General features: G+C 36.5%; 4 protein-coding genes and 1 pseudogene across 4 annotated transcripts; 3 read left to right on the top strand and 2 right to left on the bottom strand.

The window, feature by feature from the left end:
* Positions 1–25,274: 25,274 nt before the first annotated feature.
* LOC123666195 lies at positions 25,275–26,396 on the top strand (annotated as a pseudogene).
* Positions 26,397–46,134: 19,738 nt separating this feature from the next.
* On the bottom strand, positions 46,135–47,454 carry LOC123666207. The gene is made up of 2 exons (XM_045600402.1): positions 46,575–47,454; positions 46,135–46,483 (listed from the first exon to the last, which is right to left on the bottom strand). Exons 1-2 carry the CDS (start codon positions 46,924–46,926, stop codon positions 46,314–46,316), a joined length of 522 nt encoding a protein of 173 aa, XP_045456358.1. The 5' UTR covers positions 46,927–47,454; the 3' UTR covers positions 46,135–46,313.
* Positions 47,455–47,645: 191 nt separating this feature from the next.
* On the bottom strand, positions 47,646–48,449 carry LOC123665875 (protein ALP1-like). Its single transcript, XM_045600107.1, has one exon. It carries the CDS (start codon positions 48,447–48,449, stop codon positions 47,646–47,648), a length of 804 nt encoding a protein of 267 aa, XP_045456063.1.
* A 7,197-nt stretch (positions 48,450–55,646) lies between these two features.
* LOC123666205 lies at positions 55,647–56,686 on the top strand. The gene is made up of 5 exons (XM_045600400.1): positions 55,647–55,741; positions 55,911–56,003; positions 56,080–56,151; positions 56,230–56,304; positions 56,383–56,686. The coding sequence occupies exons 1-5, from the start codon at positions 55,687–55,689 to the stop codon at positions 56,664–56,666; spliced, it is 579 nt and encodes a 192-aa protein (XP_045456356.1). The 5' UTR covers positions 55,647–55,686; the 3' UTR covers positions 56,667–56,686.
* Positions 56,687–63,069: 6,383 nt separating this feature from the next.
* On the top strand, positions 63,070–67,542 carry LOC123665870. Its single transcript, XM_045600103.1, has 3 exons — positions 63,070–65,395; positions 66,263–66,371; positions 67,302–67,542. The coding sequence occupies exons 1-3, from the start codon at positions 63,070–63,072 to the stop codon at positions 67,540–67,542; spliced, it is 2,676 nt and encodes an 891-aa protein (XP_045456059.1).
* The last annotated feature ends 4,547 nt before the right edge of the window (positions 67,543–72,089 follow it).

Below are 72,089 nucleotides of genomic sequence, written 5' to 3'. Positions count from 1 at the left end.
AATCTACAATAATCAGTAGCAGCAAGTCAGGTGTAACACACAATAACAAAACATATTACATTTTATTACAGTATTAAAACATTCCGTTCGCCATGGACGAAAGTTCATCATACTATTTCTAACGAAAAACTTTACACACTTTTATAAACTGTTAATTATTAACAAACAATATAAACTTATACAATGTGAAAGAACAAAAACATTAGAACTTATCTTTACATTGACAAAAATATTTTATTTAAGTAGCAATTGGTAATATGATGATCTTAGAAACAGATCTTTTATAATTTTATCTTTACACCGTAGACTTACTACACGAGTGAAATTGTCCAGACCAGGATGCTTCTCCAGTATGAAACCGTACAGCCAACGAGAAGGAGGAAGATCGTCTTTCTTTACAAGGACTACGACTCCGACCTTTGGGTTCATTTGTTGAGAATTTCCATTTATAACGATTTTGAAGTTGGGCTAAGTATTCGCGGGACCATCTGCGGCAGAAGTTTTGCACCATACGAATAGAAGTCTCCTCGACTTTTGCTTCGGGAACAAGCACAAGTGGGTCGCCAACTAAAAAATGACCCCGTGTTAGCGGCTTTGGATCCCCTGGACTACTGCTTATTTGTGAAATAGGCCTTGAATTGAGACAAGTTTCGATCTGTAATACTACAGTGCACATTTCTTCGAATGTTAAAGTACTATTTCCAACAACTCGTTTTAAGTGGTATTTGGTAGATTTAATTCCGGCCTCCCACAATCCTCCTCAAAAACAAGGGGAATGCGGAGGAATAAAGTGCCACTTAGTAAAATTATTTTCTAACCACTCGACTATTTCCGGTAGTATACTTGATTTTTCTTTTTTATGAAATATTTTAAGTTCTTTTGCACTACCAATAAATGTAGTACTTTTATCACTCCACAATTCAGATACATAGCCTCTTCTTGCAACAAATCGTTTAAAAGCTGCCAAGAATGCTTGAGATGTCATATCACTTACCATTTCCAAATGGATGGCCCTTGTCGCCATATAAATAAAAAGACATATGTATCCTTTAGTAGCGCGATAACCTTGTCCTTTAGTTGTCCTTATACTGATTGGACTTGCATAATCGACATCACTTCGTAGAAATGGTATAGATGATTTTACTCGAGCAATTGGTAACTGACCAATTAATGGATTAGTTGGTTGTGAAGTGTAACAAACACATGCTACACATCTCTGAATGTACATTCTAAGCGCACTTCTTGCATTAACAATCCAATATTTGCTTAACAAATAATTTAGTGTAATTTGAGGTCCTCCGTGCAACGTTAAAACATGAGCTTCCCCTATGATAAGATTTGTAAAATGTGATTTGTTAGGTACAAGAATCGGGTGCATCATATCTTGGTTCATGAGCTCTAGTTTAGTACAGTCATCAGGCTGGATGCCTCTGGACAAACAATCAGCAGGATTTTCTTCGGATGGCACGTAAGACCATTGTGTACTATCTAAAATTGTAAGTATATCTGCTACTCTATTTCCAACAAAAATCTTCCACTTGCTTGAATGACTACTTAACCATGCCAATACCACGAGTGAATCCGACCAAGCACATAGATTTTCCTTTGGATTTCTTGACGTATTTTCTACTTCGTCTAGAAGCTTAGCAAGCAACACTGCCCCGCATAGTTCAAGGCGTGAAATGGAAATTAGATTTATTGGTGCAACCCGGGATTTTGATGTAAAGAGATTAACGTGTATTTGGCCGTCACTGTCTTCAAAACGTGAATATACTACAGCAGCGTACGCTTCACTAGAGGCATCTGAGAATGTCTCCACCTGAGGGATTAGACTACAACCCAAATATGGTATGTAAACTTAACAAATCTTTATATGGGCCTAAACAAGCACCAAGATGTTGGAATACAAAATTTAGTTCAGTTTTAAACAAATTTGGATTTGAAAGATGTAAAGGAGATCAGTGTATTTACACTGGATTAACTAGAGGAATAACATGTTACTTGTGTCTTTATGTTTACGATGGTCTTTTACTTTGTAAAGATAAATCAGTTTTAACTGAAGTGATTAATGATCTTCAAACCAATTTTAATGTCAAAACATACTCTTTCCTGCTTTGTAGGAATACAAATTAAAAAATCTAATAATCATATTTTTATACACCAGACCCAATATATTGAACAATTATTAAAGAAGTTCAATATGACTGAAGCAAACTCTAACAGTGTACCGGCTAATCCACATGTCAAACTCATTGTTGCGGATTAACGCAACACCACGGGTGCGGTGCGCGGCGAGGGACGGAGAGACAGCCCCACCATCGGATCGGAGCGAAGACAGCGATGGCTCGACCTCCGAAACGTCAGCGACCCTTTGATTCTACGCCTAAGACGATCTTTTTAATTTTTGCTGCATTCATATTTATGTTCCCGAAATGGCTAATAAACCAGATATATATATATATATATATATATATATATATATATATATATATATATATATACAGTCCACTTAGTATTAATTTAACGTTCGCCAGGACACTAACACTCATCAAGACGACGAGCTACCTGAAAGAAAATATCCCTAAAGAGAAGCCGTAGAATCTCTCATACATGCAGCAACAGTAAGCCGTCCAGATATTTTGCTTGCAGTCAGTCAGGTGAGTAGATTCTTAAACTATCATAATGAATCTCACTGGGATGCTGTCAAAAGAATATTCAAGTATTTAAAAGACACCAAAAATTACAGATTCTGTTACATGTCAAAGCCTGACAGCACTGATGTAGTAGGATACAGTAATGCTGACTTCGCCAACGATGTTGAAACAAGACGTTCAACAACTGGTTATGTTTTTCTTAAGAATAGATCCTCCATTACCTGGTCCTCACAAAGGCAACAAACAGTGGTCTTGTCTACAACTGAGGCAGAGTTTATGGCTGCATGTGCTGCCATTAAAGAGGCCGTGTGGCTTAGACAACTATTACAGGAAATTAGTGAATATAAACAAGAGTCTGTGATTATAAACATTGACAATCAAAGTGCAATTAATGTTATTAAAAATAGTGAATTTCACAAGCGTTGCAAACATATAGACATTAAATATAACTTTATTAAAGAAAAATATTTTGAAAATGTTATCAGTTTTAACTATGTAAACACAAACAATCAATATGCTGATATATTTACCAAAGCATTATCTAAGGATAAATTCATATGTATGAGAAGTGGCATAGGCATGTGTAAACTTAAATATGAGTAAGTTTATTTTTCTTTTGTATAACAAAAATTCATACTGTATATTTTAAGGCTTTATACTTTATTCTAAAAATAAAAGAAGGCTTTAATTTAGGGAGAGTGTTGAAATATTAGTTTAAATTCGCGCCTTCTAGTCTAATTTCCTAGTTTGTTTGTCTGTCTCTGATTACTCTATACTTTGTTTTATCTATGTCCTTCTCTATTCTCTCTGTGACACTACAAGTGATAAGTTGTAATTTTGCCTTCGTTTAAAATAAAAGTTTATTCTAATAGTAAATCGACTTCCATTTATTAAAATTATTCAACACGCCGAATTCATAGTTTGCTCCAATAGTACGAAGTATCGTCACATAATTTTTAATAGTCTGACCATCAATTCTCAATATTTTAAAGGATTTATGCCGCTCAAACACATTCTTCTTTTCTGTACAGTAATTTTCAAAGGGGACTGGCTGTCCACTTTGTATGGGGGTTTCGGCCCCGAGTGGACAGTCACTGAGAATAATAATTATATATTAAGTTAGTAGTACTAACAAATAGGAATTAGAAAAATGATATAGTTTTGTATCCAGGTGTTTCAATTTTTGTTTTTTTGTGGATAATTACAAGAAGGTTTCTGAAATAAAAAATCATTGTTTTTGTTATTTTTGTTTTACTAATCGGATTCGTATGTTAACAGAATGTTATCTAAAAACTAGGCAGGTAGATTTATAAAATCTTGAAACCTTTTCCAGCCCAAAAACCAAATAATTGTTATGACATGGGCACAACAACCTACTGTCCGTCGACCAACCATGCAGTTATATATTTTTTTTATGGCTTCTCTGCCTGACCTTTATTGTTTACATATAAAATAAATACAAAATATATTTTCCTACTTATGAATTTGCCTACTGTGTATTTTACGTCGCAGTAGTGATGAATTCTCGGTTGACAGAAACCTTTCAGTAGATTGCTATATCACTATGAAAGCAATATGGAAGTCAAATGAATGTGTGAAGCAAAAGTCTGTAGTTTAGGGTTGCCATAATAAATAATATTTTCAAGAGACAAATAAATCGGATTAAATCGATAATCGAATTTAATATAATTAATTGCTTGCTTTTTATTTAGTCGATAACAATGTTTCTAAAATAGTTTATTTTTCACCAAAGTGTGAAAAATGTTTTTTTACTAAATACACTTTTATAGATAACTTTTTTTCTTATTAATTCGATTAAACAATACTTTTAATCGATTTTAACAAATAATTGATTTAAAAATATTTTAAAATCGATTGTTCGTTAATAATAATTGTTTGTTTAAGACTGGCAACGTGTTTTAATCAAATCATCAACCGAAAATAAACTAGAAATATATAATTAATGAATTAAAACACTTATTAAATAAACTTTTCATCAGTTTATATTGATACAACTGAAAATCACTAATAATCATGATTTAATATATGAAAATTTTTGGTGTATTTGTTTTTTTGTATGAATTTTGTTCACGCTGGGCCGTAAATGGACAGCCCCATTTAGCAATTATAGCGTCATATGTTGGTCTAATGGGTAGTCCAAGCGTATTAAAAATAGCCAAACCTTCATCACCAATCAAGTTGAGTAAAATTGATATTTTAACTTTATCTTCTTTTTTATCCTTTTCAGTTGCTACAAGATAGTATTCCAATTTCTGCTTCCAATTTTTCCAATTTTCTTCAATACTACCCGAAAGCGACAATTCAGAGAGTGGTTAAAACTCCATCATACAACGTAGCGTATTATTATTATACTTTTACTTTTACACTTTTTCACGTGTTTACTTTTTTGAAAATGACTACGTAATGACAACTGTCTTCAATTCTATTTTTAGGTTCTGACGTGGTTACTAAAAGTGTTACCACAACGATTACTGACATCAATTTACGACACGCAAAACAAGCTATAATAATATAAAGTTGAGTTTACTAGAGAGAGAACAAACAATTTGTTAAAAATATATACTTTAAATTCTTACAAACTTAAAAAATCACTAACTGAATGGCTTACAAAACAAAATTATGAAGTGACTGAGGCTTTATTTGAAGTAATTACCTAGAAATATACTAAATACAACACTCACAATACACTCAAACTCACACTCAACACTCATATACACACAGAAACATGCATAAATAAACTCTTTTTTTGTCTTTTGTGATTGAATCACTATACTGTTAAGTTTTTATTTTATAAGTATGAATATGGAAGAGCGGGACATCCTGACACAGGTACACATTTACTTAAAACGATGTCCCAACAACGGTATCATGTTATGTAAACGTTTTTTCTAAATAAATTATTTTTATTTTATTTTTTCATAATAATATTTTTCTGAATGTTTTCTTATACAATTTACCCTATTATTTCGTTAGGCTCTTTAGGTTACGACAGGTTTTGACATTAGAGGACGCTTTTAAAACTGTACTGGACGAACAAAACTTTCGAACAGTTTACGATAATAGAAATTCATGGTCTAATCAAAATTTTAAGCCGAATTTTCAAGTTAAAAATTATAACAACGCTAGTTCCCCAAGGCAGACAGTTCCATATCAACCCAATTATCAGATAGACAATCGTAGGAGAAAATAAATAACATGAATAGTTTTTCACCTAATAATTCTCAACGATTACGAAATAGGCAGAATTCATTTAATAATCATAATCACATACAAACGACAACTAGGTCATCGCGACCATCGATTCAACAACAACATCAGCAATTTGCGAACAATACGCGGGTTTGTAGCTTCTTTCACAATACCGACGACGTCCGGAAATAATACCGATGTCACAATGAGAACGGCTAGTTGGCGTCGAATAAATCATACTGATTATGATAATATCGTCGGCTTATTGCAAGAACTCACTTACTGCAAAAAAAATCACTATGTTGTATATGGCAACACACCTCTATTTAATAAAACACTTTTTTCGGATTTTATCGCGGTTTATTATTAACTTTTGTTTCCCGACGTTTCGGATACTTTACAGCAACCATGGTCACGGGAGGAGGTCCTCCCGTGACCATGTGTTATTAAATGAGTAAAATTCGCGTAAACATTAGAAAACAATATAACACACCTCTATTCTTATTAGGGTTAATAAGGTTGATGGCATTGGCAACATTGTCAACAGTGAAAATATGAACAGGATGTAATAAAGATGGCTTATCACAAGAAGACTTTTTTTTAATAAACAACATATAAAACATGGTGTCAGGTGTAAAAACAAAAGAAATAATAGCCGAACATTCAAGAAAACGACAGGGAGAAACATAGAGGAGAAAGAAGCAGTTAAAATTGTGTAAAAATATACGCAAAGGCCGCCAATTAATCTGATTTTATCAGGGTCATCAGAAAACTTTTATATGTTTAAAAGAAAGTTTTTAAATTACATAGAAGCTGCGGGCTTGACTCGAAAGTCAGAGGAGCGAAAAATGGCGTTGTTTCTGAATTTAGCGGGGGATGACGCCATGGATGTCTATACCACGTCGATGGAATGTTTAAAGGTAAAAAGCTTAGAAAAACTCTTAGAGTTATTTGAAAAGCACATAAAACCGAGAAAAAACATAATCGCTAACAGTTATAAGTTTTTTAACATGGCGCAAGCTAAAGGGGAGACCTTTTAGCACTATGTAACAGAATTAAAGAAACAAGCTAAACTATGCGAGTTCAAAGAAGAAGACAGACTTGTGAGGGGCATGATAGTGATTGGAATAAAGGACAAAGGTGTACAAGAAAGGTTACTACGGGAGAGTGACTTAACTTTGGATCAAGCCATCCAGTTTGGAAGAGCAGCAGAAATAGGGAAGATACAGGTAGAAGCATTAAATGAAAAGAAAGATATAGAAGGTATACAAAAACAGAGGGTAAACTACAGGAAGGAGAAGAAGAACTACTGAAATAACTGTGGGAAATGTGGTAAAATACATGAACCGAGAAAATGTTGAGCGTTCGGTAAAAAGTGTGTTGTGCAATAAACTGAATCACTTCGCTGTGATGTGTAGGAATAAAAACATACACAGGAAGAAGAAGCAGGCGTACAGCTTGGAAAAGGAGGAAAACAAAAGTGAAAGTGACAGCGATCATAATTATACAATAGGAAGTTTAAACTATATAGACAATATTAAGCTACAGTGGAGAGAAAAAATAAATATTCTAGGTTTAAATATAGAGTTTAAGCTAGACACGGGTGCTGACTGTAGTACATTGTCTTTAAAGTTGTTCAAGTGTATTAATAAAAATAATAAGTTAAGTTTGAAACAAACACCTGCAATTATTGTTGTTTATAATGGAGAGAAAATTAAGACAGCGGGACAAGTAGAACTAAGCTGTGTTGTAAAAGGGGTAAATAAAAAGGTATGCTTTACTGTAATTGATTTAGATGTACAACCTGTAATAGGACTACCAGATTGTATTAGGTTAAACTTGTTAAAAAGGATCGATGAAATACAAAGTGATAAGTTGACAGAAAAGAAAAAATTTATAAAAGATAATAAAGATATTATTTATCGTTATTTGTTATAAGTATTCTTTGACGGTTAGCAGGAAAGTGGACATAAGGTGCCAATCAAACCACTAATTGCAAATTCATGCGACGTTTCGATCCTTTATTGCACCATCATCAGGCATCTTTACATGTAGTAGTCAATAGACATCTCCTTATCAAAGTTCTTTCATTATGTAAGATTCCAAATCCAAATACATTATATATTATTTTTAAGTTATGTTTTAAGCTGTATTCTATGAATTTTGAAAATTTTAACTAAAACATTTGAATTTGATAGGTAACAATATGCACAATTTTAAGTTATTAAGTTTTTGGTTTTTACAATTTCAAGGCATCAAATTCTCCGAACTTGACTATTGAACTGCATCTCACATGTAGTAGTATGTCTAGAGACATAATGGGTTTTTTGACAGTTTTGACATCCGTGTAGAGTGACGTGTTTTCGGCCGTTAACAAGATTAAAATTAAAAACTAATTAGAGGATGTAATTTAATATTAACAAAAGATGTATTGATTCTACTACATGTGAGTCTGAGGGCCCGAGATCTTTTGTTGTTAAAAGGGAGGATGGAAAAGAAGTCAGGAGGAATCAAAAGCATATAAATTATTCACCTAACCAGTTTAATGTTAAGTCAGAAATACTAGATACTCCATTGATTACTCTTCCTTCACAAAGTAGCAAAAGTTCTGAAAATGTTGTTAGTCATAAAGTCAGTAGGTATGGTAGAATAATAAAACAGCCCTCATACTTCAAAGATTACACACAATAGTTGTGTAATGTTTAAAAAAAAATGTCTTAAGTCTTAAAATTTTATTTTGTTAATTTAAGTTGTATTTATGTTTAAGTTTAAATTTATATCTACAAGGGGGGATGTTGTATATGGCAACACACCTCTATTCTTATTAGGGTTAATAAGGTTGATGGCATTAACAACATTGTCAGCAGTGAAAATATGAACAGGATGTAATAAAGACGGCTTATCACAAGAATACTTTTTTTTAATAAACAACATATAAAACACACTAAATACGTTTTATCTATAGTGGACTTCTTTTGACACATTCTACAAAAGGCAAAAACTCACTAATTTCTATCTAGTGAATTTTTTGGCGTTACGGCTTTACCATTAAATTCGTACTGCAACTTTGGAAATCAGGCATTTACAAAATAATCACTGAGCTGTACAAGTTATTTTTATTAAATAGATAATTATTAAAACAACAGGATACATTATTATACAGAACTCATTTTTACCATGTAATTAACTTTATCGAAACAAGTGCAGCATAAATAGCCTAGAATTAGGTTCGATAAAGTTCATAATTTGCATTTAATTACTTTGTTATGATCACAAGTACCCAAAAGTAATCTTAATGAATTTATTTGAAATGAATTTTATACAAATCATGATATTTAAGATTTCCCTAAAAACGTTTATTGTTTTTAGTTACTTTTTTAATTTATCGGTAGCATTATTTAATTTAATTAACATCGGTTAATAGAATATAGAATATAGTAACTTCTTGCAAGCTACGTGGATACTCGATTGTAGTTTGGCGAGTTATTCATGGTTAGGTAAAATACGACAAAACAGCTTGTCTAAGGAACGCAAGAAAAACATTTTGGAATGTATCATTCTTCTGGAAAACGCTAATTTTTATGTGGATGCTGTAACAAGTGATGGAGCACCAATGAATCGAGGAGTCTGTAATATTTTAGGAATTTCTGAAGATTGCGAATTTTGTGAGCATCCGTGTAACCCACCTCGAAAACTGTTTATGTTTTCAGACTTCTGCCATCTCATAAAAAATGTTCGGAATAGTGTCAGGTAAAATTAATATTTATTTATTTAAAAGCAATAATATGAGAATAAGAAAGGCATAAGAAATATATAAGAAACTAAACATAGCTTTTGAAACGTCTACTGAATAGTACTTAATACTCATACAATATTTTAGACTCCATACGGAATAGTAAAAAAGGGTCAATGGGAAGATGTCTTGAATATTGAGAGATACGATGCCCCTAATTTGAAAATAGCTCATAAGCTGTCACCAACTCATTCCCACCCAAATGGTTATCAGAAGATGAAAGTTTTCTTAGCATTCGAAGTAAGTTGTTCTATTCATATTTAATAAACATGATTAGAAATATATAATTATAATGGCATTGGAACATTTTTAGTACTTCTCGAAGCTCGTTGCAGAAGCTATGGAAATTTTATCGAAGATACATATTAGTTTAAGAGATTCTTTGTCTTCACAGCGTTTCATCAGACTGATTGACGATTTAATCAGAGCAATGATGTCAAGAACCCCACTGCAAGATTTAAAATATTCACAGTCGGAAGTATGCTCTGCAAGAGAGGTACAAAAACATGTATTTTAGCACTGATTCTCTAACCTCCATGATTTTATTATTACCAATTCATGGAGCCGATAAGTTTTTACATAATAATTGATAAATACAGATAAAGAAATCATAACTTTATCAATTATTTAATAAGAAAAAATTCAATTCTCTGGATTTGTTTTAATGAAAAATGAATTGAAACTAGAGAAACTATGACTACTTCATTTTATTCTAGCTGTGTATTCAGTATAATTCAGTGCGGTACTCGTATGTACTCTCCAATAAGCATGAAAATTTGTATTATTTTTCGAGTGCTTTTTGTTGCTTGGGCACAGGTCGGCTAGTATTTTAAATGAAAACAACACTTTATATAAGCAAAAAATTTATCATCAGGAATGTTTTGTTATTGATTTGTATCTTTTCTTTTTCCACACGTTGCATTTTTTTAAATATTTTGTTTTGTACTGAAAAAACTACAACTCTAATGCTATAGTATAATGATCTATGCATTCACTTTCATTACTTTAACAAAATTAAGCAACATGTTATCATTATTTGTTTTTGTATTCATCAACAGGCTATTAAGGACTTCCTATTTTTCTTGGAATAATGGAAAAGATTAGAAGTAGCTGGTAATGTTCTCATTCCCATAAGTATGAGCACTCGAACAGGTCTCAAAGTGAGTTTAAATGGTGTTTTGGGGCTACTGAATTACCTGCATGATGAATGCAATTATATTTATTTGATGACGTCTCGTTTGTCGCAAGATCCCATAGAGATACCTAGTTGTAGCTATTTATTTTTATTATAATCACAAATAGGATTAGCAGGTATTCTTAATTCATTTGAATATGTGATTGTTTCCAGTTATGGATTTTTGTTTGTAGCGCTTCTTCGCTATCATGCGAAACCCTTGCGAATCTAACGATCATCTAGATCCTAAACTCTTTGGACAAGTTTTCAGGCTGGCGTCGTGTTTCTCGCTGGTCCAAACCACCAAAAGGTTGCAATGGGAGTGGGCCTGAACTTTTGTCAACACTGATGCAGACAAAAGAGTCTTTAAGTATTGCACAGACACCCAGAAATGAGTTGTTAGCCAAGTTGAATGACTTGGTTGATGGTAACTATGATGATGACCCTAATAACAACTTCCAGAATCCACTTCTCGACCATGATTACAATATTGTCAGGACAAGCCAAGGCGTTGAGGCATATATTGCCGGATATTTGGTTTGAAAAATGCGAAGTTCCGTAAAATGTCAACATTGCTTATCGACTTTAATGGCCAATGTTACAGAGCAAGCGCATGCTCGAAATGAGCTTATCAATTTAAGAGATATGTATTGTGGTCTCATGTATCCAAGCATAAAACTATTTAACTTACTGGATATAATAGAAGAAACAGTTTTAAATGTTGTTGGTAGTAATGAAGTGCAATTAGATACATTACATGTCATTCTGGATAAGGTGTCAAAAAGAACATTGCCTAAAGTAGCTTGCGCGGATCACAAGCATGCAACTACAGTGCAAGTTATCGATACATATTTAATTATGCGAGGACTTTTTTGAGTAAATATCGATGGCATAGTACTCAGATGTGGTACTTGTGTGCAATGTAATAAATTTTACACATTAGCAATTTTAAAGTTTTAATAATTGGTACTGTATATTGGTATTGGTATATGTAGAGGAGAGCAGGGCTAATAGTTACCAGGGTAAGTTGTTCAGATTGAAATAACGCCGCGAGGAAAAAAATAGTATTTTGAATAAACACGTCGTGAAATGGAACGCCACAGCGCACTAACGGCAGCCATCTTAAACAGGCCAGTAGCGCCCGGAAGATCAGAACGACAGCTAGTGCGTCGCTGATTGATGTAAGTAAATATTTTCGTATTTATTATTTTTGGTCTATCTTACGAATTTTGATGATTAACCTTTAGTGTTTCTGTATTTTTATATAAAGATTTAGCTACTATTTTAGTACGCTATACGTAAATAGCATATGTTTCGTAGCATAAGCTATATCTTACTTTTTTTTCAACACGTATGATTGGGGCTAGATGTTCCTTTTTTCAGGGACCTCGGAACGACTTACCCCAATTATTTTGTACCAATAATGGAATATCAATATTGTTTTTTTTTTTTTTTTCTTTTGTAGCATGCGGACTTATACCTGAAAATCAACACAAGGTTCTGTATCGCAGGAGTTGATGCAAAAAGCAACAGATGCAGTTATCAAAGATGGCAGGAAAATAAAAACTGTTGCTAAAGAATTGGATATTTGTCAAATGAAATTGTACAGATATGTCAAAAAGCTAAAATTTGGAGTAGAAAATATCACGATTGGCTATAAAAAAGTGAGATTGGTATTTACTAAAGAACAGGAAGATAAGTTAGCTGAATAATTGATGCGCCAAGGCCATCAGGAATCGTTAATCTGTCTGCATCTTCCAATATCATAGTAGAACAACTCAAAGATCAAGTCCCTTTTTCTCCAGAAGCAGTACATCCTTTTCCGAAGGCAACGCCAAGAATTGGAACAAACAAAAAACGTATTAGAAATTCAGCTGTTTTAACTAACACTCCTGAAAAACAAGCCTTAGCTGAAGAGCAAAGTAAGAAAAGGAAGATGAGCAACAACAATGAAGAAGTGACAAAAAATAAAGGAAAAAGGAAGGGTACAACAAAACAAGGAAAAGGGAAGTCTGTTAAATGACAGATTTTACAAACGAGTAGCGAAAGTTCTGAGAATGAAGATGACAGCTTAGAGTATTACTGTCTAGTGTACTGTGACAGTTACTCTAATTCACGTCCTGGAGAAGAATGCGTTCAGTGTCAAAAATGTGAGAATTGGGCCCATACCAGATGTAGGCAGAATCAAGTAGGGATATTCGATATATATCTATGCATCGAAAACATCGATGTTTACAATGCGATACATCGAATCGATGCGATGTTTTGAAATGCTTTCGATGTTATATATGCGGCCAACGTAACGTGTACTAAAAAATTATGTGGGCAGCACAGCTCAAGTAATTTGGCCCCACTTTTTTCGATTTTTGTTTTTTTTTTATTTATTCGTTCAGGGAGGATACAGGCAGCTGTCTAGTTTCCTTTCTCTCCTTTGAATTAACGTATTCTACTGTGTGTTTGATTTTTGTACCAGTTTTTCCTTATAATTCCTAATAATTAAAACTCAGTGAATCAGTGTGTTAAAGGTTCTTTTATTCTTTTCTTCCCGCCTATCTATGCATTAATACAGTCCACTCAATTGCTCTCCCATCACGTTTTTTATAATTTCATCATAAAAAAGTGGTCCTATCGATCCGTCTAAAAGAAGATATCCGCATGTCCCCTTGCTACCACGCAATTAACGCGCACCTGTACTCTGCAAGAAAAGGTAATATAATCCCTAACACAGCGGCGCAGCCACGTGTCTTCGTGCTACCATGCAAACCACGCATGATTTTTTCGACGGTCGCAAAGAAGTCAGCAGAGGAAGCACTTTAAAGGAAATTTCAATTACACGCACTCAAGAAATCTTCGCATTTGTCGATTCATCACTGCAAAAAAAGTCATCCATTTTTAGAAAAGAAAATGTCATTAAGGTCAGTCAGCCATATTGAATCTTCAATCGATCTCGCAACCTATCGAGAAACAATCGTACGCTTCACTTTTCAAATATCGCGCGCAATCAGGATTGATAGATAACCAATCGCTGCAAGTTTTATATCTGATCGCTCATTATACAAATTGGTACTCTCAAGTTGTTACCACTGCGCGCAAACTTCACTTCACGCAGCAACAACCAACTGCGAGCAAATTTATTCAGTTGGCAATATACATCATCCCACGATTCAATCGCGAGGCAAGTGTCCCGGCGAGCGAGGCAGCTGTCTTCGCCTGTGCTTCGGGGTCTTTCGGCTGTGGTTCGATATCCTTCGGTTATTCTCGCATTTTGTGATATCTTTCTGATCGTGAGTGAACTAAAAGTGTGTTTGTAATTTCTATTATCACAAGTTTTCATTTAGAGACTGTAAAAATTTAATAATAGTAAATCATTACAATTCATTATATATATGTTGTTGTAATAAGTGGAATAGGTGTGGCTTGGTACTATGGCAGAATTAGAAGCTTTGGTGGCCGGTAGGGGATACGCAAAGGCGTCCATTACAAAATTAAAAAAAAAACATGGACACAGATGTCTACAATGACGCTACCCCGGAAAAGATTAGAGCGTCACTCGCCAGACTAGAATCTGTTTTTTCTGAATATAATGAATATTGCATCAAAATACTAGCTGTCGATATAAACGATTCTGAAGATTCAAGTTTAATCGAGGATACCTATCTGAACCTAGTAACCAAACTAAACGCTTTGTTACATAAGTCTGCATTGCAGACAGCTACTCCATGTACCTCCAAAATAAAGCTTCCTAATGTAGTCATACCTGCATTCACTGGTAAGTATACATAATATTACGAATTTATTAATATTTTCAATGCAATGATACACAATGACATTTCTTTAACACCAGTGCAAAAACTTTATTATTTAAAAGGTCTTTTAAGTGGGGAACCGCATGCATTAATTAACAATTTGCCCTTGCAAGATAGAAGTTACACTGAGGCTATAAAACTTTTGCAGGAAAGATATGATAATAAAACTAAAATAGTTCACGAACATGTTTACACACTTTTAGATTAGATCCATGACGAAGTCAACAACTTCAACTCTGCGAAATATGATTTCGGAGGTGAAGCAACATCTGGCTGCACTCAAAAACTTGGACGAACCAGTGGACTCTTGGGACAGCATTATTGTATGTATTTTATCCCGGATGCTAGACCCCTTATTAACACGTTAACTGCCATAGTAAAATTTTGAATTGATTTTTGTTGTTTTTTTTTTATTTTTGTTTTTTGATTGTATGTTCAAGTAAATCACATTATATGACTATTTTAATTGGTTTCCGGTGATTATAATGTAAAATAAAGCAAAAAAATAAAATGACTGGCATATGTGCCTGACGAGGCCCAAACGAAACAAAACATAGCCATTGGGCCATATCAAGCATTTTGTCAAGCACCGTCCGCCGGCCGCCAATTTATTTGCGCGGGAAATCACTCGGTGCGGCGTTCGGCCGTTTGAACAAAAGTACCTACGCGTGTCGGAGTTCATTCCTTGCAGGTTGCAACCAGTCCGGCGCGAGCCATGCGATGTACCTACAGTGTTTATTTAGTAGTCGCTTCGAATTAGCTGCGGAAGTAAGTGCGCGCATCCATTGCTTTTTTTTGTTTTTGGAGATTTTGTGTGACGATAGCTATTGTAATCATGTCCATTATTGATAATACGTGTGATTTTGAATTATCGTTGGTAGATCTGCAAGCAATTGACAAACTAGAAAAACAACTGACTCAAAGAGATTCCCCGCTGTTAGAAATTCCATGTTGTAGTGAAAATTGTGACGATACAGAAGTAATTTTTCATAGTCGAGGAAACAGGAAGAGGCGGTATGTGATAGAAAGTGGTGACGAAGAAGAAAACCCAGAACAGCAGGTTAGCACAAGGCTTGAGACCGATTTATGGTATGAACCAGCGGGTAAGCAAAGAAGAATTATACCTTTCACAGAGTGCCCTGGTTTGAAACCTTATAGTTTGAGAAATACGATGGCAAAATTCAAACCAGAGGATTGCTATTGTTTGTTAGTTCCGGATAGTGTGTTTCATGATATAGCTATGGAAACCAACCGATTTGCTGCTCAGACAATTACTAACCTTAGTTCAAAAAATCAACTAAAACGAGGATCGCGACTGCTTAGTTGGACTGATACAAACCAAGACGAGATCAAAAGGTTTTTTGGTTTGATTTTATATATGGGCTTAGTTAGATTGCCTAAGCTAGCAGATTATTGGTCAACAGACTCCCTGATTTGCCAATCTTTCCCGCGTTCGGTTATGTCTCGTAACAGGTTTGAAATTTTGTTACGAATGGTACATTTTTCTAACAACGATAACCAAAGATACGGCGACCGTCTGTTCAAAATATGTGAATTGGTAAATACTTTGAATCTCAACTTTGAAACATATTACTATCCTCATGAAAATCTCTGTATTGATGAGTCTCTGGTACCATTTCGGGGTCGCATTATATTCCGACAATATATCAAATTGAAGAGGCACAAATATGGAATTAAAGTTTTTAAATTATGTACTAATCCAGGATACACTAACAGAATTCAAATATATGCGGGAAAGACAGGTGAGACTGAAACTACAACCCCAACCAATGTTGTGATGTCACTTATGGAAGGATATCTTCAAAAAGGTCATACATTATATACCGATAACTGGTATACCAGTACTGATTTTGGACGCAAATTGTTGGACAAAGAAACGCATCTTGTGGGCACTTTACGTAAAAATAGAAAATATTTGTCTGAAGATGTTATAAACGGAAAGATAAAAAAGGAGAGTTTAGAGCTAAAGAAAATGAAGATGGCATTACCTGTATGAAATGGAAGGATAAAAGGGATGTTTATTTACTGTCTACGAAACATTCTATTGGATTTACAAGGACTTACAAAAGAGACAAAGAAATGATAAAACCAAAAATTGTAGTCGATTATAACAAAGCAAAATCTTCTGTAGACCTATCTGATCAGATGATCGCATACTCAACACCACTGAGAAAAACTGTAAAATGGTACAGAAAACTTGCTGTTGAACTGTTGTTGAACACTGCATTACTCAATTCTTACATAATTTATAAAGAAACCACAAAGTCAAAAATAGGGATAGTAGAATATATGAAAAAGTTGTGCAAATATCTAACAGGATCGGGTAAAGAAAACAGTAATCCTGACATGCCATTGACAAGAAATAGGAGGCAAAAGCATGAGCTAAAAAAGAAAGAAGGACCTGTTAAAAAAACTAGAAAGTACTGTTCGCGGTGTTATAAAGTACATGTTCAAACAATAGACAGAAATTATGCTAGAAAGAAGACTAAGCAAGTGAATACTTATTGCCCACAATGCCCTAATGAACCACATTTTTGCCTATCTTGTTTCAACGAGGAACATAAAACAATGTAACTTTTCCTTGGCCTCTGCGACTGATTATTGCATTTCATTACTCTAAATTGCATTTTTTTTATAATTTTCTAAGCTGTGTAAGCCCAAACTATGATTATTTCTTACAGTAAAAAGTTTTTATAGTTTCATTGTGTCGCATTTTATTTTTCCCAATTAAAACCTAAATAAATCCAGTTCTAAATATAAAAGCGTTAGGCCAAGTTGAACTTACTTTTTCCAGGGCCTTGTCAGTCAATTCTAATAGAAAATAACACTGTTAACGTGCTAGACGGCACACTGCCGTCTTTTGAATTTGATGCTTCGACGTCAGTCACCGGTGGCTGACGTGGCCTGAACAAATAGTGACTCTGTCAGGCACCGGTGACTGACATGGCAGTTAACGTGTTAACGCCATCACTAAAGTTAACGCATATCACTTAAGTGGAAATTTCTACGAGCTCGCCACACGAGAGTGGGGTGAGGGAAGACGGGGCGCGGCGTACGCGCCAGCCGCCGCGGCATCACTTCGGCTTCGTCCAGCAAGCCCAGCGCAAGCGCATACATTATTACATTAACTTCTCATATTGTACCAAAGTCATAAAAATCAAATCATAGTAATAAAATACTGCATAAGAGGAGTGTCTGACTTATCATTTATACTCCATCATCAACATCTTCAACATTTGGCAACCGTGACAAGACCCGGCTGCAAGAATATCATTGGAACATACTGAAATAGCCTCTGCACTACTTATTTTGAATGCAAGATAGGTAATAGGTAATGGATAGATAATAATGCATATAAGTTGAGGAATGGTCTAATTTTGGTATGTAAAATGTTTTGGTGATAGAAATTCGTTGTAGTTAAAGTGTAAAACAAATCGTAATGTATCTGTGAACTGCTGGACAATTTTTGTATTTTTACCCACATAATATGTTGATAGTTTCTCATGTAAGTGACTGTGTGTTTTCAATGAGAAAATAAATATTCTTTAAACCTAAATAAAGGCCGAACGGGTGTGGAAATTTCCAGGTGCCGTGTCGGCCGGGCGAGTACCGTTAGATAACAGCGTATGGACCTACATACCTATAGCCAGCAATTGTCAGGGGAGTGCTCGTTCCTTTTATTCCTTTACAAATCTTTTCCTTTCTTCAATTTGTGTATATGTGTGTACAAAACTCCGACTGAGTGAGATTAATACTTATACCAAAGATAAGTATCGAAATGAAATGCATAATTCTTTGCTTGTCCTTATCGGGTGTACATAATTTGCTTTCCATTGCAATTCATAATAGCTTAACGCAACTAGTGCTTGCTTAAAATGAGTACTAGCTAGGTACATAAAGCGGTATGCATTTTTTCGTCGCGTCTTAATTAAATACGCACATTCATTTCATAAGCACCTACATATACCTATTCTTTAAATTGATTTCTATCGCATTACTGTGCATAACTTGTTCAGCATAATCTTCCAGCAGCTATAAATTTCATGTACATTAAATTTACCTTTTACTTCAACGGAATACATGCATTTTTTTTTCATATTTTCAACTTCATTAATAACAAAAATAAAACATTTTCTTCTTCAGTTATTTGTCCAAATGAATATTTTTCTTTCCTTTTGAAAAGTCGATACTGTGTTTTGCGCAACGCGTTAATTCGTTTGTTCACGTAAAAATAACGGAAATTCCAGTGTCGACGGCAGTCACGCACCGTGCGCGTGATTGTTTCTCCGCTTGCCGCTTGCACCGCTGGCCGCCATATTACACCGTTCCGCGTGCAGCGCGGTAGCTAGTCACGCCGTGCCGTACCGAAACGAAGACTCAAGTCTATTTTTTCATCAGTGGTTTATGATCATCATTTTATTTTGCTCAATTTATTAGACCCATTATTATTATTTTATTTTATTTAATTTTTGTTATCTTTATTCTAAGATGTCAATTGCTAACAAACCCGGTGAGGTTGACCAAACGAAATTAAAAGAGCTCATCGCATCACGCGGTGTATCAAAGGGAAGTTTGTTTAAATTCAAACAATTTATAGACTCGTTAGCTCAACTTTCAATCGGCGACATTCCTAGCGTGCATATCAGGGAGGTTACTAATCGGCTACATAAATTAGAAAACATATTTTTGGAATTTGATAGGGTTCAGGCTAAAGTTGAAGTTTTGGTAGATGATGTATCCCAACATGAAGAAAGACATTTATTCGAATCTACATATTATGCGACAATTTCTGCAGCACAGGAATTAATTGAAACATACACTAGATTACATGAAACTAAAAACGATAGGAGGGATACTTGTTCGCGTAATGAAGTTTCCGCAAGAGGTACTTGTAGTCGTTTTAACAACATTAAATTACTAACAATTATGTTACCTACATTCGATGGTAATTGCATAAAGTGGTTGGAATTTTGGGATACTTTTGACTCTTTAATTCATTCTGAAGTCTCGATACCTAACATAAATAAATTTCACTACCTGAGATCCTCTCTAGAAGGCAGTGCTGCAATTGTAATTAAATCAATTGAATTTACTTCCCAAAATTATAATGTAGCATGGGACTTATTGTGTAGTAGGTATGATAATAAAAAAATCCTAATAAATAATCACTTAAAGGCGTTATTTAACATTGAGCCTATTACGCGTGAGTCGTTTAAAGCTATCCGATATTTAATTGTTCATGTTGTTGGGAAACCTACCATTAAATAGATTAACCCAATTCTATCCCTTTCAAATTTGTGGCACTGATTTCACTCGCTTTTTCGTGATTTCGTCAAAAAAAGGTCGGGACAATCGCATTTCAAAAGCCTATTTATGTTTATTTATTTGTTTCGCAACCAAAGCGTTGCATTTGGAAACGGTCAGCGATCTCAGTGCACAGGCCTTTATTTCATGTCTAAAGCGGTTCATTGCAAGGAGAGGTAAACCTCATCGTAAATATTGCGACTACGGTAAAAATTTCGTGGGTGCTAATAATGAATTGAGCAAAGTATTGCGTGCAAGTCTTCGTTCCGTTAAGGATTTTTCTGCCAATGAAGGCATAGAATTTTATTTCAACCCGCTATACTCTCCCACATTCGGGGGATTATAGGAGGCTGGCGTAAAAAGCGCTAAATATCACCTAAAAAGAGTTGTAGGAAACGCTTCCCTCACTTTCAAGAGTTGAGTACACTTTTTGCACAAATTGAAGCGATCCTCAACTTCCGACCGCTAACTCCTTTACCTAGTGACCCAAAGGACCTTAGAGACCTTTCAAGAAAATTAATGAAGATTCTGTGCCTTCTGCCTCCACACAGACTGTCAGTAAAAAAGTTCACAAAAAAAGGATAAATGTATAAAATATGCAAAGAAATACAAAGCGGTTCTGAAAAGAATTCAGACATTTAAAAAATCACTAGAAACAACAAAAAAGAATTTGTACCGATTAACAGTCAGAACAAACAAAAAGATCAAGGATTTAGAAACAAGTATGCTAAAGATAAAAACTAGGGAAGGAGTTTTAGAAAACATCATTAAAAAGAAGTATAAAAACTGCCACGCGTAAAAGGAAAAAAGAGTATTAAAACGTTTAGCTGATACAGACATCGTTAAACGAGCCAAACAAAAGTGTCACATGTCAAAGTTGCTGGGACTAAAAGGCAAAATTAGAAGAGAAAAATTACAGTAAAAAATAATTTATCCAAAAATGAAATAGCGTATTTTTGCTTGAGAGATGATATAAGTAGATGCACTGCCGGAAAGAAAGAATGTCGAACTTCAGACAAAAAGAAAGAACAGATCAGATATTTGACCGATACTATTGGTAATCTGTACCAGATATACAAATCTGAAGGCGGTAAATACAACATATCGACACTCTATAAACACAAACCTTTCTGTTGGATATGGCAACATCAAATAATATGTTATATTAATATTGTCTATGTTCTTTCCTTTTGTCCTCGAGCGTCCGTGGAGTTAGTGTGTTCTCGTATCTCTTAATAAATCATAATTAGTAAAATCTATACTCGTTTTATTAGGTTATGAGCCCAGTATGCCCTATAGTTAATTTAAAAGTATTTATTAAAGTATTTTCAATAACTAGTATAGGCGTGGCGCAAGATAAAAACGAGATATAGATAGGCGCGTGAGTTCCCACAAAATGGCGTCGAACACATTTCTGGCTAACGTTCCGAAGTTGTTGGGCCGAGAAAATTATAGCGAATGGGCGTTTGCAGCGGAGAATTTTCTAGTGCTAGAAGGTATGTCAAATTGCATAAAACAAGATTCAGCAAAAGCAACCGCAGAAGATGCAAAGGCAAAGGCAAAGTTAATTATGACCATCAGTCCGTCACTATACGTACATATCAAAGAAGCATCTAGTACCTATGATCTTTGGCAAAAATTAAGATCAATGTTTGATGATTCAGGTTTTTTGCGTCGAATAACATTATTGCGCAATTTAATATCAATCCGCTTAGACAGTTGCGAATCAATGACGATCTATATTACGCAAATTATAGAAACGGCCAAAAATTGTCTGGTACAGGACTTATAGTGAACGACGAGTCGATCGGGTGTTTATTGTTGGCCAGCTTGCCCGAAAAATACTTACCTGTGATAATGGCGATAGAACATTCGGGAATAGGTAGGTAGTAGGTGAATAAGGTGAGTTTGATGACAAAAAATGCGTGTTACACACCGAGAATAAAGGAAATAATGGCTGCAGATAAAAATAAAATGTCAGTGCTGTGTTCTGGTGATGTAAATATCATAACAGTAACTCGTAATTGTAAATACGAAGTGACTTTGAAAGACGTACTGTGTGTACCGAATCTCACTACGAAATTAATTTCAATAAGTCAACTTATAAAAAATGGAAATAAAGTAGAATTCAATATAAAGTTGAATAAATAAAATAAAATAAAATACATACACAAAGACTGAAAAAGGAATTGATAAGACTCTTCACAAGAAAAAGACTGCAAAAGTACTGAAAAAAGGATCCATGACTACTTTAATTAAGTCATTTGAGAATAGCATACCTAGCATTTAAGATGCACTACTATACCTGGAAACATCAACAGCAAAAATACCGCGAGTATATCAATGAATTGAACCAGAATGAAGCATTAATACTGTCTAATTTCTCAGAAAATTACATAGGTAAAGAAGCAAATGAAATACAATCGATGCATTTTGGTGCATCAAAACAACAAATTACGATCCATACAGGTATTTTTAACTAAGTATGGCGGCGATTTCTTTAATGTATTTACAGTCAATTATGGTATTCTAATTTTGATGTACAATTTTACAGGCATGGTGTACTGGGCAACTTCTTCTCAATCGTTTTGTTCAGTTTCCGATAACAACTGCCATGAGCCCGCAACAACATGGGCTCATCTCATGCCAGTCATAGAAATTGTCAAAGCAGAAAATCTTGAAACGAAGATTATACACTTCTTTTCAGATGGTCCAAGTTCCCAATATCGTCAGAAAAAGAACTTCTATTTACACAATTTATTCACCTCGAAACTGAAATTTGACCGCTCCACATGGTCATTCACCGAAAGTGGCCATGGAAAAGACGTAGCCGATGGTATCGGCGGTGCCGTAAAAAGGAGTCTTGATCGACAAGTGGCATATGGTAAAGATGTCATGAATAACTCACAAGATTATGACCTACTGAACAAATCTATGAAATCTGTTAAATGTTTTCATATTCAGGATTCTGACATTGAAAATGTGGTGTAAATAATCCCCAAAGACTTGAGTGTTGTACCAGGAACTATGAAAATTCATCAAATTGTATCAAATTCACAAGACAAGAATATAATGAAGCATATAACTCATTCCTGCTTTTCTGGAGCAAAGAAAGGTTTGTGTGGTTGCTTCAATCCGAAAAATATCGGGTTTTATACAACAGAGAGAACTTTAAACAACCTCGAAATGACACCTGCAGTGCCCTACCTCAATTAACATCAGTGAGTCAGTCAGTGCCTTAGCCTTTATAAAAAAATCTTTGTGCCCCAGTGAGCTATCAACAATAAAGTGTATGACGGTTTTGCATTTTCTTTACAAATAAATAAAATAATTAATAAATATGTGTTTTATTCGGACCATTATGTTTAACAAACACAAAAAAAAAACAAATTAAACCTTACACTAACAATATCTAATAAAAATGGGTTGGAAAGTACCTATAGATATCGTTCGCTTGTGCAAAATATATACTTAATTTGAGCAATGTGATAAATCCCTTACATATCCTCTTAGTAACTTTCATCTTCCACTGACTTACTGTCGTCTCAGAAAATAAACAATTTTAATATATTTTCGTTTTAATATTATGTAATACTTTGTTTTGACTTGTTACTAGATAATTTAATGATTATTTTGTACATATTAAATATAGTACTGAATGTATTCTAATTTATAAGTTAAAAACAAAACTGAGAACTTGAATTTTCCTAACGTTAGTCATAGGACATAAAAGTTACAATATTTAAATGTTAAAAAATGTACTATTTACAGTTGTATTTTATTTTATTTAACATTACATTCAAGATGATAATAAAAATACTAAAGATATGGGGTACTTGTCTCAAAAATTATTTGTGCATCATTTTCAACATTTTGTACTTCCGTATGTCGCTCAAACATGTTTATTTCATACTTTTGTACAATATTAAATATGTCAGCCTTGAACTTGAATTTTCCTAACGTTAGTCATAGGACATAAAAGTTACAATATTTAAATGTTAAAAAATGTACTATTTACAGTTGTATTTTATTTTATTTAACATTACATTCAAGATGATAATAAAAATACTAAAGATATGGGGTACTTGTCTCAAAAATTATTTGTGCATCATTTTCAACATTTTGTACTTCCGTATGTCGCTCAAACATGTTTATTTCATACTTTTGTACAATATTAAATATGTCAGCCTTAGCTAAGGTTTGGTAATACGGTGTAAGATTTTTTAAGAGTGAGAGCAATACCACGCAGAAACTTGTCAATAGGATGTAGAGATTACATATACTTTTTAAATATAATTTGATATGTAAAACCCCTTTGATCAGTAACTAAAAATAAATCATTTAAAATAAAATAGTTCTATTTTTACACTTACCTTAACGTAACAGTGAGTCTTTCCATTGGCGATATAGATTGTCTCTTTTGTAGTAGCAAGTGAAAAGTAGATTCTGACATTTTGAAGTAATCATAATAATATTTAGGGTGTCTCGTGAGTTTCTGGCATTATGTGTGATATTCTCCTGCAGTTTCTCTATCTTCCCACAGCTCACATACCTAAATACGTTTTATTGCCTGCTGATAGTCTTCTTGGTCATCTGCTTCTTCTTCATCTAGCGCTATTGCAATCATTGCTAACTCTTCTTGACATCATGAAGACATCGTGAAGTGTGCGTATCAGAAAGAAACCGATTACACTGGCACCGATTTCTCTGATATTTGTGAACACGGGTGAGTGATGGCAAGTCCCTAACGGGAACACTGAAACGGACAACTCGGAACGCGGATATGTCTGACCCGGAAATGTGTGGATAGCGCCTTAGTGCGTCGATTTGTTTATGCTAATCAGTGCCACGTGCGACGTTGTCAGTGACAGGTGAGTTCAAAGTGCGCGCGGGCGTTTTATACCCGGGTTCATAGTTAGCGTTTCAATATTTGAATTCAGTAACCTATTAGAGCCAGAGACCTCATCTAGTCCAGCACCAGTCACGTGTCCTGAGGAAGACAACAATAGCTCCATTGATTAAATGGAATAAAGATTGTTATCAAACTAACGTGAGAACTCGATCCGAAAATATTATTTCTGTCATTCCTGGTGTCAAAGGCCCAGCTCGTAATGTTCGTTATGAATTTGACTGCTGGAAATTATTTGTTTGTGATGAAATTATCGATGAAATACTTGTCAACACTAATTGTCACATACGAAACAAACAAAAACCAGCTCTACTAAAACGCAGACTTCATTAATGAAAGAATTATGTAACGATGAGTTGTTGGCTTTTATTGGGCTTTTATATCTAGCCGGACTGAATAAAGCGAACAGGCAAAACCTTAATGCCTTATGGCGTACTGCTGGCACAGGTATAGATATTTTCCGGAATACTATGTCTTTACAAAGATTTTACTTCATTATGAATTGCATTCGATTTAATGACAGCAGTACTAGACTAGTAAGAAAGCAAACTAGCCCCTATTCGAAGTTTGCGTGATAAATTTGTACTACACTGTCAAGAAAACTATGATCCGTCAATATCTCACAATCGATGAAAAATTAGACTCTTTCAGAGGCAGATGCGTTTTTGTGCAGTATATACCTAATAAGCGGGCAAAATATGGCCTCAAAAGTTACCTGTTAATAGATGCAAAAAGCTTTTATATAGTGAATTTGGAGCTTTACGCTGGCACTCAGCCCCCAGGACCATACAATAAAAGTAATAAGCCGTTCGGCGTTGTAGATACATTAGTACAACCAATATCGCAGTCAAGCCGCAAAATTACTTTCGACAACTGGTTTACCAGTTACCCTCTAACCCAGCATTTATTGAGCCACCATAAATTAACTTCTATGGGTACTATTAGAAAAAACAAAAGAGAGATTTCCGCCTCGATATCAAACGTGACAGATCGTGACACATAATTCAGAATTTATTTTTCAAAAAGATATTACATTAGTCTCTTACGTGCCCAAGAAGAATAAGGTTGTGTTGGTCATTTCAACTATGTACCATGATAATAGCATTGACGTTATGACAGGCCATAAGAGAAAACCTGAGATGATTACTTTTTTATAACAGGACCAAAGGAGGGGTTGATGTCGTTGATGAGTTATGTGCCAACTACTATGTATCGCGAAACAGCAAAAGTTTGCCTCTCACGTTTGTCTATTCTTTATTTATTTTGAATATGGCAGGTATAAATAGTTACATAATAAGAAAAAAAAAATTGCTCACTACCGAATCTAAAACGACGAGAATTTCTTCGGGTTTTGGGCTTGAAATTGGTAGAAAATCATTTGCGCACACGAAGAGGTAGGGGAGAGGGGTAGGGTAGGTAGGGAAAATAAGGTCTGCATACAAGTCTACGTAAAAGAATAAATGATTCTTTGGGCGAACCAACCCCTGCTCCGCCACCTAAAATAGCAGGTATTGCTCGAAGATGTCAAGATTGTGAAGAAGACCAAACATACTTGCTGCAAGTGCAATAAGTTCATTTGTATGGAACATGCTGAGACAATTTGTAAAAATTGTGCAGCATATTCACAAGACACACACTAATTTTTTTTACTAGGATCCTACCGTGGTTTCTATTTTTTGTTTAAAAATATCCTCATTTTTAACATACAAGTCATGTCATTTCAGACATAAAGTTTTTTCATATATTTTTTTTTTGCGTTAAGAAAAGTACATGTTTTTTTTATGTTTTTTTTTTCTTTTTTTTTTTTTTTTTATTATTTTCTAAACTTGTTTAAATAAATAATTTAAATGAATATTACAAAAGTTGTTTCAATTATTTTACTCCTTGAATAATGCACTATTAAGTTATCAATCAAAAAGTGAACGAAAACCTCAAAAAAAAAAAAAAAAAACGAAATACAACGATATTTAAAACAGGGTAAAATTCATCGTGGTTAATTGATGACATGATTGAAAATAGGTTCATTCACGCCGGGTTAAGAGCGACGTACCACCTATTAAGAATTAATGAACAATAGTTGCTGTATTGTTGACGCTACTCATTACAAAACCAATATATAAATCTTCGATAACATTATTAAATAAAACTACGGGCGCTTTGTATTTCATTCCTTTATACGCTAGCTATCTAAACAACTTAACTGAGAAATTAATATGTGTGTCATAAACAAGAAATAAAATCACACTACTTCTAAGTACAAAGTAGTTTTTAAATGAATTTTATTATTAACAAGTAGTATCTTTACTTTTACACGCTACACGGCATTAATATATTGTGGAATGTTTGTACCCCGTGATGGGATACATATTAGATAATAATGTAATAGTGAATTATATATAATGTTCCATATGTATGCCTTAGAACAGCTGTCATTTTGGGAATTGGTGTGACCTCAGTTTACAGTGTATTAAGAGAATACAAAGAAAATGAACAATTTAAGTCTCCCGAGAAACGTGAACCGAAACACAGTTTCAAAGATAAATTAGACGATTTTACTTTTGCCGCTATAAGGCGCAAAAGTACATCATTTTTTTATGCAAATGAGTCACCCACCATTATAAAGGTAACTTAAACTTTATTCCTTCTACTGCATTTATTCTGTGTCCACCATAATGTTCTTTGTAAAACCAAAGTATTAGATTGCGTAGACTTCCTTACTCAAAAACTTCTTTTTATTACTTTACAGATTCTTAAGGTTGTCAATGAAGATCCAGACCTACCCAATTTTTCTTGGAGTACAAATTTAAATGTTATGAAACATTTAAATTTCAAATATGTCACAAAGTCAAGACAAAGCATTTTAATTGACAGACAAGACATTATTTTATGGTGCCAGCGATACCTTCGAAAAATTAAAGAGTATCGAAGTGAAGGAAGTTATATTTATTACCTTTCTGTTTTCTTTACATTAAATTGTATTTTCAATAATTAATTGGTATTTTTCACTATCTTGAAGGTCATGCATCGAAGAAGGTATGGAATGACCACACAGTGTTATCGTCCCGCCGGGAGGTCTTAGATGGCTTAACCACTGGCTTAAAACAGCCTTCAGCAAAAGGATTAATTATCGGCCATATAGGCGGGGAAGAAGGATTCGTATAAGACAGATTATTAATATTTGAAGCCAAAAAAAATAAAAATAAAGAAGATTATCATCAAGAGATGAATGCCGATTCCTTTCAGAAGTGGTCTTGCCAAAACTAAAACCAAATTCCGTAGTAGTGATGGATAATGCCCCTACCACTCCAGAAATCTAGAATCGCTGCCTAAAATGTCTTGGACTAAATCTAGAATACAAGAGTGGCTAACAAGCAAAAATATTTCATTCGAAGCAACAATGGTTAAAGCTACTCTTATAGAATTGTACGACAGCACAAACAAGAACATTGCGATAAGTATGTTGTGGACGAGATGGCAGCGCAGCATGGGATAATTGTATTACGTCTACCCCCATACCACTGTGAGCTCAATCCCATTGAGTTGGTATGGGCGCAGGCTAAAGAATATGTTGCAAGAAATAACAAAACCTTCAAAATGACAGAAGTAAAAAAACTTTTTGAAGAAGTACTTCAACATATCACACCTGAAAAATGGAGTAGCTGCGTGTCTCATATAATTAAAGAGCAAGACAAATTGTATATTCTCGACCACATGATCGACATTGTTTTAGACAGATTTATAATTAATGTCACCGAAAGCGATAGTGATGATTTTTCATCTGATGATGAATAAAAACAAATTATGTAATAAGCGATGTTTTTTATTTTCATTACCTGCCTATAATTGTTATATTTGATACATCGATAGTTTCAACTACATGATGTATTGAAAATAGGACGGTCTTACAAGTTTCCTCGCGATGTTTTCCTTAATGTTTAAAACACTCGGTATTCAGTATGGGTAGATACTACAGGAACAAAGTCGTCGAAAACTCGTTGGTATGTACAAAGCACGACTAAAATTTGAACCCTGTACCTGATATCGGCAGTTCGGCACACTAACTATTCACTAAACAATCGAGGCAATTTCATTCATTCAGGAGTTTTTTCAATCATTCACTTTGTCACAGCACTATTTTTATTTCATCAAAAACTGACAACACAGTAAACGTCAGTTGACTTCGTCTAATTAAAAATACGACTATAGGTCAGTTTTTGTAATAAGATTAATTGGGTAAAAACGTCACCGCATGATCAAATGTCTTAATTCTGGTTATAAAATTGGACCCACTAGTAGTTCATCATTCAGAGATACACTTCTTCCATATGACCTAAAGTCAAATATTCGTTTAATACATGTTGGTAACTTTCCTTTAACGTAACGGCGATCGGCATTTTCTTTAAAGTCCTTTTTCTAGATTGAAAAATTGCCGTTTATAGATTTCGTTAGATCCACCATATTTGCATCTTGAATGTACATTTCTAACAGGTAAGTTAACAATAGAACGACCTGTCTCATCTCTTCTGGTAGTTTTTCTCATTTGTATTATCTAATAATTCTCGTAAAGACTGAGACGAATCTGAAACAATATTTTTTTGACTTATAAACCTCTTTAGAATACAATTAACAATACATATACCTTCTATTATTGTAGCGATTCTCCAATTGAACCCAACATAAATTGTAATTTGAACTAGTAATAGGTATGTGACGTTGTAATTGTTCTGCTTCACCAGAGAGATTTTATTTTAAATAGTGCAACTTTTGAACTTTTGAACATCATCTAATGAAGCGTTGTTATGAATCAAAAAAATGAATAAATCGCGGAAGGAAGTCCATTCTATATAATTTCCAGAAAAAGTAGGAATTGTAATTTTAGGTAATCGTACATCTATTAAATTATTTTGACCTATTGAATCGTTAATTTGTAAACAAACATTATTCTTATCATTTAATTTCAAACCCTTCAACGTTTCCTTTAATATCGACTTGTATTCCAAATAGGCTTCCTCCGTTAAATCATATGTATCATCTTCAAAATAATCTGAACTATCTAGTTTTTCTGTATCAAATTGACTTACAATTTGTCTATGAGTGTCTTTAAATGAAAGTTATTGCGTTTCTAAATTCTCAAGGCGAGCTTCTACATGTCAATGTTAGACGCTCCTTTGGAGACTTTCTGAAATTAGCTGTTCTACTTATAACTGATTCGATATATTTTTTGCAATCTAATTAAAGTTTCCATATTTTATTTGTAAGCTAAATATTAATTCTTACAATATAACAACAATAATTAAATGAAATGTTAACTCAATAAACAAAATATCTTAAAAGTAATCGCTGTAGTCTGTACCTTGGAGAGGGTTACTGTGTCATTTGATAGATTTCTCAAAGAGAAATAACAGTACGGGACGTCCATTTTTACAGTTAGATAGAGATCGCCGAACAAATAAATATATTAAAGAAGAGGACACCGAGGACAAGGACCAGCAAAATCCAGTGAAGACATGAGACGATCGGACAACTGTGAGTAGACCTTTTTCACCAATTCCTATACTCTGTTTCCTTCCTTTATTTTGTGTTGTAAGGATATACATCTCCGGTACAATACCGTTTGCTGTACAATAAAATCTTGTCGGTAAACTTAGTTAGGATTTATTATTTTATTTAGCCACCCCCTCTCTTCCCGTGGGTGTCGTAAGAGGCGACTAAGGGATAACAAGGTTCCACAACCACCTTGGAACTTAAGAAGCCGACCGATGGCGGGATAACCATCCAACTGCTGGCTTTGAAATACACAGGCCGAAGGCGGGCAGCAGCGTCTTCGGTACGACAAAGCTAGCCCTGCGGTCACCAACCCGCCTGCCCAGCGTGGTGACTATGGGCAAAACACATGAGTTCACGTTATTTTTGGCGTAAACTTGTGGAGGCCTATGTCCAACAGTGGACTGTATAGGCTGTAATGATTATTTTATTATTTTTGTATTGCCGTAATATTATTCACAATGGAAAATATTGTAAGGGTTCTCGTAAAGATGGTAAAAATCATCCCTACCTTCGATGGTGATGCGAGATTGTTAACATTATTTATAAAAAATGTGAGTACATTTTAAAAACATTTCAAGGGGATAATTTACAAAATGAATATTAATTTCACGTAATTACCAGTAGGTTAGCAAGGGAAGCTGCTGTAGTGTGTAAGTAAATGTTATATAGATGTTATATGTAGTAGTAGCGTAAGAGTGCCTTAATAAGTACTTATATGTATAATAATGTGTAATGTTTGAGATTGAGAGCAGTAATAAATCAGATTTGAATAGATCAAGTCGTTTGATATCTCCAATGACATAACCTTAAGGTATGATTCGGATCTGGGCAGTCGCGACCCGGCAGCCGCAGCCCTGCAGCATTCTTAAAAATTAATAGTTTTATTAAATTTCGCGATATGTCGGTCAGATATTTAGAAAGAAGATGTTTTTATTACACAAAATAGTGGCGCTTCAAGTTCGGCTTCGGTAACGGACTTTCATTTATCGAACATTAGCATTGTGATGTTCATCATTTGCACGATACTATGTATTGCGGGACTCTACGCTATTTATAGGCTATACCAAAGGTGCAATTATTCGTGGATTCTTAATGAGGTTTTAGCCCAAAATCTCAAAAGGTCATTCCGACGATTCACGCCGGAGGCTCATGTCTGCTACGAGTGCCGCCATCACCAGGAAGCCGGTATGAGACTCCCGAGCAGTAAGTGATTTGTGATTGTTATCGTAAAAACCAAAAGGCATCCAGTGAAAAGTGCAGTGATGAGAGTTCTATCGTTAAATTAATTAATTAAGAGGGGACCTAATTTTAGCCTGCTTTTATTTTACTTTTATGTTTATAATTAAGTAATATTTTAATTTTATATAAATATTTTTTTTATATGTTATGGCAAATGAACTCAAAGATATATATAACAAGTTAAAAAATATTAAAGATAATTTAACAAAGCTAAGTTATGCTAGAAGAACGTCAAATATTTTAAAACGAAAGTTAACTGAAGCTACGTTATTAAAATGTCAATTTGATGAATGTATTAAAATTTTGTCAGAACAAATTGAAAATAAACAATTTAGTGGTAATATTTTACAAGAAATTCAATCATACTGTGATTTGATTCAAAATATTTTTATAGAGATAGAAACATTTTGTACAAAGTCATATAGTTCTCAGTCTTATAGTGCTGAGTGTACGGTCGAAATTCAAAACGAAGCAACTATGGAGTCTTTTGATTATCGAACCGCTGTCGCTTTATTAACCATTATGAAAGGGGATGAAAACGTCACCAAATCCTTGATAGATGCCATAGAGTTGTATAGCTCGTCCCTCACTATAGAAAGTAAGCAAATGCTCGTTAAATTTATTTTAAAGACGAGATTACACGAAAATGCAAAACTACGAATGTCTACTTCGTATGATAGTTGTGACGCGCTTATTACAGATATGCGTCAGCATTTGCTCACCAAAAAGTCGAGTACAGCTATACATAAAGAATTGTCGTTTATTAGTCAAAAGGTTTGACTTTAGACAAGTATGGGTCTAAAGTTGAACAAGTTTTTGTGGATTTGACGGTCGCACAAGCGGATGGCGATCAAAATGCGTATAAAATACTACGTCCTCAAAATGAGAAAATCGCCATAAATAGTTTTATTGGCGTGTTACGAAACCGTGAAATCCGTACTATTCTATCGGCGTGTAATTATGACACCTTTTAAGATACTATCAGAGCTGCGCAGGACGAAGAGTTGTCATATAATCGTCCTCAATCGCACGATATGGCTTATATTGGCTACCAAGGTTATTCTTTTAAAAATCGCGGTAATTACCGTAAATTTGATAATGGACGCCCTAATCTTACGAACAATAGATATATACATAGGGGTAATAATAGAGTATCTTTTAATAGGCCACCACAAAATTATTTTCAGAATCAGTCTAGAAATTATCGTAAGACTAATATGCAGCGCGGATCGACTCGTTCAAATCGCGGCAGGCATGGACGTACATATACGCGTACTAATAGTGTACACGTAATCGAAACAAGCATGAATAATATGAACTTTAACGACGATAATCGTATCAAGGCTAATTCGGAAGAACGTAGAGATAATTCATTGCAGTTTTTCGATAATCATTTCAATTACGCGTGTAACAATAATAGCTCGGTAGAATTTATAATACAAGGTGCCAAATATAGTTTGCTTATAGATTCCGGAGCATCATTATCCGTATTGAAATACAACACGGTAGCACAGTGGAACATTCCAATTCAAAAGGAATGCATTTACATAAATGGAATAGGAGGCAAAGTGCAAACGTTAGGCTATGTTTTCATTACGTTGACCATAAATGATCAGGAATTCGTACACAAATTTTATGTTATGAAAACTTTGCCTGGTATTAGAGATGGTATAATAGGTATAGATTTTATGAACAAGTATAACGCTATATTAAATTTCGAAAATAATACGATTACTATTAGTAATAATAACAATATTATAACCTTTCCTATGATAAATAATTGTATAGGAAATAAAAGCTTTTTTTGAGCATTCCACCGAGAGAGATTTACATTGGAGACTAGTTTTAACGAAGATTGTGTAATTTTACCGTATCAATTATGCGATGGAGTTTTTATAGCCGGAAGCATTTGTAGGCCGAATAATGGACATTATATGCAGATATTAAATACACGCGAAATACAAGTAGATATTAATTATTTTAGACCAGAGGTACATTTATTATCGGATTATAATATTTGTAACTTTGAACGAAATTGTAATATTGATGGAGACAGGGTGCGCATTTTATTGAACCTTATAAATTTTGACCATTTAAATAGCGAGGAAACGTCATCAATTCAAAACATATGTGCAAAATTTTCAGATGGTTTTCACTTGCCTATGGATAAATTATCTACCACTAACCTTTACGATCAAAGCATACAGCTAAAGCCAGGTGCACACCCAGTTTATACTAAACAGTACATGTTACCATTTTCTTAACGTGGGGAAATTGAAACACAAGTTAAGAAAATGCTTTCTGAAAATATAATTGAACCAGCAAAAAGCGAGTGGTCGAGTCCTGTCTTACTGGTTCCGAAAAAATCCGATGATAATTCAAAGAAGTGGAGATTTATTATAGATTTTCGAAAATTAAATTCTAGAACTTTAGACGATAAATTTCCTCTGCCGATTAACGATATTTTAGATTCTTTGTCAGGCTCAATGTATTTTTCACAGTTGGATTTGTCGCAAGCTTATTATCAGGTGAAATTAAAACCAGAAAGTAGAAAATACACAGCATTTACTACACCTTCTGGACAATATCGGATGACGCGCTTACCTATGGGTTTAAAAATTAGTCCTAGTGCATTTTCCCGGTTAATGACAATTGCTATGTCAGGTCTTACTTACGACAAATTGTTTGTGATAATTTAATTTGTTTCGGACTTAATTTAGAAATGCATAAGAAAAATTTTATAAACATTTTAAATAGACTGCGAAAAGTTAATTTAAAACTTAATCCGAGTAAATGCGATTTCTTAAGAAAAGAAATACAATTATTAGGTCACGTTGTTTCTTCTGAAGGAATAAAACCAGATTTAGAAAAAATAAATATAATAAAAAATTATCCCGTTCCAAAAAATGCTGAAGAAACAAAAAGATTTGTAGCGTTCGTTAATTTTTATAGAAAATTTATACCAAATTTTGTGGAAATATGTTTACCTCTTGATAAGTTGTGTCGAAAGTATGTTCATTTTGAATGGTCAGATGAATGTAAAAAATCTTTTGAATTTTTAAAAAAGTCATTAATGTCTCCACCAATATTACAATATCCGAATTTTGATGACGACAACACGTTTATTTTACAAATAGATGCGTCTGGATATGCAATCGGATCCGTATTATGCAATAATGACAACAGACCCATAGCTTTTGCTAGCCGTAGTCTCAATAAAGCGGAAATTAGGTATCCTACGATAGAAAAAAAGTTGCTCGCTATCGTGTGGTCCGTAAAGTATTTTAGGCCATATCTGTTCGGAAGAAAATTTATTATAAGAACTGATCACAAACCGTTGATTTATTTATTCAATCAAACAAATCCATCTAGTCGTTTGACAAAATTTCGTTTACTCTTAGAGGAGTATGACTATATAATAGAATAGGTTAACCCTAGAAGCCCAATCTAGGTCATTTTTACCCACACACACAAACAAATATCTGCTTTCTCTTTCGCACACTTCATTCGATCGTCGTGATTGATCGAACTAACTTAGTACCTGCTAAGAGCCCATAGGAGACGGCTGTATTGTCTTGGTAAGTCCCTTTATATTGGAATTATCGTACTGTTGTAGGTCATTTTGACCCATGTTTAGGCTTTGTGTAACTTTTACATTTATTTTAAGTTTTTAAAAAGAGCTATTTCAAGGGAGTTAGGGTTGTATTTTATTGTCTTAATAACGAATCTATATTATTTTAGAGAAAAAACAAGATAGCGTTCTCTAGACAGTTAAGAACCGACGAGATAGCGGCCATTTTAGAAAATGACAGTGACGCAGAGATAACTGATACAAACTAAGAAGAAGAAGATTGCGTTACAGAAGATGAAGTTATAAGTGACGTGGAAGACGAGGTAGTTGACTACGTTGAGTGTTCAAGCCAGCCAGTTAGCCAAGAGGCTGTTCAAAATGAAAATGCGTCTATTGAATCAACTACTACATCAAACAGAATCATTGTATTACCATACCGTTCATTATGCTCAAAGAATAACCATGTTTGGAGTACTGTGAAAGGTAGATCGAGCGGGAGGACTTCTTCAATCAATATAGTACGTACAAACAGAGGACCCACTCGAATGTGCCGGAATATCGTCGAACCGTTACTTTGTTTTCAACTTTTCATCACAGACGAAATCATAGAAGAGATAGTGCAATGGACTAATGAAGAAATGCTACGGAAACGTGTAAATATAAAAGAGATTTCAGCAAGTTACAGAAATACTAATGTCACAGAGATTTGGGCGCTTATAGGAATACTTGCATTGACAGCTGTTATGAAGGACAACCACTTGTCTACCGATAAGTTATTCGATGCCTCATTCTCTGGTACTCGATACGTTAGCGTAATGAGTAAAGAAAGGTTTGAGTTTTTACTACGATGTCTAAGAATGGATGACAAGTCATTACGGGCGACTCTTAGACAAGATGATGCTTTTTTACCTGTTAGAAAGGTATGGGATATTTTCATCGATCAATGCAGGTTGAACTATACACCAGGAACAAACTTAACGGTAGATGAACAGTTAGTTGACAATACTAAAAAAAAGCCAGACATGATATTATTTTATAATCAAACAAAAGGAGGTGTCGATTCCTTCGATCAAATGTGTTCCTAAATGTCGACAAACAGGAAGACAAATCAGTGGCCTATCGCTGTTTTTTACGGCATGCTTAATATGTCTTTTGTAAATTCTTCTATTATTTACTGCCACAACAAGCTTTCGAGAAAAGAAAAACCATTAAGTCGCAAGAACTTCATCAAAAAAAATAGCACAGAGTTGACTACACCATGGATGCAACAGCGGCTGGAAGTCCCTACTTTAAAACGTTCAGTACGTGAAAATATAATAATGTTATTCAAAGTGAACCGCAACCAGTACCAGAGGACGTCCCAGAACAACCAGAACCGAAAAAGCGTCGTAACTGTGGATATTGTTCCTATAAAAAAGGGCGGAAAACAAATTCACAGTGCATAAAATGCAAAAAGGCAATATGTCGTGAGCACGGATTGGGGCACAGGAATCGCAGGGGGCAGATGCTTGTCAACTTTCTCGAATCGGGGGGGCTCTTCTTGATGAACTCATTTTTTGAGAAGAAGCCCCAAAGGTGGTGGACATGGCAAAGCCCCGATACTGTGACGAGGAACGAAATAGATTTCATCACATCGGATAAAAGGCATATATTCAGAGATGTCTCAGTGATTAACTGGTTTAAGACCGGCAGCGACCACCGGCTAGTACGGGGCACTCTGAATATATGTCTCCGAAAGGAGCGGACCCGCTTGATGAAATCTACTCTCCGACCTACTAAATACTATGTGGCTCCGAGCAGTTCCAATTGGAACTCCAAAACCGATTCGATTCGCTGGAAACTACTAGCGACGTGGACGAGATAACCGACAACGTGGTGAAGACGGTGTGTACACTGGGTCGCAGGCACTTTCCACCAACAAAGCCAACGAAGCAGAACTTTCTCCCGAAGCCTTGGATCTGATGCGGCAGAGGCGCGATTTGCCGGCTGCTTCGCCAGAACAGAGGGCTCTTTCCAAAAGGATACGAAAACTTATTTGCCGAGACCTCCGCTGCTCAAATACGAGAGAGGATACTGTTACATAGAATAAAAATATTATTTATAGTCTATTTAAATACCTATGTAATTATAATCTGTAATGTCTTGTCAACTGTCGTTCGTCCCTCTCCCACTTAGCTGTCAGACTTGTACCAATGAATGTCGCGTCCACAAGATAATAAAACGTATCCGAAGTCATCAGCCGTTTTTATTTTTAATAAGAAACACAACATGGTGTCAGAAGTGCCTTGGAAATAGAAGATGTCGACGAATACAGAAGAATTTGTAAACACGCAGCCGCGAATCAAAACAAGTAAGTCCACTAAGTCAGACATGTTGCCGATGACAATTACATTAGCGCCGATCGACTTAACGTCGAATAACTTGCCTTTAGCTTAAACTAAAAGTCTACCTAAGAGCCAACAATTTAGAAAACGAAACAGACAGTACAAAGGTAACGATTCTCCGTATCGCGATTACTAGGGTTCTCTAAACTTTTAATAGCTTCTATTCTCTGTGGGTCAATTTTCATCCCATTCTTATCAAAGTTTGCAAACTCCAAAATTGTGACTTTATTAGTTTTATGTTGAAATTTATTGGGATTAAATTTTAAATTACTTGACCTGGCCCTTTCTAATATTTTATTTAGCATTTCATCGTGTTCTTATTGTCTCGGTTGCAATCAAAATGTCATCAAAATATATTATAAGTCCAGGAATGTCTGCAAATATGGAAGCGTTTACTCTTCGGAACTCCTCAGGGGCATTGGATACACCGAATGGGAATCTGAGGAAGATATAGCACCCGAAAGGTGTTAAAAACGCGCACAAGTTCTTTATCCAGTTTAATATTATAAAAGCCCTCCTTAAGATCAAGTAAAGAAAAATAACATTTACCTGCTAATTGAGAAGTTACTTCTTGCAAGGTAGGTATTAACGCAGGTATTTTAATGATGGCTTTGTTCAGATCAGTTGGGTCCAAACATACTCAAAGACCTCCATCTAATTTTTCGATGGCTACAAGATTGCTGAGCCATGTCACCGGACTATCCATTTTTTCAATAATTTTTTCTCTTTCCAAAAGATCCAACTTTTCTTTCAACCTGTCTTTATTAGCTAAAGGTACTCTTCTAGGCGGTCTGATGACTGGTGATACAGATTTATCCACTTTAATGTGACACTCATATTTTTTATCAAGCCAATTCCATGAAATATGTTTTCATTTCTCTTCAAAATTTCCGTTTTCTTTTAATTATCAACTGTAAGATCATTTATTCTTCTAAGTTTAATTTAACACAAGTATCTAACCCCAGCAAGGGTTTAATCTTATTATTGTTTGCATCATTCACAAAAACAAAACTAAGTTGGCAATTCCTCACATTATTGGGACTACATCTTAATTTAACAACTCCTGAATATTTTAACTGATTGCCTCCAAATACCTCTAGCATTATTTATCTATTATTACATACATTTTCAGTACTCACTCCCAATTTTGACAGACAGCTTACTGGCATTACATTAATCTCAGCTCCCGTATTAAGCTTGAACTCCAATTCCTTGTTATTAATATTTAAGTTTTGTGACCACTGCAAGATATTAATTTTACAAATTTTTGTTGAGCTCCACTAATTCACAAAAGTCAATAAGGGAATCCACATAATTCTTTTCACTTTCATTCGTATTTTGCTGTACTAGACTTATATTTTTCTTGTTTTTAAAACATGCAACTGCAAAAAGATTTGGCTTATTGCATAAATTACAATACTTCCCATATGCTGGACAATTACTGGCTCTATCTTTAATACCAAGCTTCCGACACTCATGGTATATGCATCACTATTGATGTTTATACCACTGTGATTCCCGTATTTATGCCTAGAATTATTAATAGGTTTCTTGCCTTCTTCATTAACTGTGTTATAATTAGATTTATTATTACCTCTTTTTAATCCATGTACTTCTAGATTTCTCTTGTATTAATCTCACTTGCTCCTTTAAAGTTTCGGATGCTTTTACACAATCAACGACTTTAGCTTAATCTAGTTCACTTTCTCTTAATATTCTTTCCTGTAGCCCTTGATCTGTTAAGTGTAACACAATTTGATCCCTAATTAAAGATTCTAATTAATCACCGAATGCACAGTTTGCTCCAATAGTACGAAGTACCGTCACATAATTGTCAATAGTCTGACCATCAATTCTCAATATTTTAAAGGATTTATGCCGCTCAAACAACACATTCTTCTTTTCTTTACAGTAATTTTCAAATTTAGCAATTACAGCGTCATGTTGGTCCAGTAGGTAGTCCAAGCGTATTACAAATAGCCAAACCTTCATCACCAATCAAGTTGAGTAAAATTGCTATTTTAACTTTATCTTCTTTTTTATTCTTTTCAGTTGCTACAAGATAGTATTCCAATTTCTGCTTCCAATTTTTCCAATTTTCTGCAATACTACCCGAAAACGATAATTCAGAGGGTGGTTTGAACTCTATCATACAACGTGCTCTAACGTAGAGTTCAGAACAGTACGTAAAAAAGCTTTGCACTTGCCGACTAGTAACGTTTCTCTACTTTACTACCTATGTAAATTAAACGTTTACAATGCTACCATTTACGAAGCCCGTTCTTCAAATGTTGGTTTTTGTTACTTATGGTCTGAAGTAGACGGAAAAAAAGGAAGTTGTGAAGTAGGACCTGCACTATATCTTTGCATCCAACGTTTACCTCCAACAGTTACCGAAATATCTATATTTTCTGATACTTGCGGAGTTTCTGTTATGCTTAATGCTATACGTAGTTCAAGTTACCCACAATTGACACAGTGATTGAACATAAGTATTTAGAATCGGGTCATACGCATAAGAAGGTCGATAGTATGGATAGCGCTATCGAAAATCAGATGCGTCTTATGCCAATTTTTTCTATGGTAGACCTCTGTAATGTTATAAGATTAGCTAGATCTAACAGAAAACTAAACAAGAAAAAAACAGCAAAGAAGCCTTATGAATCTATTGTAATGAGCAACTCTGATATCTTGGACCTAAAAGAGCTAAAGCTGCGTCTCCACCGAAAGAAAATTGCCAACTTTCGTGTTGCCAACACGTGTTGGTGACAAAAGTTGCTATAATTTCCTTGTGTCGGCAACAAAAGTAGTCAACAAATGTCGGCAACCGTGTTTCGGTTTTTGGCGGTAACATCAAGGGAAAACGCTTGTTGCCAACATTTGTTTACTCTGTGGAGACGCTCACAGGTTGCCAACATTAGTTGCATATAAACATGTCTGTTATGTGGACGAAAGAATTAACCGAGACATTAATTGATTTATATTACAAGAAAAATGAATTATGGGACTCAAGTAATGAAAATTACAAAAATAAAGATATGAAAAAGGATGCATGGAAATCTATTAGTGATGCTATGGGTATACATATGGGTGTACTTGAAATACAAAATAAAAAATTTTACGACACAGTTTTTCAGAGAAAAAAATAAAATAAAATATGAAAATAAATCTGGTAGTGCCGCTTCCGATAATCCAAAGTGGTTTTTATACCAAGGGCTTCTTTGTTTAACTGACAGAAATAAACCCAGGTTATTTGTGGAAAAGGGAATAAATGAAGCACATGTAAGTATCTATCCAACTATATTTCGAAGTACTAAAAAATAAAATAATTAATACAATTTCAAATGCGTTTTCATTATTTTTATACACTTACCTTAATTTCATGTTCCAAAACTTCACATATTGCTGCACAAACTTCAGGAACAATTTTTGAAATCGCTTGCTTTGAAATTCTATAGAAATACATTAATTAAGTATAGGAATCCGCGGTGGCCAAGAATCTTAAAGTAATTAATAAACGTTCCATAGGTGTGATTGCTTTTCCAAAATTAGTATCTGTTTTTTTAATTTTTGGTCCAACAAGATTGAGCAATCTTTCGAAATCAGAGTCAGTCGTACGAAGAAAGTTTCTGATATGTCTATCTTGAATGAGGCCTGCTAATAAGTCATCTTTTCTCAAAATATGTAATAGTACCATCCCTCCATGTACTTTTCTTTCTTTAAGGCTTGGTCGTGTCCAATATTTATGCTTCCGTTTTTTTTTGCTTAAAATTATAAACACTGCGGCTGCTTGCAAAATATCATCGTCTTTCGACATTTTCACAGTGGTGGAGACAGCTTGTTGGCAACTGAAATGTTTTCGACAATTGTTGGCGACCCGGTGGAGACGCAATGGAAACAAAAGTTAGTGATTTTCTGGAGAGTTGCAACACAAAAGTTGCCAACAATTTTGGTGGATACGCACCTTAAGAAACAACTTAATGGTCAATATGTCAATTGACACTGAAGGACAAAAGTTGCAGTAACTAAGGTTAAATGCTTCAAGTTTGAAAAAAAGCCGCCTAACATTGTCCAATATAGGTATGATTAAGTTTCAGATTATAAGGAAATGGACGTATTGAAAAAAGAAACATCGTTTGTGTCTAATACTAAAAACCTACGAAAGCGCAAGCATGAAGATACTGAAAGTGTATTTGACTACAATAGCTATTCCCTTAAAAAAGCATATACCAAGAAACTTCCAATTACAAAATCAAAGAAAAAAGATTTAATAAAAATGTGCAACGAAAGAATTATACCAATGGTGTTACCATTGGTATAATAATTTACCCGACAAAGAAGGGCCAGATTATCTTCCTGAAGAAGAATTCTCTGATACCGTAGAATGGTACTTTGATTCACGGGGCGACTTTGATAAAATCTTTATATTTTTTTAAACTCTAATTGTGGGAACGATACCGCGTGATGTTGATTTTTGCGTTGGCAACACTGATTGTCACTCTTTTCATTGCCCGAGCGCCGCACATGCAACTAGATCGATGTCGGAAATATTCATAAAAAACTGTAAGTTTTGCATTTCAACTATATAAAGGGCTTAAATAACTTTGAATGTATCAAAATTAGTATAATTTATGCATAAAAACGGTACTGTACGGTACGTATTGTGTGGCTACGGTACTGTACTGTGTGGCTACGGTAGTAAAGAATATAGCCACCCCCTTTCTTCGCAAGGGTGTCGTAAGAGGCGACTAAGGGATAACACAGTTCCACTACCACCTTGGAACTTACAAAGCCGACCGATGGCGGAATAACCATCCAATCGCTGGCTTTAAAATACACAGGCCGAAGACGGGCAGCAGCGTTTTCGGTACGACAAAGCCACCCCTGCGGTCCGCCTGCCCAGCGTGGTGACTATGGGTAAAACACACGAGTTCACGCCATTTTTGGCGTAAACTTGTGGAGGCCTGTGTTTTTTATTTTCAGAACGATGCCAAGATCCTATCAGAAGCGTTTAGGTTCTCGAGCCTACAAAAACTATAGTGAAGAATTATTGGAGCGCACTGTAACGGCTGCTGCAGAAGGTCGTATGACCTTGCGTGCGGCTTCTGAAAAGTTTTATATTCCTTATGGTACGGTTTTCAATAAGTACCATGGAAAATTTATAAGCTCCGTCAGCATTTTCTGAAAATGAGGAGAAATCTATATTGAAATCTTGTGCTAAATGTGTTGAATGTGGATATCCTCTTAAACTTTTAGATTTGCGCATGTTTGCCAATGTTCTTTTAGACAGACAAGGCAGAACAGTCTCTAAATTCCGAAACAATCATCCCGGACAAGACTGGGCATACTCACTACTCAAGCGACACAAAACCCAGTATTCTCAACGGGTTGCTACTAACATCAAACGAGGTCGAGCCGCTGTATCCCCTGAAAGTATCGAGGAATATTTCAACAACCTTGAAAATACATTGAAAGACGTGCCTGCCTCAAATATTTTCAATTATGATGAGTCGAACCTGAGTGATGATCCAGGAAATAAGATCGGTATATATCGCAGAGGTGTCAAGTACCCAGAAAAAGCAATGAACTTTTCCAAAAGTACCACTGTAATGGTTGCAATGGTTTGTGGTTCTGCTGAAGGCGTACTTTTACCGCCTTCCATCATATACAAAAGCTTACACCTTTATGACACTTGGAAGGAAAGAGCTCCATGCAGCCCACCATGTTGCAATCAGCCTTGCTGCTCAGCAGGATCACGATTTAACCGTACAGTTAGTAGTTGGATCGACGCACCAACATTCCGGGACTGGTTTGTAACTAGTTTTATGCTTCATGCAAGAAGGTTGCCTGGACGTAAAGTCCTTATTGGAGACAATCTTTCGTCTCATTTAGATGAAGAGGTGATAAAACTTTGCAATGAAAATGACATTGATTTCATTTGTTTGGTGCCACATTCAACGCACTTATGCCAACCTCTTGACGTGGCATTTTTCCGCCCAATAAAGACAGCCTGGCGCCAAATTGTGACCAATTGGAAGATGCAAAATGCTAAGTTGGCAACTGTACCAAAGGATACATTTCCTCGTCTATTGACAAAAGCACTTAATAAAATGGATCAAGTCCAACCAAAACCAAACTCTCCTTACAAAGACATAAGTTCTGGGATAAAAAGGAATATGATGAGCGGATTTTGTGTTTCTGGCATTTATTCTTTCAATAAACAAAAAGCTCTTGACCGTTTACCACAAGAAGATATTGGGGAGCAGGAAATCGAAAGTACTTTGACCAAATTTCGAGGGAATCACGATATGGAAGTACTTCGAACCAATCTACAAGAAAATGAAGACGTTTAGATGTAGCTCCCGGCAAAAGCATTGCAACTCGAGACGAAACGACCCAATCTGCAGATCAGCAAAAAAGCATTAGAAACGATATTTCTGAAATAGATTATACTGATATTGTATCTTTTTTACCAAAACCTACTGAAGAAGGTGATATTGTTATTTTTCCATTTGATATTAACATTCAAGTATTGTAGAATTAAGATGATAACACTTTGACTCACTGTTTCCTAATGTAAAATTCAGATCTCAAGAAAACTGTGATTATTGTGTTTAAAAAGTTTTTTTTTTAATGTTTTGTCAAAGAGTAATTAATAAAGTTGAGTTTTCATAAATTTTGTTTTGATCAATGTTACCCCAAAATACGTTAAAATGCAATATATTTTTTCTACTTGACTGTTTTTTTTTCGTTGTTTAGGAAAATTGTTTATTAAAGGGGTTATTTCGATTCTCTTGAAAAAAATAGGGGGTATCAAAGTAACCCCACTTACGGTACAACATTGATCATGCACATTTATTTTTTTCTCAGGCCATTTTTCATTTAAATTAATTCAAGTTTATTTTACCAATTCTTTAGTAAAAACCGATATTCTAATAATTTTTTTATTCACTCTAGAATTATTATTTTAGGAAATAAAGTCAATTCAATTTATAATTTGTTCAATGTCACCCCATTCCACGGTTCAGAAAATGATGTTTAGTACGTATCTAACGTTTTCAATATTTTTGTACGGTTTTTACCCGTTCCTACTTTTTATTAAAAACTAATATGACTGATATAGCAATACGAAGAGGAAAACTATTTTAATTTTCATATTATTATTATTATTGTTATTTATAACTTTTTAAACTGTGTAAGTTGTCGCTAGTATTTGTAACGAGTAAGTGCTTACGACAACTGTTAAGACAGAATTGTTTTTGTTTATTTTTCATAATTTATTTAGTTTTGATTATTAAACTTCCAATTGCTTATTCATTTGAAAAAGGTCTGTTAATTACCTGTTTATTCGAAGACTGACTTACATGGGAAGTTTTTGTTGAAACAAAAATATTAAATCTTTCAACAGCTGAAAAAAAAAACAATCAACGTGGCACGTGTGTTGCAATGACCCTGAGAACGTGTAAAGGACTGGCTGTGCCAGGGCTGCCAGAAAATTTTGTATGAGTGTAACAAATAAAACTATTTGTCACACTCATACAAAATTTTCTGTGGTCATATTTTTTAACAAAAGAATTTGTTGGCTTAAATTCGTATCATTTTCGTTTCTTCTTATTAATTGCTAGGCTAATAAATGTGCCCCTATTTGGATATACTGTTTCTAAGTTTTGTTCTGATTAAATTAAGTTCGCTGAATTCTCGTTCACATTACAGATTGCACTGTAATGGGGAAAAGATAACAAATTTAAAGCAAATTGAGCCAGTGTTTTATAATTTTCAAATTGTTTTTTTATTTCAAAATGTTTTTTTCCGCAATTATTACCACAAGATAAATTAATAAATAAGTTTCATTAGAAAGCAAACAAATACAGCCTTTATGTGATTTTTCAAAGTCTTCATTCAAGTAAAAGATGTAGGTTCATTCAAGTAAGGGAATTTAACGAAATTCATGCTTGCCGATACGTTTCTTTAATTATGAAATGCTTCCAGGGAATATAAAAATCGTACATTTTGCATACGATCTTAGTTTAGCGATCGTACATGAGTAAAAATGAAAAAAAAATCGTATCTATTAAAATTCGGGCAGCCCTGGTGCGTAGGCTAACGTAAACAAAAGATGTTATAACCTGTTTTTGATTTTTCCCAGACTCGCCGCGTACGGGACAAGCGAGAACTGTTTCAAAATTAATATTGGATAGATTCAGAAACTCATCTTTAACTTGCCTACTGTTGGGACTGTTACTAAAGCGTACTTTCATATAATAAACACTTTTTGGATTTATCAAAGCTCTAAAAGTCATTGAAACAATCTCTAATTCAGTCATTATATTGTAAATTTTTTATTTAAATAATTTGTTCATATAGAACCTATACAAATCAACAATAACTGATAAAGAATATAATTAAAACAATCTTAGATATTAGAAACGTTACTCCTTAACGTGAAGTTACTCTTTAACTTGGGAAAAGTTCGGCTTATAATGATTAAAGTTTCCTAAAAAGGCTGTTCAAAAACACAAATGTTTATTTTAATGCGATTTTTATTCAATATTTACTTTTAAGGAAATAGAAGAAATATAATAATAATGTTAACATTAAGAAAACTATAACATAAGTAAGAGTACATGAATTCTGTTCATATTTTTTTGAGCATATTTTTCACGACGACTTTGCATTTTACGTTGGTTATCAATAAATGATTTTAACTGCTGTGGTTGACATTGACGTAAAACTTCATGTTTACGAATAGCTTCTTGACACTGGTTAAGTGATGGTAGTTTTTCGATTCGAGAATATTTCCAAAAAAATTTGACACTGCTTGTTTCTCAGAATCAGACAATTTATTACGTTTTGTTCTTCCGTAAGGAGACGCTGAAATAATAATATTGATAGAGATTAGTGTATATGTAATTAAATATTTAATTTTAAGTTTACATAATTGTAAGGTAGACTAAATACTTACTACTACGACGTTTGGCTCTAGTTGAAGAATTTCTGTACATTTCAGAATTCTCAATCTCCTCTTCACTGCTATCACTATTCTCTTCCTCACTCTCAATGTTCTCCTCATCTTCATCTCCTCCCATAGCAGCAACAAGTAGGCGAGACACATCCGTCATTTCCGCAACTGGAACTGGAACTCGATAAATACCTCTATGTATTTCTTTATCGTGCCCCATAAAGTTGGCAAGTCGCTCTACTTGTTGTCCCTCAACCTCCAGCATAGCTGTAAATGTCGCAATGTGCTTACGTAATGTAGTTCCACGCAAAGAACTCGGAATTAGTGCACCACACTCATTTGCAAATTTCCTCATTAACGGACAGGCTTATGTATTGCTTTCGAAGAGGACGAGCACCTGGTACCGCGAAAACATACTCATTTGTTGTTTTGACTCCAGCGTTTTGCCGATATTTGAGGAGAGTTTTAATAAATTTTTCATTGTTTGGCGTAAGCAATATAGATACTGCTCTTCCTAAAGCCGCAATTATACTTAGCCCGCGCCGCGTGTCGCAACGCGTGGGTAAGCTATCGGTTACATACATTTAGTACTGGAGTGATTACATTAGTCCCGTCCCGCGTGTCGCAGAGCCTGCTGACGCCACGCAGACCGAGCGATTTCGATCGGCGTGGGGTCGGTGGTGGGGGTTCTGACGCGTCAGCCCAGTCGGGTCTAGTGTAATAACGCGTGGGCACGCGCAGACAGCCGAGTGGCGACGTAGAACAGTGGACGTGTGTTTAAAAATGTCAGACGAATTAATTGAAGTTGTTAGAAACTATGAAATAATTTACAATCAAAAACACAAAGATTATAAAGACCAACTAAAAAGAAATTCGGCGTGGGAGGAAATATCTTTAAAAATAAAACTACCAGGTATGTAACTGTATTGTTTTTATTTTTTTTTAAGTAGGTACCGACGATATTATTATGATAATTGTTGCTACTTCAGAATTTTTTTCGAAAATAAAGTACATAGGTGTTTAGAGTCTCTTGGGATTATGATGATGATTATGATATGATGAATGAGACACACTCTAGTCTATTCTGCCTTGTCTGATCATATCCATTTGCCACGGTACTTGTCCTTCTGGAGAAACAAAGTACTCTTTAAATTTTTCTCTAACAGCAATAGCGTCTTGACGGTAATTTCTTCCGACAATTTCAATATTAGCGAGACCGTCTTGAGAACTTTGACTTTCATTAGAATTTAGATAATTTTCTTCAATTTCTTGCGATTTTTCGGTACGCAAATAGTTATGAAGGGCACATGCAGCTTGTACGATTATGTCTGCCATATCCGGTTGTACTTGCATAGGTCCTTGAAAAATGCGAAACCTTGCTCTTAAAATTCCGAAAGCATTTTCTACAGTTCTTCGAGCACGTGATAAACGGTAATTAAATACTTTATTAGAATCATTGTTTACAAGCTTTGCTTTACTGTAGGGCTTTAAAAGGTACGTTTTTAAAGGAAATGCTGCATCAGCCACAATAGTATACGGCATAGGTTCAGAATTTTGATATATTGGAGTATTCTGTGGAACATTCAGTTGGTTCCGTTCGAACATTTTCCCCATCACGGAATTTTCGTATACACCACCATCACTGTTACGGCCATACGCCCCTACATCTATCATAACAAATTTATATTGAGCATCAACTAAAGCAAGCAATACGATTGAATGATCTTTTTTATAGTTGTAATAGGTTGATCCAGCATTTATTGGGCATATTATGTTTACATGCTTGCCATCCAATGCGCCAAGACAATTAGGAAAATGCCAATATGTTTGGAAATCTTTTGCAATCTCTTTCCATCTCTCTTCTGAAGGTTGTGGCATTACAATGGGTGCTAGATTTTTCCAAATAGCTTCGCATACTTCCTTGACTATATTTCTCACTGTGGTAAAACCCATACGATAACTGAATGCCACTGAACGAAAGGAGTTACCAGTGGCCAAAAACCTGTGAACAAAAAAAATATATAATTAAACAACAGATATAGTAAAAAGAAAAAATATAAAGTCAAGTACCTAATATTAAAGTTAACATAATAATACATGTTAACAAATTGTCTACCAATATTTTAAGGGATGATAGTGTTGAGAAATATGAACAACTTTTCAAAGGATCATAGATCGCTAAAATGATTTTGTACTAAGGCACTATGAACAACTAAATTTTAATTCCATATTTCGAACTATGTTCCATGGGAAATAGTTGTTTAATATAATAACACTATCAGCTCTTAAAGTAACGATTTTTGTTTCAGTTGGAGAATGCAAAGATAATTGGGCTAAATTACGCAACGCATACTGTAGTGCACTAAAACGACGAAAAACTAAATCTGGGCAAGCGGCAACGCAAGGGACTCCATGGAAATACGAAGATCAAATGGGTTTTTTACGTCCATACATGGAAATGAGAAACACTAAGACTAATTTGATACCGCCATCATCTCCGTCGACATCTGCAGAGACCATCACATCGGAATTACCTGCAGAAAGTCCTGAAGTTCCTGAAAGTCCGTCTGATTTCAGAAGTGATTCACAACAAAGCAACTTAAGTTCATATTCTCAAAGGAGCCCATCTTTGAAGAGAAAACCTGATTTAGCCGACATTTACGATATGATGAAGACACAGCATAGTCTGAGGCAACAAAAACAACAGTCAAAACTGGACTTGGATGAAACAGACATGTTTTTCTTAAGTATGAGCAAAGCAGTCAAAGCACTACCGAAATTAGACCAAACAAAAATTAAATTAGATTTACATATGGCTATTTCTCAGGCTGAAATTCGTAACATTGAAATGGAACGTGTAGTAAAGACACCGCTTAGAATAGTTTCTCAAACGGTAGTTCCGCCAAGTAACCAGCCTCTCCCAGAGCCATCCAGAGTCTACTACTATCATAATTCACCTACAGAAATAAAGGAGTTTTCACCTGAATCTCAGTTCATACTCGATCCTGAGGCTCAAAATTCAAATTCTACCGGAGAAGAAAACTTGTCCACTTATTACAGCGGTGTAACTTTTGATTGAGCACCGTACTTGAATGATTAATATAATAGTTTCGTACTTGTTAAAATTAAAATTGTTGATTTTTAATACAAAATAAAAATTACCTCAAACAAACTGCTAGCCTTTCTTTTGTTCCAATGGGTCGGCGAAGTCTGGTATGAATCTTTTTAATATATTGTTCAATTAAAGAATGTATGTAATTGAATTGTTGTTTTGTCATCCTGAAGTACTGTTGAAATTTAATTTCATCGCTTTTTAGTTCTTGCACCAACAAATGATATTCACTTCGGCTTCCTCTTGAAGTATTTATTGGATGTACCCAATATCTCCTTTTCTTTCTTTCCTTTTTGAGTAAGCTTAACATGAGCAGGTATGCTACATTTTCTTCAAAATCCGTATCTGAGTCTGAAGAAAACATTGTAGACGTTTACTCCAAAGGCCTCCACTGTACTGACTGAGACGAATTTTCGTCAGGGCGCGTGGCGACACGACACGTAAATGTAATAACCCGCCGTTGCGTCAGGCAGCGTGGCGACACGCGGCGCGGGCTAAGTATAATTGCGGCGTAACTTACCCTGTAAAGTTAATCGGACATATTGTTTTGGATACGCAATCGTGTCTGCAGATAAAAGAGATGGATACGATTCCATACATTCTTGGGCCAAAATGTAATGAAATGAAAATGGTATCAATTAATGCATTTAGGCTTATTGATTCCTTGCTGAAAATTATCTATATTTTGGCTATCTGAGAGTGGAGTTATTAGACTTTTTGTAAAAATGAGGTTATGTTACAATATCTATACAAAATCTCGATCACTAAGTTCTTGTAGCATTAATGTTTGTTAAACTTAGTGAAGACTGTTTGAAAACTCTTTACCAATATTGATATACGCTTGAAACCATAAATAAATATCAGGAATGGACTCAGAATGCATCGGAAAACAGTAAACATGAAACGAGTGACGGACACAGTATTACTGTAAAAATATGATTTATTTTAAATCGATACGAAATCGATAATCATTTTGGTTTATCAGATATTAATTGATATTTTCGATATTAATGTAACTTTATTTAAATGTTCTTTATTGTTTATAGCTTTAATTATGCATCTAAATATCTTGAGTTAATTAACTAGTGCAAACATTTTCTTTTTGAATTCTGTAATCGATTATAGTTGAATCGATACCCAAATAATTTGATGAAAACTATCTTTTTCAATTTTCTCCGCTTCTAGATTCAGAATTGAGCTGATATTTTATATTTTAAAATAAAAAAATATGACCAATTTTTTAAACAATATCTCTACTCATTACATTTTGGCCCAAAAGTCCCCATCTCCTTTGCATATAAGTACGGATTAATATTTTCATCTAATTGAAGCCTATTATTAAAATCAGCTATTTTTAGTCTTTCCAACTCTCCAGCTCGGCAACGGTTGAATATTTGGAATAGAATTAATGTTGAAGAGTTTAGTAAATTCCAGGCACCGTGATTGAATTCATTCTTTAGCAGCCCGTAAGCTATATTAGCTTGATCGTTTAAGTAATCAAACAATAATTTAATATCGCTATTCGACGGAAGAACAACTTTTTTTTTGTCTTTTTTGCAATAATTGATCTTCAGCTGCTTTTTTGTTTATCAAGACCGGAATCTCCTCCTCCCACAACAGTAAAAAATCACAAACATTTCTTTTTCCAATTTCATCTTGATTTTTGATGCACTCTGTGCGATATTTATAAGCAATTTTTTTAATTAAAGTTGACAAATTTTGAGCCACAGCCGGTGTTCTAAATCACATAAGATTTGTGTCCCAATTAGCTACAATGCCTAAAGCCGAGACAGAGGAGTCGAAGTTCTGTGTGGTTTAAAAACAGAGTGGAATTCATCAATTTTAGGATTAATTGATTTTATTGCTAATTTATAACGCCCTAATAATCGTAATTGAGCACGAATCATGTCATGTTGATGATCGAGGGTATATTTTTAGCATAATTTATTACCATATAGTATTATTAATTCGTCATACTTAATTGATCTTGAAATGTCATCGTCGTTTAGCACTGGAAATACAATTTGCCTTAAAATAGGATCTGCTTTCTATGTATATATCCAGTTATTCGTCGACCTGCTATCATTTGATTTCGTATTCCTTTTTGGGAAGTTGAATTACATTTGTAGCTATGAAAACGAATAGTTTTCTTAGAGAAAAATCCTTTACAATTTTGGCAGCAAATATAATCTTCTGCAGTGTTATTGTATTTTGCTTGACATTGTCTTGACGATATAAGTATTCCGCTATTAAATTCAGGATTAACATTGTGAATAAAATCTCCTTGTTTTCGCAAATTATCAATTATCGATTTTCTTTTAGAACTTCCCTTAGGAAAGCTCAACAAGTTTTTTACTTCGTCTCGATCTTTATGTTTTGATGTAAGATGACGAGCAAATTTACATTGTAATGTGTGACAAGTTTAAGTTTTGTTCAATATTTTCATTTATGGCTGTTGAGGATAAGATTTTCTTTTTAACAAAAGATGACTGCAGTGATTCATCTCCCGAATTTGACGATGAAGAAGTTGTATTTGCCGATGATTTGTTCAAGATATAATTTAATATATGTTTTGAATATTATTAATATTTAACAACTATCTCATGGAGTTATTTGATAAACATGCTCCTTTAAGACCTGTAAAACTTAAGCATCTCCCAGCTCCTTGGCTTACTCAAGAGATAAGAGCACTAATGGCTAGACGCAACGCTGCTAAGTTTAAATATAAGGTTAAACCTACTGATAACAATCTATTAAAATACAAAAAATTGCGTAACTTCTGCAGTAGAGTTTGCCGTGATGCACAGCGTGAATTTATACACTCTTCCCTCCAAAACAAGAACCCTCGTCAAACGTGGAAGTTTCTAAAGTTTCTTTTTTTTACAACGACAGTGCAAAAACAGGTGGATGATCACCTGACTTTGTCGGACGCGCGGTGGAGATGGATAAGTCTGTCCTATTCGCACAAAAGCAACAAGCGGCACCTCAAGAGCGCGTGGAGGCCCCTCGACAAGTAACTGCGGTTTAGAACGTACACGAGGCAAACGCATATGATGCGCCCGCGCATCTATCTTTGTCATACGTGAGCGGTAAGGTGGCGGAAGATCATAAAGCTGTCTCTGTAGCTCCCGTGTTACTGACGGAGATGGCGACTCGAGCGCTCGTTTCGTCCGAGTCAGCTGGTATGATGACGTCATGCAATGGAGTCAATGCCGATATACAAGGCGCCGTAAAGAAGCAAGATGTAATTGACGGGGAATGGATACGAGTTGAAAAGCGTAAAAAGTCACGGTTTAAAGGTCTGAGAGGAACTGCTGTGATAAACCCGCTTGGGAAATTCAGGGCGGCGGATGTGCAGATTCCATTATTTATTTACAATGTTTTTAAAGAGGCTATAGAGCGGGATGTTGCTGAATATACCTTTGAGAAAACACAAATACATATACTGCCAAAGAGAGTAAAGAATAGTTAAGCTGAAAAAGATTATACGTCCTTTAAGTTTTGTATACCTAGAAGTAAATTGTCATTATTTACAAATAATGAATTGTGGCCGGGAAATATATACTTTAGAAGATATATAATATTTGGGAAGGGAAGGAAGGCAACCTAAATTGTCATTATTTACAAATAATGAATTGTGGCCGGGAAATATATACTTTAGAAGATATATAATATTTGGGAAGGGAAGGAAGGCAACGACAGAACGGGATACGAAGAAAAACAATATAAATAATGGATCAGAAGGCAACTAGAGATGATAAGTATAAATTAAAGCTAACTAGCTTTAACTGTAAGTCACTAAAACGATCAATAGATAGTGTGAGAAGTCTCTGTGCGGCGTCGGACGTAGTTGCCCTGCAGGAAACTTGGTTGCTACCGCATGATTTGGCCTACCTAAGTACTGTGAATGACGATTTTGTAGCCACGGGGACGTCAGCAGTAGATACGAGTGCAGGCATGTTGCGCGGCCGTCCCTACGGGGGCGTCGCGCTGTTGTGGCGTAAGTAGCTGATTTAAAACAAGACCCATTACTTTTATGGAAAGGACTAGAATCTACCTTGAAGAAAATTGTTGTAAAATATTTGTGTTGCACAGCGACTTCCACAGCTTCAAAGAGGCTTTTTTCTAAAGCTGACCAACTCCTGTACCAGCAACGTAACAGACTGAAGGACAAAATTCTGACAAAGCTAATCTTTTTACAAAGTGTAGCCAAAAAATATTGGATAATATAATATATAAATATTGTTTGTAAAAAATAGATATGGTTTTATTTCCTGCCGAAAGCATCGATGTTTTTAGACATATCGATATTTTTCAATTGATGTTTATCGTACATCGATTCTTTACTCTCAATGTTTTTCTAATATTGATCATCTCTATTTCGAACGATTTCACTGCATTTTATTTGTTTGTAAATTATTAATGTAAAAATCATCGATGTTATCCAACATCGATGTTTCGTTTTGGATAAATATCGAACATCGATGTTGGGCTTTCGATTATGGCATCGATGTCAACATCGATGTTTTTCTAATATCGATCATCCCTTTAGTACTCCAAACAACCCAAACTCTATGGCTATTGTTGAAAGATTTCACTCTACTATTATCGAAATTTATCGTTTAGCGAAATATGAAAAAAGTCATCTCGATGCAGCTTCTGTAATGACATACGCTATCATGGCATATAATAACTCGATGTTGTAAATATCAAAATGTAGATACTACTAGCTCCACGCAGTTATAGTTATAATAACTAATCTGTAGTGTCAACTTTGTTTCAATAAAATTCGTTCATTCGTTAGTCGCAGCTATAACTCGTTGTTTTATTTTAGGTTATGGTCCCAGACTTCATAAATAGGCTAGTTAGTGAGTTTTTTTTAGCGTTAGTACCATGTGGTGAACAACATTTCGTTTTGGTAACAGTAAGCTAAAAAGTTTAATTGTGCGCGTGTGGCTATCACCAATCGTACCCAAGCTAAAAGGGCGCGAGAACTTTAGTAAGTGGTGTTTTGCGGCAGAAAACTTTCTATTATTAGAGAGAATGGTTGGGTGCATCAAACCAGAGCAGGGTCAGCCCCCATCAGCTGCAGATAACGCCAAGACGAAAGCCAACTTAGGGCCGGTTTTTTGATCCGTAGTCGAGTTATGGTTACCTTTTAGTTAAATTAACTATTGTTAACCTTCTAACGAGTGGTTAAGTAGCTTTTACGTTTTTCCATGTCCTTTTTAACTATAGTCAATTTTAACCATTTGTTATTTTATTGCCAGTATTAAGACATTTCTTTTAATAAATATTTCGGAATTATTTCGTGGGTAATTTTTTTCTGTGTGGCAGCACTGACTAAATTTGATAAAACGAAACGCGCTTTTTGACAATTAGTGTCATGTCAAAGCTTCAGATACAAAATAAATTTAATAACACGCTAAGCTTGGTCTGCAAATAATTACATGTTCAATTGTAACTGTGGTGAAATTAAAATCTTCGGCAAAATGTCACAAAACAGCCAACAATCAAACAAGTAAGTACCTGAAAGGTTGTCAAGTAACTTTTATGAATTTCACATATTTATGTAAATGTAAGGCTAATAAATGTTGTTTTTTATTCGATTAAGGGACCGCAGCTCTAATTTTTCAAAAGAAGAAAACATAAAATTGATGACGTTGCTCAAAGATTACCCAATAATAACAAGCAAAAAAACGGACCATACGAGTAACCAACAAAAAGAAGCTGCTTGGAGATTGCTTGCTGATAAATTTAATTCAGATGCGACGAAGTTTCGCAGTGTAAAGCAGTTGCAGCAAAAATATAACAATATGAAAAAAACTGCAAGGAAGGTTAGTGTTTTGACATGTGATATTTAATTTTGCTTCATGCAGTGCAGATAATAACTAAATTATATATGTTTAGGAAATGGCTGCAAAAAAATATGGGAGACGGCAAACTGGAGGTGGAGGACCTCCTCCAAAGCCATCTGAAACCACAGAGTGGTTAAATACCATTATGGAGGAGTCTATCAGTGGTCTTCCAGCGGTATATGATAGTGATGCTATGATAAGTAAGTATTATGCATATTCTGATTGACATAATCCTACATTTATCTGAGTTGCTGGGGCTTTGCAGCTCTGATAGAGCTAAAGTCACTGCAACCTAAAGAAACCTACTGTGAGTTGCTACCAAAATTTCATCAAACATTCTTATTTATCTGTAATTATGTATTGTTATAGATAATCCTGAAAACGTACCAATTGACAAAGTGGAATTGGAAACAACCGCAAACATACATTTGGATTTATCACAAGACAAATATGTAGAAGACTGTAAGTAATTAATAGTTACATTTATATTTACTTAATTAAAATTACGATTTCCTTAGTTTTCACCATTTTGTTACAGTTGCATCAGATGTTGATAACGTATGCCCAGAGTCCGAGCAGGTGATGAAGGAAAATATTCCTAACTATATTGGTAAGCAAAAAAATTTTCTTTTAAACTTAATGATTTTCTGATCAAGTATATAATTTAATAATTAATAATGTGTTTCAGAATTACGAAGTTCTAGTGGATTTGACACATCCACTCCAAAAGCTATGCTGCGAAAACCTGTGTCAAAAGAGTTGTGTAAGTAGACAATCATATTTATGAGGTTGTTGTTATTGTAATGCATCATAAAGTAATTACTTTCATTTGATGTTTCAGCATTCATTCAAAAGAATAAAAAGACTGCTTTTACTCCTTTGGAGACCAGAAAGCGAATAATAATACACACAGAAAAAAAAATTGATTTATTAAATAAAAAGCAGGGTAGGGAACTGGATTTAGCCCGATATGCCAAAGAAGAACACGAGCTTAACATGAAACATAAACAAGAACTACATGAGCTCGAACTTTCATTCAGAAAAAAAATGCATGAATTAGTTTTAGAGAAATGTAAATATGAAGCAGAAAAAGCAAAGTTAGAGTTAAATAATGTATTTAAATAAATAAAGCATTTCAATCATAATAATAATCTTTAATTTCTTTTCACAGCTATACATTATTGTAAAATATTCCATATTAATTGATACTATTATTGATTTCATCAGAGTTTAATAATGAATTGAAGTAAGTAGTGATTAGATCTCCTCTATACTGCTGCTCAGTTTCAGAAACTGGAAGTATTATATTACTATCGCTTTCAACTTCATGTAGGGAATCTTCACCGCTTGGCAAATCTTCTCTATTCATAATACATATATTGTGTAATATTGCTGTGCTTACAATTATAGCCTGTATGTTTTTTAATTTTACTCTAAGTTGAGATCCAATACAGGGAAATCGCCTCTTCCAAACACCAAAGGTTCGCTCCACAACATTCCTAGTTCTTATCTGACTCTCATTATAAAGTTTTTCAGCATCTGTTCGAGGATCTGCTAATGGTGTCAGCAAATATGGTCTAAGGGCATAGCCTCAATCTCCTAAAAGACAACACCGACCTAGTTGTTGAGAGCTCAACAAATGCTTAACCCGGCTATTATTAAAAATGGTGCTGTCATGTACGGAGCCTGGCCATCGTGCTACAATATCCCTTATCTTGAGATCAACGTCAGTAACAACTTGGGTGTTTATAGAAAATGTATCCTTTCTATTTCTGTACAACTCAGCATTTTCACCGCCTGAAATAAAGCTTATAATATGTAGGTACCAACTTTTAGAAGTTTATACATTAAATATTAACTATTCAAATGTAAATAATAATATTCACCTGGACTTAGTATGCGTATATGTGTGCAATCAATTGCTCCAACAACACTCGGGAATTTTGCTATAGAGTAGAACTTTCTTACAACTTCCCTTATTTCTTCTGTTGTACGTGGCAACGAAATTACATAATTTAATTTGGTGCTAATCTCTCTTGAAACCAGGTGAATTATTTTACATGCTGCTGATTTTGAAATTCCGAAGAAATCACCAGAGCACTGTTGCATGGTGCCGGTAGCATAGAATCCCCTTATAGGACGGCTCATACAAAGTGGCCAGTAAACTGGACTGTTACGTTAAGGTCGAAATTAAATACAGTTTTGTTCCGAAGTTCAACCTTATGCACTTTTCCGACTTGTGTTGAAGCACGCTGGCCTGTAAGCTAGCCAGCGTTCGTTTTAGTTGCGCGCTCAAGAAATTTCGCGCCATTTTTCACGGTGGCCAGTATACTGACCACTGTGCGCCCGCAGCGTAGTTTTTACTGTCACCGCGCGAGTGCAGGATGTTTTTTGATGTGCTAAAGTGAAAATAAATATGTCTGGCTTTAACAGGTGAGTAAAACTTATTGATTATAGTTTAAGCTTTAATGTTATTCCCAATAATGATATAGTTTTATAATAAAAATGTGATTTATGAACGATTGAATGCCAGTCGGTCTTTGAGAAAAACATAACCTAAAAATTACATATGTAACTTTGAACTACTGCATAAAGTTTTTGTTTTGGTGTGATCACTTGAAATAATATTATTTGCAATATAATAATAAGCTTTTTTTTTATATTAATTAATAGATTAATCACAACCATTCTGGTTCGGTAGTTATAACCCAAAATCCCGCCAGTTTTAGTACTTTTTTCGTGCATTTTCGTGCCAGTGTTGAAACGTTAATAAAAATCTTTTAATTTTATATTAACAAACGAAATTTTCTTTGCTTTAGAAAAAGCTACACTTACTCGGAGTTGGAAGCACTTGATGAAGACCAGTGGAATGATTTTATGGGCATCACAGATGACCAGGCCGTCCATTCTGACGTTGGTGGTGATTCTGATGGTGAAGACTGTTTCAACGACAGTATCATCACCAATAATGCCAGTAGCTGTAGTACCCGTAGGAGAAACCGAGACCAACTGCCAGGACCATCACGTTTGTCAGAACCTCCTCCCTCTACATCATCACCTTCACTAAATTTAACATCCTCATCGTCGCTGCCGCAGTCGCCACTATCACCCCCGTTGCCGCCGCCACCACCCCCGTCGTCACCGCCACCACCTCCGTCGCCGTCGCCCCCACCCCCGTCTTCGCCCCTACCACCCCATCCTCAAGTAGCCCCAAGTACTATTGAGGTAAACGATGATCTAAATAAGTGGAGCAATAAACATTTTCGTGAGCCACCTATTTTCAAAAATAGTACTTTCAAAAATTATGTTGGAATAAATACAGAAGTCAATTTACAGTCACCACTACAAATACTTACCCTTTTCTTGACACCTTTTTTTTTCAATCTCATGATTACTGAAAGTAACAGATATGCCACACAGTGCCATCAGACTCTGAACCTAACGGAAGAGGAGCTGAAGAAGTTCATAGGGATTTTGATAATTATGGGGTTCCACAGTTTACCCTCCCTAAGGCTTTATTGGTCGCAAGATACAAATTTTCATGTGCCAAGAATTAGCAGTGTCATGAGCATGCGCCGATTTTTAAAAATAATGAGATTTTTGCATGTGAACGATAATGAAAAAATGATCCCCAGGGGCAACGCAGGTTACGATCGCCTATTCAAAATAAGACCTCTGCTCACCCATTTTTCACAGATTTTTTCTTCTGTTTTTAGTCCGCATCAGCAACTCTCAATAGACGAAAGTATGATAGCATTCAAAGGTAGATCAACATTAAAACAATATATGCCACTGAAGCCAATAAAGCGTGGCTTCAAAGTGTGGGTAATATGCTGCGCTGTAACGGGTTACATGATTAACTTTGATGTTTACGAAGGAAAGTTACAAGTTGAGAGGGAAATGAGTCTGGGCGAAACAGTTGTTATGAAATTAGCTGGAATGTTTGAGCATCTGGGTTATTGCATATTTTTTGATAGATTTTTTACTTCTCTGCCTTTATTAGTCAAGCTGTTGCGAAAAAAAAATTTCGCTGTTGGTACTATTATGCCTACAAGAAAATTCTTCCCGTCTAATAAACTTCCCCTTGACCGGACCATGGCTTTGGGTGATAGTGCTTGCGCAATGACGAAATCCAACATTTCTGTTAGTAAATGGAGAGACCGAGGGAAAAAAGCAGTTTGTGTTGCTTCAAATATGCATAACCCAAGCAAAAAAGGATATGTGCGCCGTACTAATAGTCAGGGTAATAAGGAACAAGTCGCCTGTCCTAGTCCTATTATCGATTATAATAAATACATGGGAGGGGTTGATAAATTTGATCAACACATGGCATCCTATAATATATCGTGGAAATCACGACGTTGGTGGATGAAAATTTGGTTTTATTTAATTGAATCTGCGATTGTCAACTCCTACATTGTTTACAAGGATACCTGGACGAAGGCTTACCCTGGGGGTACAAAACCCATGTTATGAACCAAATGTAGCAACACTAAACTATTATATTATCTATGACAGTTAGTATAGTTTACGAAATGGTTTTATCTATGAGCTGTCATTCGTCACCTTTTGAATTTAAAAAAAATTTGCATCGTTTTTCCGGTCTCCGTATAAAAGTTACGCTTTTGTTTGTACTTGTTCGTTCTCGCGAAAAATTATCGCCTTTTGTTGATCGAACCATCCTTTGTTGTTTAAAGTAATTTAACTGTTAATAGCAAATTGTATTCCTTGTATTCCTTGTTGAATTATTGTGAAAAACGTGAGTGAACTACGCCGAACAACGGCCATTTTGGTTGCTGGTTCCTGCTTCAGCCCGCCACTTCAGTTAAGTATAATTGATTAGCATTAGACGTAATGATTGGCCAATTATAGTTTGATGTTAATTAAGTTATACCTGGCGAGGCTTCACCGAACAGTATTCAGTGAAACTAAGGTAGGATTTTTATTTAAGACATTAAGTGTTAGCTCTGCGTACTGCAGACAAGTGTTCGTCCCGTTCGTACCTGAGATCACGCTTCCACTCGTTTTCAATATACTCCAGGTCGGACGTAACAAGTCTTGGTAGCAGAGCGTGGTTAACTTATTGTTGCTCAGTTTATTATATTGTATGAATAAGTTAGGTCACAATTTGTTTAATTCTTTCTTTATTAAAATATTATATTTAGATACTTAAGGTCTAATATTTGGATTTGAGTTAATAACAGCTGTTGTCTTATGCTTTATTGAAGGTTAATTTCTTATAAATACTCTTGTTTGTTAGTATAAGATTAGAAATAGCTGTTTAAATGGGTATTTATCAGTAAATTCATTAATTTGTTGAGTAAATTGTGTTATTGCTTTGAATCTAGTTTGTTGAAATATTAGATTAAAAAACTTATTTTTAATTTTTTCTTGTATTATTACTGAAGTTATTTAAGATTTGATACTTGATTTCAATTCAGTGATAGCAGTTGTTTCATTGGAATTAATTTGATTATTGTTTGTTGTTACTGTTGTTATATCTGTGCCTTTGAAGATGACTTCGACCGCGGTCACCATGGTCCGTGAATCTTGTTCAGGAATCACAGCTCAACTGAGATGGTTCAGTTCAGCGGTCGCCTTGGTGAATAGGGAAGACCGCACGGAGGCCTTAATAGACAGGTACGAGAAATGCCCGGCTCGACTTGAACAGGTCGAGACTCTGTACCAGCGCCTCCTTCTGCACCTTGACGATGTGCCAATGGAGTCGCTTCCGAAGGAGCGACGGGAGCAAGTCCACGAGGACTACGTCCAAATTTTGGGCCTCGCCGATGAAATCTCCCAACGCGCCCGGGAGATCTTAGCCTCGCGCGCCGGAGTACCGCCTACAAGGGCCTCTTTGAAGACTCCCGTGGGCCTTTTGACCCGACTGCCTAACCTGGATCTCCCCCATTTCGATGGTCGACTCGACGCGTGGATGGGTTTCATCGGCCTGTTCGAAAGCCTTGTGGACTCTAGGGAGGATTTGAGCCTGTCCCAAAAGCTGGCCTACCTGCTCTCAGTGCTGGATGGAGAGGCAAGAGAATTGGTGCAGCACCTCCCGATTTGTGAAGGGAGCTATGCGGTCGCGCGGTCATTACTCACCAAGCGCTACCAAAACCAGCGCTGTCTGGCCGATGCTCATATCGACCAGATAATGGACATTCCTGTCGTGAGTAATACCGCCCAGTTGAGGACCAAGATGCTTAACCCCCTCGTTGCAGCTACCAATGCTCTTAGCCGCTTGGGCCTGCCGGTTGACCAGTCGTCATACTGGTTGGTGCGTATTATGCTCAAGCGGTTGCCGGTGTCCCTGAGAGCACGTTTTGAACAGGCGCACACTAGGGATGAGGCATCTCCTCTCCCTAGTTATGAGCAATTGTTGGCATTCCTGGAGAATGAGTGTCGCATGGGCGACGTTATGGATGCGCCGGTGGGACTATCAAGCTCCGGACCCACCAACAAACGGCGCACTGCTCAAATGGCGCCAAAGGGAAGGGCGTCCCCCCGCTTTGCAGTCGCGCAGGCTGCGCGACCGGTCTGCCGGTTCTGTAAGTCCCGGGGGCACCGAACGATGCAGTGCCCGGACTTTGTAGCGTTGCATGTGGCCTCTCGTAGGCGGATTGCTAAGGCCCGAGGCTGGTGTTTCTCCTGCCTGGGGGACCACTTTCAGCGCGCTTGCCCCGACATGCACCCGTGTCCTGTTTGTGGAGGGCAACATTTAAAGGTGCTGTGCGCCAACGCAAATGGCCGCCGCGACCACCCGGGGTCGCCTTCGGGCGGGTATGAGAGCGGACACCGGGCTCAGTCCCGCTATTTGGAGTCCGGCTCACCTCCCCCCCGCCACGCAGATTGTGCTGCTGTGGATCGCCGACATGATTCGGCGCGCAGCCCCACGGGCGGGTATGGAAGGGGGCCTCGGGTTCAATCCCGCACCTTTGTGCCCCGTTCGCCCTCACCGCACCCTCGTGACCTATCACGGTCACCTCCAGTCATTTACCACGATTACCGTGACGCACGTCCGGTACGATTGCCGTCCCCCCCTCTGGCGGAGCGTCCCCGTTTGGAGCCGCGCAACCCTCAGTACGGACACTCCCGGCGCTACGAACCGCCGACTATGGCTCGTGGCAGTCGCCATCGAGAGGAGGGCGAGTTTAAACCACTCCCTCGTTTTGACGTGCCGTCCCGGGACAGCGGCGATAGATCGCCGCCACGCCAACATTAGGATGTTGGCGTCTGCCCCCGCTATGCACCACCCCCTTTTGAGACCGTCCTCTTGCCCACGGCCTATGTCCGGGTCTGGGGACGGACGGGCGCCTCGGTTGTAGTCCGAGCAATATTGGACACAGGCTCACAAGGGTGCATAGCCTCGTCTTGGTTGGTGGGGCAGACTGGCCTGAATATTAAAAGGTATTCAGATGTAATAAGAGGTGTCGGGAACGCCCCTGTAACCACGGTTGAGGGCCACGTTTCGTTTGAGTTCTCGCCCTCAAATTCTCCACGCCCGACGCTGAGATCGTCGGCCATTGTGATGGAGAACATCTTGGGCAGTCACCCGCAAGTTCGGTTGTCTGCGGATGCGGTAAAATTGACCGCCGATTTGGACTTGGCTGACCCTAAATTCGACCTACCTGGCACGGTCGATTTGTTGCTTGGCGCCGATGTACTGGGCAAAATATTACTCGGTAAGGATCGTGTTTTGCAGCCAGGTGGCTTAGTAGCCCTCCGGACCATATTTGGGTTCGCATTGATGGGGCCTGTATTGAGGGCTCCCCCTCCTGCTGAACCTGGAACGGCTTTGATGGTGGGCTCCGCCCTCTCTGACGCCGTGCAGAGATTTTGGGAAGTGGAAGAGCCACCACAAGCACCCCGCTCTGATCCGGAACACGAGGAGTGTGAACGGTTCTACAAGAGCAACACCAGTTATCTTCGTTCTGGCCGGATCATGACAAGATTGCCATTTTTTGCCGTACGACCGCCCCTTGGCGACTCGCGGCCTACTGCAGAGAAGCGTTTATTGGCAATGGAGCACCGCATGAGCACCGCACCGGACCCGCTACTTAAACAGAAGTACATTGACTTCATGCGGGAGTATGAGAATTTGGGACACATGTCTGTGTCAAAACTTGACTGGCGCTCGACGGAGCATTTTTTCCTCCCGCATCATGCTGTGATAAAGCCGTCAAGTGGCAAGCTGCGCACAGTATTTGATGGTTCTGCGCAGACCACATCGGGAGTGTCCTTGAACCAGTGTCTTCATTCTGGTCCCAAATTGCTTAAGGACCTTTGTGACGTCATCACGCGGTTTCGGCGTCACCAATTCGTTTTCGTAGCTGACATCAAGATGATGTTCAGGCAAACGGTAATCCACCCTGATGATCGTCGATACCAGCTGATATTGTGGCGGGAAAACCCGCAAGATCCCATACTTGTCTACGAACTCAACACGAACACATACGGGCTGCGGTCTAGCCCCTTTTTGGCCATACGTTCGCTTTGGGAGCTCGCAGATCGAGAGCGTATGTCGTTTCCTCGCGCAGCCGCCATTTTGAAGGAGGACCTATATGTTGATGACATATGCACTGGTGCGTCCACGGAGAGAGAGGCTCTCCTTTTGCGTGACGAATTGATTGGCATCCTAGCCTCCGCAGGATATGAATTGCGTAAATGGATCTCCAACTTACCTGCGCTCTTGGATGGGCTACCTGATGACCACCAGCAGGATCCTCACCTATTTGAGAACCGTGACAATCCTACCATGATGACAGTCCTTGGAATACAGTACAGACCAGTCCAGGACATCTTCACGTTCAACGTCGATTTGGATTCGCCTCGCACTTGGACGAAACGGCTGGTTCTGTCGACTGTCGCGAGAACGTTTGATCCCAATGGTTGGATATGCCCAGTCATATTCTGGGCCAAATGCTTCCTGCAGAGACTTTGGACTGCAGGTCTTGGATGGGACGAGCCACTCCGCGAAGCTATTTTGAAGGACTGGCTCCTGTTTGCTTCCTCACTGCCTGCTATCAATATGATATCGTTGCCCCGTGCTATGCTTCCACCAGGGAAGCATACAGCGTCCCTTCATGGGTTCTCGGACGCTTCGGAACGTGGGTACGCAGCAGCCGTATATTTGCGCACCGTGACCATGGATGGTCAAGTGAAGGTGTCATTGGTCATGGCGAAGAGCAAGGTCGCGCCTCTTCGAACTACCTTGACAATTCCCAAGCTAGAGTTGTCAGGGGCGGCCCTTCTTGCTCGCCTCTTGAATCACGTCATGTCCACCTTGTGCCCGTCAGTTAACATTGAGACAGTCTATGCATGGACTGACAGTCAAATTGTCCTATGTTGGCTGAAGACGTCAGTCCACACCTTAGAGGTGTTTGTTGCAAATCGGGTCTCTCAGATCCAGAAATCGGAAACCCCGTTAATCTGGAGGCATGTGCCTGGCGAAGTCAACCCTGCTGATTGCGCATCACGGGGATGTATGGCCCCCTTTTTGGTTGAGCACTCCCTGTGGTGGGGACCTGAGTGGTTGACCAGGTCAGAATCTAATTGGCCGCGAACACCGGCCTTGGATACTGTCACATTGCCTGGGTTGCGAACCCTTGCGATTGAACGGCGGGACCATCCGTTCGACCCAGATTTCCTAATGAATCGCTACAGCTCATTAGACAAATTACTGGGGGTCACCGCTTGGATCAAGCGCTTCACCAGAAATTGTAGACACCCACAGAACAAATGCTTGGAGGCGTTCTTATCGCCACAAGAGCTCCAGGATGCTCTTCTTCATTGGGTTCGTTCTGTGCAAGAAGAGAACTTTGAACATGAGATTGATATTTTGAGAAAAGGCAAATGTAAGCTGTCTGGAGCCATTTGCAAACTGAACCCCTTTTTGGACAGTGCGGGTCTTTTGCGAGTCGGAGGGCGTCTAAGGAACGCAAACCTCCCGTATGGAGCTCGTCATCCCCTCCTGTTGCCCAAAAGTGGCCACTTAGTGAGTTTGTTGGTGACTGATCGTCACATCAAGAACTCCCACGCCGGCTGTAATGCCTTATTGGCCATTTTACAACGAGAATTTTGGATTTTATCGGCCCGAAGGACGATCCGTAGTGTGGTCTTTCGCTGCATGTCTTGTTATAGACTCAAGGCCTCTACCATGCAGCCTATCATGGGTGACCTGCCGTCGGATCGGGTCACAGAGACAAGGCCCTTTGCTGGAGTTGGGACGGACTTTGCAGGTCCCTTTTCGGTTAAGACCTCGACCCTCAGGAACAGTAAAACGGTCAAGTCCTACCTGTGCGTCTTTGTTTGCCTGTCCACCAAGGCGGTACACTTAGAACTAGTCTCAGCCCTCTCGACAGAGGCCTTTGTTGCGACGTTAGATAGATTCGTGTCACGACGAGGACTACCGTCCTTGATTCGGTCGGATTGCGGCACCAACTTCAAAGGCACAAATAACTATTTAAAAGAGATATATGAATTTTTGGCGTCTAATGAGACTGAGATTGCGTCTAGACTAGCAAGTCGCAGAATAACTTGGAAGTTCAGTCCCGCGTCATGCCCCCACTGGGGAGGAATTTTTGAAAGTGTTGTAAAGGTTGCCAAAACACATTTGCGACGAGTAATTGGCGAGTCCGTATTAACATTTGAGGAGCTCGCAACTGTGTTTTGCAAAATTGAAGCCATGTTGAATTCACGCCCGTTGTGCCCGATCTCTTCAGACCCTAACGATTTGGAAGCCCTCACACCGGGCCATTTTTTGATTGGACGGCCGCTGAACGCCCTGCCGGAATACCCCTATGTTGATGTGAAACTCAATCGTCTCTCGCGGTTTGAATTGATCCAACAACTCACTCAGAGCTTTTGGAAACGTTGGAATTTGGAATATTTGCATATTCTCCAGCAGCGCGTTAAGTGGACTGACAAGACTGATCCACCGCATGTTGGTGACCTCGTTCTGGTTAAGGACGCTAACTCACCGCCACTGTGTTGGCGCAGAGGGCGCATTCTTAACCTCGTCTTTGGAGCAGATGGAGTGCCCCGTTTTGCTGAGGTTCGGGTGGACGGTTCTGTTCTGAAGAGAGCGGTATCAACCTTGTCACGACTGCCAATTGATTAGCGGCCAGGTAGTCCTGGCCGAGGCGGGTAGATGTTATGAACCAAATGTAGCAACACTAAACTATTATATTATCTATGACAGTTAGTATAGTTTACGAAATGGTTTTATCTATGAGCTGTCATTCGTCACCTTTTGAATTTAAAAAAAATTTGCATCGTTTTTCCGGTCTCCGTATAAAAGTTACGCTTTTGTTTGTACTTGTTCGTTCTCGCGAAAAATTATCGCCTTTTGTTGATCGAACCATCCTTTGTTGTTTAAAGTAATTTAACTGTTAATAGCAAATTGTATTCCTTGTATTCCTTGTTGAATTATTGTGAAAAACGTGAGTGAACTACGCCGAACAACGGCCATTTTGGTTGCTGGTTCCTGCTTCAGCTCGCCACTTCAGTTAAGTATAATTGATTAGCATTAGACGTAATGATTGGCCAATTATAGTTTGATGTTAATTAAGTTATACCTGGCGAGGCTTCACCGAACAGTATTCAGTGAAACTAAGGTAGGATTTTTATTTAAGACATTAAGTGTTAGCTCTGCGTACTGCAGACAAGTGTTCGTCCCGTTCGTACCTGAGATCACGCTTCCACTCGTTTTCAATATACTCCAGGTCGGACGTAACAACCCATGACTCATTTGATATTCAGGAGCAAATTAGCTGATGAACTTATTGGAGATGAAAAACCCTCTGTACCTATTCAAAATGACGATGATGAGAATGACCACAGGCCAATAAAGTCAACCAAGAAAAATTTAAGACGATGCAGATATTGCAGTACTGCTTCTAAGCCAAAGAGAAGTACCTATGAATGTGTTAAGTGCAATGTCGCCTTATGTGTAGAATGCTTTGTACCATTTCATAATTCAGGAATGAAAAAGAAAATCTAATTTTTTGCAAGGTTATATTTTTAGAAGAGTTTTTGTTTTGTTATTTCTAAAGCTAAAACAATGAATATTTGTAGATTTTTTTAATGACTGATTAAGATTTTATAAAAATAGGATTAAAAAGTTTATTAAATTTAAGAGGAAGAATTTTCTGTTAGTTTTATATTTTTGAAAGAAGAAATTTTGATTTGTAATTCCTAAAGGTAACATAATGAGTATTTGACAATTTTACAAACCGATTAAGATTTTATAATTATAGGATTTAAAAAATTATTAAATTTAAGAAGAATTTTTCGTTTATAATATGTATCTAAAGTTAAAACGATGAATATTTTTAAAAGAACTTTTTGTTAAAATGTGATTATTTTTAGAAGAAAACTTTATCGTAACATAGTTCAAACTATGGAAATGTGATTATTCATGTCCTGAAATATAAGGCTGATGGCTACGTATTGTTTTTTTATTCTATTTCCTTCTAAATGTACTTTTTTTGTGCATGTCCAGTTTACTGGCCAGTGAACTTGCCGTGATAGTGAGTGGTGCAGATCGGTCAGTGGCCAGTCTACTGGCCACTTGTTTTTTTGGATTTTCTCGAAAAATATGCAGTCTAGATTTATTTTACTTTGACAGTGTTTTTTAATTCGGGCCAAAAAATATATATTACTTAAAATAAATTGCATATTAAAAAAAAAGTCAAGGTGACCGTTAAAGGGTTAATGTGAGTAGTATTTGCTCTAGAGTGGTGATTGCATGATTTCTAAAACAATAATTATAATTATTTGAGAGGACCCAGTCAATAATTTTATAAAATTATAAACATTATTTAAAATTTTTTTTTTTTTTCGCATTTTGGCGGTAGTTCGGATTATACTGGTTCTCGGTTTATTGTGCGAATAAAATAAAAAACGTTGATGTTTGCTAAATATTAGTACATAAATACAAAGTTTATAGTTCAGTACGCGGGCACAAGTGTTTGTAAGGAATTTATTGCTGTGAAAATCACAATATTTGATAAAATACGAACTTGCCATTGACAATCAGCTGTTGTGTTGTGAAGTGACACTTTAATGAACTTGATAATAATTTGGTTTTAAATACCTATCTTTAATTACGTTTATTGTGAGTATAAATTAGTTGTTTCTTTAAACTATTTTGTGCAAAGGGAAAAGTGAAGAAAATAGTGCAAAATAATATTATTAACATAAAAAGCCTAGACGGAGCCATCTAGTTGGTTTTTATCTGAACTACAGCTAGCGCAGCTATTGTCTTATCGAATAACAAATATGGCTAGCAAGTGCGGCAGCTGCGGAAAGTTCACCTCGGCAATAGATGGCACTAAGTGTAGAAAATGTTCACTCGTTTTTCATCGTGGATGCTTAGTAAATACAAGTCCTAACGCATCTTTACCAAAATGGATGTGCAAGAGCTGTAAGTCCGGTGAAGCAGGCACGGATGCTTCTGTGGATGCCGATAGCTTGGGAAGCGTCGAGGCCATGATGAAGGCTATTGAGTTGCTCCGCACTGAGCTGTCGGCGTGTACAAAAGAAATGTCATCGTTTAGGCAGGAACTCGGCATAATAAGAACAACGTTAGTTGATTTTAATACTCGTATGGATTCCTTCGAGGAGCGGCTGACTAAGCTGGAAAAAAGTGAGAAGCCGATCGAGTCTATCGATGAAACGTTATCGCAGCTAAGGTCAGACCTCAATGACAGGGATCAAGAGCTCCTACTGAACGACGTCGAGATTACTGGTATATCGGAACGCGATGGAGAAAATTTGACGCATATAGTTGCGCTTATATCCAACAAGCTAGGCGTAAATATTGACGAACGAGAAGTCGTGAGTGTGCAGCGTGCGGGGCCCGTGCGTGCGCGTGCGCAGTCTTCGTCGGAGCGACCGCCGGCTCGCGCCATATGTGTTCGGCTGGCGAGGCGCGGCCTCCGTGACGAGTTGCTCCGTGCGGCGCGGGTGCGGCGCGGTGCGGACACTGCTGGATTCGACATTGACGCTCAACCACGTCGATTTTATGTAAACGAGCGACTTACACGCGTAAACCGACAGCTCTTCTACGCCGTTCGTGCGAAGGCCAAGGAGGTGGGTTGGCGGTATGTATGGACGCGTGATGGTCGCATATTCGCACGTCGTGACGCCAGTTCACATAACCATAAATATAGAATTAGGTCAATGAGCGATATAGATAAGGCTTTTTGTATATAAACTGTTTGTCTTGTGTCTTATCAATTCGAATGTTAATTATTTGTTTTTGTTATTGTAGTCTTAGTATTTTTTTTTGAATCTATAAAATTAATAGCTGTTAAGTATTTATGTACATTATATATGTTTTGCACCACTGGTGGTAGTGGATGTGGTGACAGTGTGACTCTCAAAACGGGCCTACGATCTGACACAGATATTTTAGTTCAGTATTATTTTATTATCATTTCAATTTATCAAACATACACTAAATCACATCTTATTATTATATATCTTCTATGTCATTATATAATTTCATCAATCTTATTCATTTATATCATTTTATATCTATCTCATATATATATCTTTTGTGTAGTTAATTATCATTTAAAATTTATAAGTTGTATATTATGATGGCACCAAGAAAGATTAGGATTGGTTTAATTAATCCTCGTTCATTGAGAACTGGGCATGAGGAGTTTGTTGTTACGCTGATGAAGCATGACATAGATATTCTCGCAGTGAACGAGACGTGGCTCAAGCAGGGAGAGGAGGAAACCGCTCCAATTTTATCGGGTTATCACCTTCGTCACGTACCTCGTCCTCCAGGGCTGCGTGCCCGTGGTGGAGGAGTGGGATTTTATATAAAGCGTGATATATCTGTACGTGTACTGAAGCACCCTATTGCAGACTCTGTGGAGCAAATGTGGTTGGGTATAACTGTCCACTCTAAAAAGATGGCGATCGGTACTGCATACCGGCCGCCCTGGCTCAGCGTTCAGGTATTCATAAATGCGTTGAGTGATACAATCAGCTCGCTCTCATGGTACGACCATGTCATCCTATTGGGTGATTTCAATATAAATTGTCTCAACTCTCTAGATAACAGTTTTTTAGTGCTTGGAGATTTTTTATCTAACTTTGGCCTTCGTCAGCATGTTGCTGAGCCAACACATTTTACTTCAACCAGTGACACCTTGCTCGATCTCATTTGCACCGACGCAAATGTGGTCCGAGTCTGGGTTGATCACACACCTTCACTAAGCGATCATGCGCTGGTTGCATGTGAGCTAAATATTCCGAAACTTAAAAGTCGACCTAAATCTGTATATTTTAGACCTATCAAAGATATAGATCCAGTTCAGTTCAATGCTCTAATATCATCTATTGATTGGAACGCTTTGAGTATGGGGAATGTCAATGAAATAGCAAATAACCTTACATATAATTTATTAGAAGTTTTTGATTACCTCGCACCGAAAAAACTAGTCTTTATAAAACATAAAAGTTACCCATGGATCACACATAATATTCGTCTAATGATAAAACGTCGTGATGAAGCCTATCGCAAAGCCCGCTCAACTAAGCATCCCGCCAAGGTGGCGTACTACAATGAACTTAAGTCGATTGTTGGTCGTGCCATCCAAATTGAAAAAGACACATATTTTAAAACATATGTCAGCTCAAATGTACGAAACCCTAGAACTATGTGGAAACACATTAAAGAAAACGTTAATTTCAAACGAACCAATGATACACTGCCCACTAGTTTGTGTGATCCGGATAGGATGAATAGGCATTTTCTCAATGTACCGGGGGATAATTCCGTAGCAGACTCACTTTTAGACTATTTCAATAAAAACAAATTTGGTTCATCTACATTTAAATTTCAATTTGTGACCGTAAGAGATGTAACTCAAGCTATACGAGAACTAAGATCTAATGCAATTGGTATTGATGACATCTCGCTAGATATGTTGACTCTATCGTTCGATTATATATCGGGTACACTAGCAACACTTATAAACAAGAATATATCGTCCTCCATCTTTCCGAGTATGTGGCGTGATGCTGTGGTGCGTCCTATACCAAAAATTTCTAGCCCTTTAGAGTTTAAAGATTTAAGGCCTATAAGTATCTTACCATGTGCCTCTAAGATACTAGAAAAGGTTATCTGTAGGCAATTAGTAGACTATCTAGAGCGTAACGACATATTGCCCAAACTGCAATCGGGATTCAGGAGGCACCACAGTACCGCTACGGCTCTTGTGAGTGTGCTAGATGATGTAATTCACGCCCAAGATGATGGAAAGGTAACCATAATGGTATTACTCGATTTTTCTCGCGCCTTTGATGCCATTAATATAGGCTTGCTTCTAGCAAAACTACGATTTTATGGACTGGAGGAGGCCGTTGTCTCATGGTTCGCAAGCTATTTACAAGATAGACATCAAATCGTAGAAATTAGAAATGAGAGGGAGAATGTCATTTGGTCGCAGCGCAGCCCCCTTGTTAGAGGAGTTCCTCAGGGATCTATACTTGGACCCATATTGTTCAGCATATATTCGGGAGACG

This window comes from Melitaea cinxia, chromosome 25, assembly GCF_905220565.1.
Source record: "Melitaea cinxia chromosome 25, ilMelCinx1.1, whole genome shotgun sequence".
In the NCBI taxonomy this organism is placed as follows: Eukaryota; Metazoa; Arthropoda; class Insecta; order Lepidoptera; family Nymphalidae; genus Melitaea; species Melitaea cinxia.
Note: the sequence above shows the minus strand (reverse complement) of the source record. Positions and strands in the feature narration are given on the sequence as shown.

What these genes read in the sequence shown, in the direction of transcription:
- LOC123666207 (XM_045600402.1), bottom strand. Translation starts at nt 46,926, where the DNA reads ATGAGGAAATTTGCAAATGAGTGTGGTGCACTAATTCCGAGTTCTTTG. An exon ending in TAGAGCCAAACGTCGTAGTA is followed by an intron (nt 46,484 to 46,574) that starts GTAAGTATTTAG and finishes TTATTATTTCAG; the next exon opens with CGTCTCCTTACGGAAGAACA.
- LOC123665875 (XM_045600107.1), bottom strand. Translation starts at nt 48,449, where the DNA reads ATGCCACAACCTTCAGAAGAGAGATGGAAAGAGATTGCAAAAGATTTC.
- LOC123666205 (XM_045600400.1), top strand. Translation starts at nt 55,687, where the DNA reads ATGGAGGAGTCTATCAGTGGTCTTCCAGCGGTATATGATAGTGATGCT. An exon ending in TGATAGTGATGCTATGATAA is followed by an intron (nt 55,742 to 55,910) that starts GTAAGTATTATG and finishes GTATTGTTATAG; the next exon opens with ATAATCCTGAAAACGTACCA. An exon ending in AAATATTCCTAACTATATTG is followed by an intron (nt 56,152 to 56,229) that starts GTAAGCAAAAAA and finishes AATGTGTTTCAG; the next exon opens with AATTACGAAGTTCTAGTGGA.
- LOC123665870 (XM_045600103.1), top strand. Translation starts at nt 63,070, where the DNA reads ATGGAGAACATCTTGGGCAGTCACCCGCAAGTTCGGTTGTCTGCGGAT. An exon ending in TATTTTGAGAAAAGGCAAAT is followed by an intron (nt 65,396 to 66,262) that starts GTAAGCTGTCTG and finishes CGATCTCTTCAG; the next exon opens with ACCCTAACGATTTGGAAGCC. An exon ending in AAACTCAATCGTCTCTCGCG is followed by an intron (nt 66,372 to 67,301) that starts GTTTGAATTGAT and finishes TTTGATATTCAG; the next exon opens with GAGCAAATTAGCTGATGAAC.